A 72089-nucleotide genomic window follows, 5' to 3' on the forward strand; every position below is an offset into this window, starting at 1 on the left:
ACAAGGTCTCTAGAATTAATATGAGTATTTGGTCCTTAAAGGCCTAGCAGACCAATGGGCTAGCTAGCTTGGATTTGGGCTAGCCCAGCACGTTTGAGGTCTTCCATCATCAGAGCCCAATTTGGCCGAGGAGGCAACTTTATGGTCAACACAAACTATTTGGGCTAGAGCTTTTTGTTTATATGAATTGCTATTATTACTATGTCTATTTGTGCAATTAGAAATCTTGTGCATGAGATTGATGAAGACTTGACCATTATTGATATTGGAATATTAATTGAATTTATAGATAAAATAGAAGTTTAATGTTGGGGATAATCACGTAGACCACTTGTTCATTCTTTTCTAGGTAGTTCCATATATTAAGTAAGGATTAAAATATCTGAAATTAGATAAATATTGGTCGTTGAGATCTATGTACAAAAATAAAAAGTATTTGTAGTAATTTTGTTTAAATTTAGATAAATTTTGATAATTAATTTTTTTATATTTACAAATGATGTTTATATTAACTCAAGAAAAAAGAACAAAATACAATTGTAATGGCTATGAATGTTAATTTCTTATTTTAAACTTAAAAATTATTAAAAAGACAACTTAACTCTACAACATTAAGTTATTGGAGAAATACTCAATTTAAAAAAATAGCTTTCAAACAAGTCTTTCATTTTCTTGTTTTATAAAAAGCAAAATAGGGTAGTAGAGCATATGAATGGAACTTTGTCAGAAAAAGTTCCATGTATGTTGTCAAATGGTAAATTGAGCAAAAAAAAAAAAAAAAAAACATTATAAATTCCCGCATCATTATGGCTGAGGGAGGAATGGGTTGCTGCTATAAAAGCTCATATAGTGGGGAAAGAATGGGTTGCTGCTATAAAAGCTCTTATAGGAATATATGGCCCAATAGGCACAACCACATGGGCTAGGTTGCTGCTATAAAAGCTCTAATAGCAATATATGGCCCAATAGGCAGAATCACATGGGCTTGTCTGCGACCTTAGAGCCACTATATAAGCACTATCTCTCCTGCTCGGTTTAGACTGCTGGATCCACTGAGAGCCATGTCTTTTATCCTTCACTCTTCTTAGCCACCATTGAAGACCATTGAACTCTTCTCCCAAAGCCATAATACCCATCCTCATCACTGTATATTTCTCCGACTAGATTGTTGTCATCACTGACATCCTCATCACTGAGGGGGCTTAGATCAATGACCAACTCGCTCAACGACCAATTTCTTTAGCCACTTCATCGCCCACATCTTCCAGGTATTCTTTCGATTCCTTCCACGGCTTCACACTCTGTTATTCCTTTCTTTCTTTCTTTGATTTCAAATTGGGTTTCTTTTCATCACTTCTATTTCCTCACATCTCTCTTTTTCTGGTTAGGGTTAGGGTTAGGGTTTGTGTTTGGATTCCCTGGTATATATTTACTAATTATTATGAGCATCAATCCCTCACCATACTTTCACATACCTCATCTCTGCACTCTTATTCTTCTTTCCATTTTCATGTGCATCGAAGCTTAGCTTGGAAGCAATGATTGCTCGTGTTCCTTCTCTTTTGTGTTTTTTTTGTCTTCCGTGCATAAGATGAAGTTGAAAATTTTAGTGACATGAAGAAATTCAATGCAGTCTACTATTATTATAGTGCCTTGTCTGCACCTAATGAAATCAAAGGCTATGGAAGCTTCGGATAGAGCAAAGCTCTTCATTTTGCACCCTAATTAGGATGCTACACTTTTGACTCATCTTAATCTTGTTTCCTTTTTTTTTTTCTTCATTTTATTTATCTATTTTTTTATTTTTTATTTTGAATCCATCAAAGTAACCCCCTTAGACTACTTTTGTTCTTCATGTAAACACTAAGAAGAAGGGGGAAAATGAATATTAAGTGTATCGAAATTAATGGGTATGGACTAGAAGCATTTTGTCAAAAATCTGAAAATTCAGATGTTGAAATTCATGTCATTTAACTATATTTATCTCATGTATAATTGCTATTCAGGAGAAAATTTTGATAGGTTTTGGGGTTTATGCAATTTTGAAGGAGGGAAAAGGCTTCCTAATTTACCTCCCTCAATTTTCATTTCTTAGGATTCAAGTGGTAATCTTAAATGGACTTCAACATTTGTTTTTCACCAACCATTCTTTTACTTCTATACAAATCCTGTTATCTCATGTATGGGGCAAATGCAATTTTGTGATTTTCTAACTTCTTAAAAATCAGGAATTGAATTTTTAGGCTCATTTTTTCATTTTTAATTCAGCTGATTGACATAAGCTTGATATTTGTTCTTTGAGTGGAAATTTTGGTGCTAACAGGATAGACATTTTACTAATTTTATCTACTAGGTTGAAGGCATTTGCTTTTTCTTCCTGACAATTTACTAATTATCAAATTCCTTTTCTTTCTGGCTGGTTTTTCCCTTTCCTTTCTGTTTTCATTTGAGGCCACCATATCTCAGGCAATTCACATCCTGAGAGAGTTAGCTACAAATCAAGGTATAATAGCCAAGATTGGCTTATAAATATCTGAGAATGATAATCTTACCATTCTTTCATTCTCTTTTATTGAGCACCTCTTTTCCTTAATGTAGAATATTTGAAACTCAATGGTACAAAGAGATACAAAATTCAAAAGCAGTTTTATATTTCACATATGTCATAGAGGTATAATTGAAAGACCAATTGAAAGAATCAAACTTTGAATCTTAGGTGTTCAGTTATATGTTATAACATGTCTGACAGGTCTAATCCGCCTAATTTGGCAAATCAGATGTTAGCAAGATGAGGGTTAGCTTAGGAGGTCCCACAGCACAAGGCAAGCCACTTGTGAGATTAAGCAGTCTGATTTGGAATACATTGTTTGGCTTCACAAGTCAATACAAGGCAAAATTAAAACATTAATAATTTGATTTTAACCAAAATTGATGTCTTAACCACCATGTTTCCTTTCTAAATGAATTAAGATGGTTCAATTTGAATGGATCCTAATTAATTGGGAGATTCAAATAAGGTCACTTGTTGTTAGAAATCGTTGCGAAGAGGAACTAACACAAACGTTTGATCAAACTTTGCCCTGCATCATGTTTGGCCCTCGAACCCATATTTCACCCAATTGATTTGGTGGAAGAGGCTTCAATGTATCTATGCTAACTATTTGGGGTTCATCTTTTTTTCTTTTGGTAGATCATTCTCTTTTTTGCTTTTTTTTTTTCTTTGTTCCTTTTTGGTTTTCAAGTTACAAATCATTTAATCAAAGAAATGATAACCAAAAAATTTTCCCACAAGTGTAAGATTGTGCGATTATTCTCACAAGCCAGTTCATACTTCCTGTCTCCACACCTAGGTCGGTCATCTTTCAGTCGGAAAGGGTAGCTTATATCCGGAATATTCCCACAAGAAGAGTGACAGAGATGATGATTCAGCTTGTCTTTACAAGTTGTTGGGAGTAACAGAAGTAGAAAAATGGCTGCAAAACCGGCAAATAAGAGCCTCCTCAACATAGCTGGAGATGGTCTCTTTCCTCTCCGTCTCGCTCTTTTATTAGACTATAGATTAAGAACAATCAGTTCTGCTTTTCGTTATAAATGTTCGGTTTGGGTCCAAAAAATGGTTTAGGTAAAGTATCACCTCTTACCCACTGGGAGAAAGTGCTAAAAAACATTGACTGGACGCATCAACCGCCCCACAATGTTGGCGTCTTTGCAGTCAACTAATAGAACGGGATTTCTCCACTTACATTATCTAGTTCTTCCATACAGGATTTCTCCACTTCCTCAGATAATTTGCTTGCATCCTTTGCCTCTAAAGCATGTAGCTTTACCCTAAAGAAAGGCCCCATAAAAGTGGATAAACTTTCTAAATGGTTATTTATAAAATTCTAATATTCTATAATGCTGACTTTTCAACTTTGTGACCTTTATAGTCAGTCAGGTAAGATAGAACCAGAACAATTAAGTTGTGCTCTTCCAAAAATACGTACCTTGTCAACTTTTCTGCATAATTCATAGTTGAGAAATTCATGGTGTCATGCTCTATCACATCTAACTACTTCATTGCATTTTTGTAATTGCAAAATAATCAATTGTTGTCAAGAAAATTAACTCAGTGGTTCCTTATTTTAAAAGTCACATCTAGTCATTAAAAATTAAGTAAAAAAGAAGTGAAATATAACTTAGGGAGTTTATTGATCCTACAAATTTTCAAAGAATGTATGCAAGTGATTTTCAAAAAATCTATGCAAGTGAATAACTTAGATGACTTTATAGATCCTACAAATTTTCAAAGAATGGTTGGCAGTTTGCATTGTTTGACTAATATAAAACTAGATATTAAATATGGAGTTGGGCTTATAAGTAGATCTAGGGATTCTCAATGTTAGTCGCACTTACAATTAGGAAAATAGATCTTATGATTATTTAATCTTAGTTTAGAAGTTTTCTCTTGATCATCAAGGAAACAATAGATGATTAATGTTTTGTCAACAGCAAAAACGAAATATATTGTAGCTACTAATGGTGCTAATTAAGTAGTATAGTTGCATTCAATGCTTTTTGATTTGAAGTATACTCAAGAAGTATCTATAAAGATTTCGTGGGATGATAAATCAACATTAATAACATTGACCAAAAAATCCAGTTTTTCATGAAAGAAGTAAACACATTGACATTACATCATGTACTATATTCATGAATTGATGAAAGACAAATTATGTTTGAGGTTTGTTCTTTTCAAAATTAAATTGCAGATGTCTTTACAAAATCAATCAAAGTGAAAGCAACATAAGAGTCCTAATGAAATCAATATTTATTTTATTAATATTTGAGTTGTTTTTGTTGTTTAGGATTTGTAATCCTAGTTCTATTAGAAGTTGAGTTTCTATTAGAATTAGATTTTTTATGATTGTTCATATATATATGTATGAAATTAAGTGGTATAAGGTAATATTTTCATATAATCATTTGTTTTCTTTTTATATTTTTTATCCCTTTTGTGTGTGATAAATCGTTCATGTGCTAGAAGCTTTTTTTTTGCTTATAATTTATAGTGACTTAATCAATATGAATTTTCAAGTAAGGACCCTTTGTGTCAATGTTAACATTAAAATGGAGGTTTGCCCTTGCATTCGGAGAACTTGATTCTTTTGTCTTTAGAAATGTGCTATAAGCTAGATGTGAAAGAGGAATCAAGGTGTGAACTTAATGGTGGATTTTTGTGGAAAAGTTTTATATAAGAGGAAAGGAACAAACCGATTTCTTTTCTTTTTTATTTTCTTTTATGTTTTACTTGATTGACTATAAAGGTGGTCAATGTTGAAAAATGAAGCATTGTGGAGGAAAAATAGATCATGTATGAGAGGACGGACATGTCAAGTTTTTTTATTTTTATTTTTGTCTTGCTTGACTTACTACAAAGGTAACCAATTTTGAAAAATGAAGCATTGTGGGACAATATATGTATCTAGACAGGTCATGCCATTATTAATGGACATTTCAGGATGTTTGAAAGATTAATGAACATTGGAATCTACCAAGCAATGTAGAAAAAAAAATTGACTAAGCCTCTTCCTCTTGTACATAATACACTTTTCCACAAAAATCCACAGTTGAGAAGTCCACACCTTCCCTTTATCACATCAAGCTCATTGCACATTTCTAATGAGAGAGGAATGAAGTCCTCCAAAGGCAAAGAAAATCTTCCATTTAGTGCTAAGGAAATTAACTCAATGGGTTCTTATTTTAAAATTCAGTCAACAGAAATTAACATTGGACTACATATGAATTATTGAAGGAGTATGATCCTTGCAACATACCATTTGAAAATTCTGAATTTTTATGTACTTTTAAAAATTTTACACTAAGAATGAATTATTGAGAGATACTTGGGGGTGTATTATCCTAGGCTAAAAGAGCTCAATGATATATTTTGTAAATCTATTTACAGAGATTTAGAAGCCATACTAATGAGTTGTACCATGCATCTAGAATATCCCATCTGTCAATACAAGAGGAGCAAAATCTATTAAATTATCCAAAAGTCAAGGCAACATCTTCATATCTTCATAGTAATATGGTGTTGTTTATTATTTCTCTATTCCTTAGAAAAAATATTATGACATTTTTTTTATTATGTTTTCATTTACCAAAACTTCTTCATGTGGATAGATAAAGATCACAATAAATTTAAAATAAAATATATAAATTATACTCTAGGAGACCAGAAGAGACTAGGGATATAGATTAAAAGTAAGATTAACATAGCTTCAATTGAAATTGGAAGCTTTATATTTTTACAAGAAAATACCAATATGAGATATTTTGTGCAATATTTTTACCTAAACAAATAGAAATTAAATAAAATAAGAATCTTATTCTTTTCAAGAATATAAACTATAGATTGAATATCTTAATTAAATGATACTTGTCAAGTTATCGAGAGTTCATAGAACAAATTAACTAGTTAAGGGTTTCCAGTTGGTTTTATTAGATGTAATTGAATAAATGTAATGGTCAGACTTAAGAGTTTCTTTCATGCGTTGTTTTATCAACTTAATAAGATTATAAACAAAAAAAAAACAAAAAAATAGGAATTTTGCTTTTGATAAAAGGTGTTATAGCAAATTCTAATTAATCAACAACAAATTTGTAGCATCATGAACCTTCAATAATTCCAATGACTTTTTGTTTACATGTGGTCCATTATATACATGTGAAGTCATTGTAATGTGTGGTCCATTATTCTTACATATGGCCCATTGTTAATTTATAGTGATGGAATCTATATATATGACTTTTCAAATGAAGACCCCCTAGTCAATCTTGGCATTGAATTGAGGTTTGTCCTTACATTCGGAGGATTTGATTCCTTTGCCTTTAGATTTGTGCAATGAGCTAGATGTGATAGATGGAAGGAGTTGAGAACTTCTTAATGATTGATTTTTTTGTGGAAAAGTAGATAAATACATATAAGAGGAAATGAGCAAGTCTGTTTTTGTTGGGTCTTGCTTCACTTTTCAACATTGGCAACCCTTATATTCTACCAAGTAGGTGGAATAATTAATTAGCTTGACCCTAAAAATCCACGGATGAGAAATTCACACCTTCCTTTTATCACATTAAGCTCATTTCATATTTCTAAAGAGAAAGAAATGAAGTCCTCCAAATGTAAGGACAAAATTCCACTTATTACCAAGGAAATTGATTCAATTGGATTCTTATTTTCAAAGTCAATTTAATCAATAGAATTAACGTTGGACCATTTTTATATGGAGTGGAAAACTAAGATTTAAGAAACCAAAGCATCCATTAATCTCAAGGCCATGGAATCCGATGGATGTTATTGCAACCATTGAAGAAACTTAAGCTACACCAACATACTTCTCTAACAGGAAGTATCTTTATTTCTCTAGATTTTCTTTTGGATTATTAGAAGTACTAGAAAAGAAAACAAATAAAGTAAAGACAAATAAAAATTTCCTTCTTTAGTTTATTGTGTAAGGTACAAAGAAAATCATATATAATAATAATAATAGTAATAATAATACAATCTATATAATTTTCAAAAATTTTAGAAAAGAAATATATTTATATTATTTTTCACTTTTTTTTCTTTCATTTTTTCACATTATTTTTTCGGTCACATTTTCTCTCAAACTTCTATAATATAAATAATTAAAAGCCTTAAGGCTTATATATATATATATATATATATGTATATATATATCCTATTGTCAATAATTAAAAGCCTCAATTCTTAAGCAACACTGCTCATCTCCAGAGTTTTTCCACTGTTTCTCAGCCACTTTATATACACTAGATTTGAAATTTTGAAATTTATCCAATAAATTATGACATGCTATTGAATCTATAACGGAAAATCTTATTAAAAACATATTTTTTTTTCCCCCAAAGATAGACTGCTAGACTTCTTGCTGAAATTTGGTAAAATAAGCTGCCCTTTTGCTAGTCAAAGGTGATCCACAAAGCTTTGGGGAGCTGAATTGAACTAGGTTGAGACTAATCATATATTTTTGCTTCTACCACTGAAAACATTATGAAGAAGAAATCAATTATGTGGGAGAGACCTTTTGAAACATATTGTAAGTTAAGCCTCAAAATGAATATTGTAGTAAAAATACTGGTACATGATAACAATAAAATTGTGAGCTTACATTGATGGAGGATTACTACATCATATTTAAATTACACACTTCTAGAAATTGAAAAAGACATGATAACATCTTTCATTCAATTTATGAGATAACTGTTAACTCTTGTTGAAGGTATCTTTTAGATGTGCTTGCATTTGTTTTTGTTGGACCGGTGCAAGTGAAAGGATTGGGAGGCGTGGATAAATTATGTTCTCCTTCTAATATCTGAACCACAAGCTTCATAGAAGGACGATCCACTAGGAACCATTGAATACACCAAAGTCCAATAATTGTCAATTTTTTTACTATTTGAGTATCTCTTTCTTCATCAATTCGAATTTGTAGCTCTTCACCTTGATCTAGATGATTATAAATCCATTCTGGGAAGTAAACTTGGCTAGTATTATCCACAGTAACATCAATATTCTTCCTTCCTCCTACCATTTCAAGTACTAGCATTCCATAGCTAAAAATATCTGACTTGTAAGACACATTCCCTAAATTCCTGGATAACATCTCTGGAGTGATATAGCTCATGGTTCCCCTAGCTGTAGTCATAGAAACTGCACTTTGTTCCTTGGAACATAATTTGGCTAGGCCAAAATCAACTATTTTTGGATTAAAATTGTGATCAAGTAAAATATTATGAGGTTTGATATCAAAATGGAGGATTCTTTGATCACAACCTTGGTGAAGATATTCAATTCCTTTGGCAATACCTAAAGCAATATCTTGAAGCTTTTTCCAACCAAGTGAATGGTTTTTAATTATAAATCCATGTTTGGTGTTTCATGAAAATGTTGTAGTAATAACCCGATTTCAATGTTTTTGAGAATGTCTATCTTATTAATAAATTGATAAAGAGAGTTGTATCTAATTGTATATAATTTACAAAATACATTAACGTGTCAATTGCATTAAGATATGATATTTTTGGATTAATTATTTCTCCATTACTTTTTTTAGGACTAGATGTAGTTCAAGGTTTTTTCCGAAGGTAATCAATCCAATTTTTCTGAAGTTTATAAAAATAATTTATCGAGTTCAAATCTATTTTTTATTTTCCTTCATTTTTTATTTTTATCTACTTTTTTTCTTTATTTTCTTTCCCTTACATTTTCCTTAAATTTTCTAGGAACCAAACATAGCCTTTCTGGATATCTTTTAATAAGATAAAACATAAAATAAAATTAATCATTTTTTCGTAGTTTTTTTTTCATAAAAAGTTTAGAAATTATAAAATATTTCATTTCTTTTTATAAGGTTTTTACCTATGAGAAATTATAGAATAATTTTACTATTTTTCTTCATAATTTCTACATATGAAAAATTATGATTTACGTTGTAAGATCAAATAATATAAAAAATTATAAAAATGGTAGGAGAATACGAATAAGAATTTTGTCATTCACCTTCCTTGAAATTATGGAAATGGTGACTAAGTAGTTAAGGTAACAAAAACGTTTAGTCCACGGCTAAAAGGATTCTCCACAAGTAAGAGCAGAACAACATGGAGTCTTCCACGAATTTTCCTTACTTTTTCACTTGGAATAAGGGAGAAGATTGAAGGAAGATTACGTCTCATTGACCTTAAATTTCAAGGTTTTGTATAGGCTTAGGGTAATTAAATTTTAGTAAATGTTTTTGTGGATAAACCAAAAGTAAATTATATATGTAGTCACCCACAATTTCCTGTATGTTCCCTTCCATTAGTTATAATTTTGAAGATTTAAAAACTGTTTTTAAGAAATATTGTAGGAAAAGATATATGCTATTTTGAAAAAAATAATCAAAATCCTTTCTCAAATAGATTTCAACATAATTCCAAGACAAATCAATCACAAATGTTCCCAAATCAACCACAATGGTTCAATTTATTATACATAATAGGGTTTCGCAGATGAAGGCAAACATCCTACTTTTACAAGGATGCAGCAGATATCAACTACACAGATCACTTACATTCATATATAAGCACTTTTATTCTGTTTATATGATATCAAAACAATAAAAAATGTCTTAGGCTCTGGGCTGAAAGCAAGTTTGCCTAAATCCAACCAGAGAGGCTCCTTTTTGAAGAGACTTTTCATAGAATCTGAGAGAACCCTTTTGAGCTTTAAGCTTGAAAGAAATCAATCCATGCATTGCTTCTGAGTTTGTGAAAGAAGATTCCTTCATATTGAATCTACCGTACCCCAAGCAACCTCTTCAGATTCGTCAATGTTCAACTCAATCATTCCCAGTGCCAACAAGTTCGTGAGACTGGCGTTTAGGCAATGGCCCTGCCTTGAACATAGAACTTGTGTTCGGTAGATTTCATCGTCTGTACTCAGTTCCATGTAGATTATCATTTCCATGTAGGTTATCACCAGTAATCGTTACAAGAGCACACCCCATTCTTTATATGATGAAACCGGTTAGAGTCCCTTACTACTATTTCTCTCCCTGTTGCCATTGAAATGTACTTTATTGCAGTATGGCAATCGCCACAGACGCGAAGATTCTTAAATATCCTGATGGGTTTCGACTGGCTTGTGCTTATAAGCCCAAATGCCACTGCTATTTTCTCACTGTGTTGGAACAAGAATTGCTCCTTTTGTTCTTCTTCTATGTCGTGAAGAACAAAGTCTGTGTCAGGGATGTGACCCATCTCCTTTATTTTGGAAGCCAGTTGGTCCAGTTCTTGATAAATCTGCCAGGCTTGAGGGTGGGAAGTCTCCCCTACATGGAACCTGTGCACCCTATTTTCTACCTCAATCCAACTACAGCCAGCTTCTTTGATCAAATTACGCTCTTTCATACTTTTTCTGATCTTCACTACGTCTTTCCACTGACCTGCTGAAGCATGCAAGTTTGACAGTAAGATATATGCTGCTGGGTCATCTGGTTCCTGCTCAAGAATCATCTCTGCAGCATGTCGTCCAAGCTCTGTATTACCATGAACACGGCAGGCTCCAAGCAGTGTTCGCCAAACCAGAGCATCAGCCATGAGGGGCATTGAGTTAATGAACTCCATGGCTTCTACAAGAAGTCCAGACCGGCCTAGTAAATCAACCATACATGCATAATGCTCCATTCTTGGGACAATTCCATGTTCTTTGTACATTGAATTGAAGTGTTTCTGTCCCTCAGAGATCATACCAACATGGCTACAAGCTGATAATACGGTAACATAGGTGATCTCATTCGGCTTTGTCCCTGTCTCAAGCATTTGATGGAACATTTCCAAAGCTCTGGTTGCAAATCCATGTTTGCAAAACCCGTGATCATTGAAGTCCAAGATATCACATTCCGATCTTCCATCTCATTAAAAACTTGAAAAGCAGCTTCAATGTTACCACACCTAGAATACATAGAGATCAAAGCATTACAAATGCATTGGTTTGACTTGTAGCCTCCCTTCAATAACCGACCATGAATCTGCTCACCTTTGCCCATTGCACCTATACTTGCAGCCCCACTCAACAAGCTAGCAAATGTAAAAGCACTGATACCAATACCAGTATCTGCGATCTCATTAAAGAGTAGAAAAGCTTCTTCAGACTTCAAGTTCTTGGCATACCCATCAACAATTGCATTGTAAGAAACCAAATTCTTCTCAAAGAGAATATCAAAAGCTTTTTGGGCATCTTCCATTCTTCCACTCCTAGCATACATGCTAATAAGAGAATTCCCCACACAATTCACTGATGCTATGCCCAGTTTCACTGCATAGCTGTACACCTGCTCACCTGTATATGGATCAGAAAGGTTTCCACATGCCTTGAGAACACTTGAAAATGAGAAATGATTAGGCCGTATATGACCGGATATCATCTTGCAGAAAAGTTCAATAGCTTCCTTATCACACTCTCCACTTTGCACATACGCTGTGATAATTGCAGTCCAAGACATAACATTATGCTCAGGCATCCGCTCAAATACCTTCCTTGAATCATCCACTGACCCATCTGCTGCACACTTTGCATACATGTCCACCAAGCTACAACCAACACAAACATCCAATGCCAATCCCAAACGTATTACTCGTGAATGCAATTGCTTTCCTAGTGCTAACAATCCTAATTCTGTACAAGCAGAAAGGACACTACTATATGTAAAACGGTCCGGTACATAACCACTCAATTCCATATCTAAAAACAAATCAATTGCATCTCTTGCACAACCTAATTGCGCAAATCTAGTTATCATTAAAGTCCAAGTAACCAAATTTCTCTCAGGCATTTTGTCAAACACCTTATAAGCTGAGCCCAAGTCACCACTACCTTCACAAACATATCAATCAATTCGCACCCAACACAGACATCAGCCTCAAGGTACCCGGTTTTCACCACAAACCCATAAATTATCTCCCCAACCCAGGCGTAATTGGCGTTTGAACAAGCCCGAATCACGGCCGCAAAGCAATACTCATTCGGGTAAAACCCCAATTCAAGCATATCAAGAAATGTCCAAATTGCTTGCAACTCCATACTGTTATTCGCAAAACATGAGACCATCGCACTCCATGAAACCAAGTCTCTCTTATTTCCCATTCCCTCAAAAATCAACCTAGCGGTTTCGGTGTCGCCACATTTTGAGTACAAGCTGATCAGAGTGTTCAACACAACCGAGTCGAGCTCGAGTCCAGACTGCATTAGCTTCCGGTGGACGAGTTTCCCGAGTTGGAAGTTGCGGAATCGGATGCAGGACTTGAGGAGGATGGAGTAGGTGGTGAGATCTGGTGGGGCGTTTTGCTGGGTCATGAGATCAAGGGTGGAGAATGCATGGTGGAGGCGGCCCACGTCGAGTTGGCGGATCAGACGGTTCTTGAGGGGCTCGAAGTTGGGGTTTTTGAGGGAGAGGGAGGAGGGGATAATGTTTTGGCGGGAAGGGTTTAGGGTTTTGGAAGAAGGTGGGAGGAGGGGTTGGGCGGGAGAGGGAAGAGAGAGAGTTATCATGGTCTTCCCCTAACGGCTAGTTTGAGAGAAATGAAGTTGTTCAACGCTTCAAGCTCATAAAGGAGGGAGTGTTTGGTTTACAAAAAGGATTTTTGAGTAATTGTTGGATTAATATTTGGGCAGGGGTGGAAAAATTTTATTTCGATTATCTTCTATTAATTACTATATTAAACCTCGAGGTAACATTTTTATTTGCTGTGGTATAAAAAAAGTTAAAAGGGTTTTTTTTTAAAATTGTTTTTATCAAATATAAAAATTAAAATTTCAAATTTATGGTAATTTATAAGAAATTAAGAGTGTATTTTGGGAATATTTTTAAAATTAGTTTTTCAAATTCAAAAACATGTTTCGTTATTATTATTATCATTTTTTGATAAAAAATAGTTTTTGAGAAATAATAATAAAATTAAATTTATTTTTTGAAAGTTATGGATAACTTTTATTTTAATAATGAATTAAATTACCTATATTTTATACTCTTTGAATGAGAAATGAATTTATGATAAATTAGCAAATATGTCATCAAGAAATACTTTTTTTTCATGTTTCTTAAGAAAATTTAAATTTTTTATTTTTATGAATTGTTACTTAAGAATCAAATGTAAAAATTATTTAATTTAAATAAGAAATTAATCTAAAATAAATCCCAAAACTTCAAAATTGAAACTATAATTTTATCACATAAGTTTATTATTTTTGTCTCATAATTTATCCAATTTTTAACAAAATTAAATTTCATAAATTGTAATTATTCAGATTTAAAAATTTAGACAAAAAAAACCTTAATATTATATTATAATGTGATTGCCTTCTTATGAATTTTCATTTTCTTGTTTATTGCTCACTTGCTTTCCCATGATAAACTACATTTCTTTTTGCCTTGTCTTAATAAATCAAGAACTGTTTTAGTTATTTGTTTTAATCTTGAAATAAAATTATTTAGATTTTATGTATTAAGAATCAATGTTTCTGAAATTGATTGATTATACTACTGTTAAAGGTAAGATCATATCCTATAATGATTTAATTTTAATTGTTTTCAAAATAATTAATGAGAAAGACCTTTAAGAGGTGTCAGTTTTCAAATTTAGAAATATATAACATTGTGAGTAGCAAATGTGGTTAACTAGGATTTTTTTTTTTGGATAAAAAGAGATTACGAAGCATAATGCTTACAAAATCGATTGAAAGATGAGTCATAATAATATTTAAAATTAAAATTTTTAACATTTTTAAGTTACAAGTATTAAAATAAGATAGAAAAACTTGACACACTCAAAAAATGTTTTCTTGTTATTTTTTGGTGAAGAGACAACCATTAATGAATTTTTTCCACAAAATTTATGGGAAGGAGCAATATTGAGGAAGATGCATGCCAATTAGAAACAATATTAAACATAGTTTGTAATAACAAGCTCTTAAGAAATTGTATGAAAAACTTTAGGTCATATTTGTTAACACTTTTTTAAAATAATTTTTTTATTTTTTTTAAAAAGAAAAACATGTTTACTAATAAGAAAATAGGAAAAATTTCTGATTTTAAAAAATAAAAAGTAAGGTGTTTTTTGAAAACATTTTTTGGTTGTTTTCAATTGATTTCACTTATTTTTATTTATTTTTTGAGAATTGTTTTAAAAAATAACTATACAAATATAGATAATAATTAAAAATAAAATACTACAAATAAAAGTTACTTTTAAACAATATTCTAAATAGGAAAAGAAAATTTCAAATTTTTGATAGATTTTTGTTTTATAAAATATTAAAGAACAATTTTTTAGAATTATTTTGGAAAAAACTTTCCAAAAAATCTTCAATTTCATTATTTTCATAAAAAAGTAGGTGATTTTGATTGCAAGAGATTTTATAAGGGAAGGGCAACTAAATGGCAACTTATAGTTTCTTATTTTCCATGGAGAACATGCATTGACTTTTTCCATGAAACACTAGGGAAGGAATAATATTTAAGGTGTCAATTAGAAACATTAAGCATTGTGGGACAATTTCTTCTAAGAAGCCCTTCAGAAAAAAATCTTCAAATCCTTTGACTTTGATGATTCTTGTTTTCAATGGAAAATGGTGTTATTGTTTTCATAATTAAGAATAAGGGGAAGGGCTCAGGAAGGTGTCAACATAGAAAAATTAAAATGCTGTGGGATCGTTGATGGAAATTAAATAAGGGCAGACAAGCTTGAGTAGTTTCTTTGGTTGTTTCCTACCATGGGAATCATAACCAATGATTTCTTGTTTTCCATGAGAAATGGAACTGGTTGGGAAGGTGTCAAAATAGAAACATTTGAGTATTATGGGGTGGTTCATGTATTTAATAAGGATAGAAGCAAGGGTAGAAAATCTTGACTGATTCATTTTGTGAGTTTTTTTCCATGGAAAACTAGGCAGGAGAAAATTTTCCACAAAATGGGGTAGGAATAATGTCTAGAATGTGCTGACTAGAAAAACTAGACATGATGGGATTGATAACCAATAATTTTTTTTGTGAGAAGATAAGTGGTACTATTTTCAAAAGAATTATTTAGAATAACCTTTTAGGAAGGTATCAACAAAAAAATAATAAATATTGTGGGGTAGTTGATGCATGTAACTAAAATAGAAAAAGGGTAGAAAAGCTTGACTCATTCCTTCGGTAATTTCTTATTTTCCATGGAAACACAGGCATCGAAACCATTGTCTTTTGTTTTCCATGAGAAGATGAGTGCTATTGGTTTCAAAAGAATGACTGATAAGGACTTTTAGGAAGGTGTACATCAATATAGAAATATTAAGCATTGTGGGGTATTTGACGTATCCTGCAAGAATTGAAAGGAGGAAAGCTTGATCGATGGTTACACGATTTCTTATTTTCCCTGGAAAAATTGGCTTTGAAATTTCTCCACAAAATTTATGAGAAGGATATGTTTAGGAAGGTCTTAATTAGAAACATTAAACCTTGTAAGGTAATTTCTATCGACAAGCTCTTAATCAAATTCATATAAAACTTGACTAATTCTGTAATGGATGATTTCTTATTTTTCATGAAAAATGGGACTTATTGTTTTCAAAAGAATTAAGGGGAAGGCCAAAATTAATTAATGGGAAGACCATAAAACTATCAAACATATAGAAGACTGTTTTTTAACTATAGTTAATGAGGAAATCATAGAAAAGCTTTTAAAGCACTATCTCTCGTGTGGTTCAATTCACAACTACGCTTTTTACTCTAAAAATGGGTGTTTATCCCAAAGAACACAGGTTGTCTTTTAAAGGCAAACTCAAAGCAGGATTTTACTTTGAAGCTAACTAGCTAAAAAGAGACAATTCCTAATGGAGTTGGTTGAACATGTCGTTTGCATCCTATTGGTGAGATCAATCAAATAGGAGATGTTTGAAAAATATCATTGTTTCCCTTTTACCTTGTAGTGGTTTTTGGAAGTTCTTCATAGTCATGACTTGTTAGCTATTATTTATGAATTTGAAATATACCTATATAAGTTCGTCCAAGACTCTTAGGAAGAAGAAACAACAATCCACAATTTATAATCTAGAACAAATGGAATTAATTAGTATATTAATTCTTTGTTATCTTAAGAGCACATGAGATTCACTTCTTCCTAAAGATATCCTGTAGTTATCTATTGATTGGGATGGACTCTACTCTTCTTGTATCTTCTCACTTGGGGCTGCAAAGTAACAATCCCTAGTTGGAACTTAGAGGCTAAGTATTGATTTATGGCAATACTATATCTGAATTATACTGGATTGGAATGCTTCTGAACAATCTATATATTCTATCCTCTTAATTTCGTCTTATTATATGGAGAGACAATGTTGGTACCCTAGCTCAAGTGCAGCACATTCAGGTGTTGATTACCACTTTTTGATCATTACATTTTCTTGGATTGGGTTCATCCACATCTTTCAACAAGGAAATCATTCACTTAGTCTCTTCAGCAATAATTAAGCTGAGAAAAGTAACCATGACTTGGGATATTTTGTGAGGAGAAGCTGCTAGCTGTTCTCTTATCCTGTTTTTTCCTTGTCTGAATGCCAAGGCACCAATATGAAAAAAGAGAAAAGAAAAGCAGATGTATTCAGTGAATGCACTTTGGCACCTTCTCCGAGCGGGAAAAAATTGATGTGTGACCTAACCCATGAATGTTAGACCCAGGGTGAGGAATTATGAGGTGTTATAGATTCCATCTTTCCTAGTTTATAGTCCACTAATGCTATGTTTGGTTCGGGAAAGTATTAAAGGAAAAAAAATGGTAAAAAGAATAATTATCTCATGTTTGATTATATTATGAAAAATATAAAATAAATATAATTACATTTAGTTAAAAGTTTATGTATTTTCAAATTATTTAATCTTTATTTAAAAAGTTAAAATAAGTGAAATGAGTTTGGAAAAATATATAAAAATAATTTATTAACTTTCAATCAAATAGAGATTGAAATTTTTTGGAAGAATGCATTACTCTCAAGCCTTCAAGATATTATTATGTTGATATTAAGAGGATTATGAATCAATTTAAGGACAAATTGGGTGAAGCATGTTATGGAACTGTATTTAAAGGAAAGTTTTTTTGATGAAGTTCTTGTTGTTGTCAAGATCCTTCAACAATTTCAAGGGAAATGGGGAAGAATTCATTAATGAAATGAGAGAAATGAACAAAATCCACCATATTAATATTGTTTGCTTAGTTGATTTTTGTGCTGATGGATTTTGTCGTGCCCTTGTTTATGAGTTCTTACCTAATGGATCTTTAGAGAATTTTATATTTTCAACAACTATTAAAAAATGCTCACTTGGTTAGGAGAAACTTTAAGATATTGCTCTAGGCATGACCAAAGGTATTGAGTATTTCCACCAAGGTTGTGATCACAGAAGCATCCATTTTGATATCAAGTCTCATCATATTTTAGTGGATTATAACTTCAATCCAAAGATATCCAATTTTGGCCAAGCAAAATTATATTCTAAGGGGGAAATTGCTGTTTTTATGAATGCAACTAGAGGGATTGTGGGTTATATTGCACCGGAAGTATTATCTAGAAATTTGGAGAATGTTTCCTAAAAGTTAGATGTTTATAGTTTTGGAATGTTGTTGCTTGAAATTTTAGGAAAAAAAAAATGTTGATGTGACAGTGATAAACACTAGCCAAGTATACTTTCCAGAATGGATCTAAAATCATTTGAATAAAGGAGAAGAGTTGTAGTTTGGGTTGAGGAAGATGAAGATGCTAAAATAGCAAAGAAATTAACAATTGTGGGACTTTGGTGTATTCAATGGTATCTAGTGAATCGTCCTACTATGAAACTTGTGGTACAAATGTTAGAATAGGAAGGTAGGAGACAATTTAGCCATGTTGCCTAATCTTTTCACCTACATGAATCCAATGAGAACAAATGCAAGCTAGCCTAGAAGATCTCTTCAACAAGAACTAACAATGATCTTAAAACTAGAGTGAAAAAAAACCTAGTATTTTTTATTTTGTATAGTGTAGGATACGATGGAACAACACAATCTTTTAAGTTTATTCATTTCTTTTTATATTTTCTAGCCCATTTCTCCATTTTGTGCTAATTTATATTCTCCTTGTTTCTTTTTGGACTACTTCCTATGCTAAATTTTTCCCCCTTTCATTTTCTATTTCCCAAATTTGGATGGCAAAAACAATGTCATTTTGTATCTCAAATTTTCACCACTTAATGGTTTTACCTTTGAGAAGGTCCCTTCATTAAAGACAAGAGTGCCAGATTGAAAGACCTTATGTCTTGTCTCTTTGAAAAAAATGATTAAGGAGTCTTGACATACATACAATATGAAATAATATTGAGATATGTGTTAGGACAAGGAGTCTACATTGCATTCTTTGTCCTTCAAATTGAACAATTTCTTCATCAGATGCACCTTATTGTTTGCCAACGGCTTTTCATTCATACCGGACAAAGCCTTCATCAGATCTGCTGTGGTCTTCCCCTTTACAACATTGTGTGCAACAGACCTAGATATAGTTAACCTAATAACTCCTAGAACCTGTCTGTCAAGAAGTGCCCATTCCTCAGCCTTCATACTCTCAAGTTTTGTCCCCAAAAGAGGCAGATGCAATTTCCTCCCATAGAGATAATCTTCAATTTGCATCCTTCAATATGCAAAGTCTGTGCCATTAAACTTTTCTATTCCAGACGCCTTTCCTGCTTCCTCTGCCATTGCTCCCACTCAAACCTAACCCTAGGCTCTGATAACAGTTGTTGTGCCAGTGAAAGCTTTGATGCCAACAATGTTAGTTTAAAGAACACAAAGATAAAACAATCACACATACGGTACATGGGGTTTTAACGTGGTTCGGACAACCATGCCTACGTCTACAGATGAGAGATAATGATTCCACTATACAATAGAGAATATTACAGAGGACAGAACAAGATACAACTATTGGGTTCCCGAAACATCCCATGTTTCCCCACTCTTTGTATCCATACCTTACTACGAGCCCTCTCGCTCCACCGGGTACCTCCCATTCTTCCTCACATCTCTATCCACCTCGTATAATCTCTACAGGTCCATCTCCATCTCATAACTTTTTCCCCTCATGACCTAGAATATTTATAGAGATATTTCCAACAACCTTCCTTATTTTATAAGAAAGTCTAATATTACAATAATATATCAACCTAGAAATATTCTATATAATATTCTTTACAAAAAAGGAATCTATACTAATTAGGAATTTGGGACACTTCCTAACATTTGTGTCTTCTTCCGTCTTTATTCTTTGATCCCTCATTCTTTAATAAGTTTTATGTTGACTTCTATCTCTCTTTCCTTGATAGTTTAATTTTGTGTCTTCTTCTTTTTCTTGGTAGTTTTTGTTTTATATCTCATGCTACTTATTCTTTTTTGAGCATATACATTTTCTATTCCTATTGAGTTTCATAATGTCTCTATGTTTGAACTTGTTCGCATTGATCATTTCCACAATGACACAAATAGTTTTCATGTAGATATTGGTATTTGGTACTTCGATTAAACGGTACAAAACTCGATTGATTGTTAAGGGATTTCTCAACAGTATGATTGCTAAGTTGTCTACCAAGTCACATCCACTTTTGCATTTTTGATTTTTGATTTGCAAACTCTCAATGCTTTTTGCAACCACATCATGAGTTTGTGGGGAATGTTAAAAGTTATTAATATATTTAGTATATTAGAACTATATATTTATTTATTTAGTTACTATATCACAATTATTTTCTTTCTTTTTAGATGTAAAGGTAAATTAAATCTTTATCTTTATTTTTTTATTAGGCCTATTTAAATTGTAACCATGTTGTACTACTTTTAAAAAACAAGAATTCATAACGAGAAATCCTATATTTATTTTCCTTTCTCTTTTTTCTCTTTGAATCTTGTTTGGATTTTGAACACAACTGTTAAATTTTTTCTAAGAATAAACACGTCCTCCAAATTCTTGCTCCTCAAGAATCATACTTTGCCTTTCATGGGTTTTTTCTTGCTTGTGCAAAGTTGGGACTTGAAATAGTATTTCACATTAAAAAGGCATGCCATGAAAACTGAATTTCACAGTTCTGTTAATAACTGGGATAAAGTAAACTCTTCATATTTTCTTCCTTCCAAGTTTTATGATGACTAAAATTTTCTAAATGGTTTAATACACGTACAGTATTGAGAGAAGAACTTGGCGATTGCAATCTCCACTATTTTTGCAACATCAGCATGATTGGTAAGGCTTTCTTCACTCAAATCTATGTCTCTGTTTTTTCTGTTATATTTATGTCGCTCACTTATATCTGTCCACATTTTTAATCCAATTTATATTTCTTTCTTATTAGGAGCCTGGATATTTCGAATTATCGGTATGGTTTTCAAATTCCTACTATTAATTCTGTGTAAAAATAATATAATGAGAATTTCATATGAAAACTCATGAAAAGTACTGAATTCGATTTTGTTTATTCAAAATTTTACTTTGCTGCAAAAATATTTTTATATTTGGAATTTACTTAATTTGAATTCAGTTCAAGTACATTCACAATACAAAGAAGGCAAAACAAATGGAATTGAAACTGGGGTCTCCATATACAAGGCCCCACATCCATGCAACCAACAAAACAAATTGCAACAAGACAACCACATAATGTTTTCCTTAAACTTTGATAATGGAATGCATGTAGTCATTAATTTGTTTACAATGATCGTATTCCTTTTTCTAAAACCTTTATTCATTTCACATTTGATTTATATTCAGTCATAGGAAGATTTGTGCCGGGGATATTATGCCTATTTGCCTATTTAGTCTACAAGTTTCAACGAAGACATTTATCGTTAGATGATGATGTTGAAGAATTCTTACAGAGTTATAAAAATCTTCAGTTGATTAAGTACTCATATTCAGATATAAAGAAGATGACTAACAAATTTAGTAATAAATTAAGACAAGGAGGCTTTGGCTCTGTATATAAAGGAAAACTTCGAAGTGGTCAAATTGTAGCGGTAAAAGTTTTGGTTATGAATAAAGCTAATGGACAAGATTTTATCAATGAAGTAGTCACAATTGGAAGGATTCACCATGTTAATGTAGTGTGACTTGTTGGATTTTGTGCAGAGGGATTAAAATGGGCTCTGGTATATGAATATATGCCTAATGGGTCCCTTGATAAGTTTCTTTTTTCTAAACTTGAAAACAACATTCTTTTGAGTTGGGAAAGATTATATAAGATTGCACTAGATGTGGGTTGTGGGATTGAATACTTACATCAAGGTTGTGACATGCAAATTCTGCATTTTGATATCAAGCCACACAACATTCTTCTTGATGCAAACTTTATCCCAAAAGTTTCTGATTTTGGCCTTGCAAAATTACATTCAATAGAAGAAAGCATTGTGTCTCTAACTGCTGCTCGAGGAACATTAGGATATATTGCTCCAGAATTATTCTACAAGAACATTGGAGGTGTTCATATAAAGCTGATGTGTATAGTTTTGGAATGTTATTAATGGAAATGGTGGGAAAAAGGAAGCATGCAAATACATGTCTAGAGCAAAGCCAAACATACTTCCCATCATGGATTTATGATCGAATAGATCAAGGAGAAGACATGGAAATTGGAGATGCCACTGAGGAGAACACAAGTATATAAGGAAGATAGTCATAGTTGCATTATGGTGTGTACAGATGAATCCCACGGATCGCCCTTCAATGAGCAAGGCATTGGAGATGCTAGAAGGTGAAGTTGAACTCCTGCAAATGCCCCCAGGCCTACTCTATACTCCAGGGAGATGTCAGTTGAGGATCATATGAACAATCCAGTCGGGGTACCAATTCTTCACGAAATGCGACAATGACGATCAGCTTGGAGGGAAGGTAGTGCCTCGCAATAGCTACTCTCATTCTCTGTCCTGTAATACTTTGTGGTTGATTGGTTTAGATGCAAGGGTTAGTGCTTCTGTAAGATCCATATATGTACCAAGGTAATGTTTTAGCCAGAGGCAGTTCCTTGGCACCCTTGGACCGAGGGTAGTCTTCTGTATTCACCTTGAATTATCTAATAAATTTCTCCATTTCCCTTAAAGCATGTTTATAAGGATCAGAAAGGTTTCCACATGCCTTGAGAACACTTGAAAATGAGAAATGATTAGGCTGTACACGGCCAGATATCATCTTGCAGAAAAGTTCAATAGCTTCCTTATCACACTCTCCAATTTGCACATATGCTGTGATAATTGCGGTCCAAGACATAACATTATGCTCAGGCATCCGATCAAATACCTTCCTCAAATCATCCACGGACCCATCTGTGTACACTTTGCATACATGTCCACCAAGCTACAACCAACACAAACATCTGAAGCCAATCCCAAACGTATAACTTGGGAATGCAATTGCTTCCCTAGTGCTAACAATCCTGACTCTGTACTAGCAGAAAGGACACTACTATATGTAAACCGATCCAGTGCATGACCACTCAATTCCATATCCAAAAACAATTCAATTGCATCTCTGGCACAACCCAATTGCGCAAATCTAGTTATCATCAAAGTCCAAGTACCCAAATTTCTCTCTGGCATTTTCTCGAACACCTTATAACCTGAGCCAAGTCACCACTACCCTTCACGAACACATCAATCAATTCACACCCAACACACACATCAGCCTCAAAATACCCGGTTTTCACCACAAACCCATAAATTATCTCCCCAACTCATTGAACAAGCCCGAATCACGGCCACAAAGCAATACTCATTTGGGTAAAAACCCAATTCGAGAAAATAAAAAAATGTCCAAATTGCTTGCAACTCCATGCTGTTAATCGCAAAACATGAGACCATCGCACTCCATGAAACCAAGTCTCTCTTATTTTCCATTCCCTCAAAAATCAACCTAGCGGTTGCGGTGTCGCCACATTTGGAGTACAAGCTGATCAGAGTGTTCAACACAACCGAGTCGAGCTCAAGTCCAGACTGAATTAGCTTCCGGTGGACGAGTTTCCGGAGTTGGAAGTTGCGGAATCGGATGCAGGACTTGAGGAGGATGGAGTAGGTGGTGAGGTCTGGTGGGGCGTTTTGCAGGGTCATGAGATCAAGGGAGGAGAGTGCATGGTTGAGGTGGCCCACGTCGAGTTGGCGGATCCGACGGTTCTTGAGGGGCTCGAAGTTGGGGTTTTTGTGAGAATGCGGGTTGGGGATAATGTTTTGGCGGGGAGGGCTTAGGGTTTTGAAAGAAGGTGGAAGGAGGGGTTGGGCGGGAGAGGGAAGAGAGAGAGTTATCACGGTCTTCCCCAACGGCTAGTTTGAGAGAAATGATGTTGTGGAAGGCTTCAAGCTCATAAAAGAGGGAGAGCTGACCCAAAATGATTTTTGAGTATTGTTGGATTAATATTTTAGGAGGGGTTGCAAATTTAATTTTGGTTGGCTTCTTCTAGTTACCATGTCAAGCCCCAAAAATTCAAATTTATGGTAATTTATAAGAAAGTAAGAGCCTATTTGACGAGTGATTTAAAAATAGAAAATAATTTTTAAAAATTCATAACATTGATATTGTTTTTCTATTTTTAATTTTAAAAATAAAGTGAAATAGATAGTAACTATATATAACAACTTAAAACTTAAATACTGATTCAATTAATATAAAAAATTTACGAATAAAATGAGTTTAAAATGACTATTATTTTTCTTTTATATAGAATTATTATTTTTGATTTTTTTTCATTAGATAAATGAATTCCAAATTAAACAACACTTAATGTGTTAAATTCATTAATGAATTTAGAAATTTTAAAAATAATTTAAAACTTAAATAGTGACCCAATTAATATTAGAATGTTATGAATAAAAATTAATTTATAACAACTCTAATATTTCTCTTCTATTATGAATAAAAATTAATTTAGAACAACTCTAATTTTCTCTTCTATATAGAATCATTATGTTATGATTTTTTTTTTTCACTAAGTAAATGAACTTCAAATTAAATAAAATTTAATAGGTTGGATTAATTAACAATACTTTAAAACTCAAACAATATTCTTATTAATACCATAATTTCATGGATAAAAATTGGTTTATAATGACTCTATTATTTCTTTTCTACACATAACTATATTTTTATAAATTTTTCCACTAGAAAAATAAACTTCAAATCAAGTGATAGTTTTTATTGAATTTAATTTTTTTTTAAAATAATTTGGAACTCAAAAATAGATCATTTAGTCATCAAAGCAAAAAAAAAAAAAAAAAAAAAGAAAAGAATAAAATTGATGTATAATGAGTCATGACTTTAATATTTCTTCTATATATACAACTATTTAAAAAAAAAATTACTAGGTAAATAAATTATAAATAAGTAAAACATAATTAATAATTTAATTTTTTTTAACAAATCCTTTAACTTTTAAGAATAATTTGCAATAAAAAAAATTGATCCAATTAATTGTAGAAATTGAGTACTAAATGTATGCATGTAATAAAACTTGACTCATTTACATGTTAAAAAGTTAAACTTTATTCATTATTCATTTTAAATAAAATATATTGACAATTATTATTTTAAATTATTATTATTTATTTTTAGGCAAATTTTTTTTACAAAAATATGTTAATATTCTTATGTTTCTAACATATAATAAAATAGTATATTTTTTATTAAAAATATAATTGATGATTTATTATAATATATACTATTCATGTTTTACTAAAAAATATTTCTTTTGAATTTCTTTGTAATACAAAATTATTTTATTTTCAATAAGACTTCAATTAAATTTAATTAATGTTATATAAATTGAATTTATAATATTTTTATAAAATCAAAATAGAAAATTTATTTTTAAAAACAACTTATCCAAACAAATTGGTTTTATTTTTATTTTTAAAGTATTTTTTTTTATAAACAACTTGACAAATACCTTATTTTTATAAAACATTAAAAAATTGTTTTATGTTCTTTAACTTAAAAAACAATTTTTAAAAAATCATGGCCAAATGGAAAAAAAATAAAATTAAAGGACATATTTGATTTGTATTAAAAATAAATACTAAAATAGTAATTTTTGTTTCACTAGAATAAAAAATATTTCATAATTAAAAAATTATTTATCTTTAACTTATATATAGTTGTAAATTTATTTTTTATTTTTTTAAATGAAACTTAACTTGAATTTGATTTTACATTAATATAAACTAAATTTATAAAATTCTTATACAATAAAAGTAAGACATTGTCTTAAAAACAATACAAATTCTTTCATTCAAACAAGTTTTTTATGAAATGCATTTGCCAAATGCTCTTGCTTTTTAAAAAAAAAAAAAAACTGTTTTTGTTTGCTATTTTAAAAACAAGTTTTAAAAAACATAGCCAAATGGACCTAAGAATTTGCTTGAGGGTTGTTTTTGAAAACAAATTTTCAAACTTAGAACCATATTTGGTAATTGTTTTTGACAAAAAGATAGTTGTTGATAACTTATAACAAAATTAAATCTATTTTTGAAAATTATGGACAACTTTATGTAAATTAGTAAATATGTTATTAAGAAAAAATAATATGAATCATATGATTCAAATAGGTTCTCTTTTCATCTTTTTTTTTTTTTTTTTTCAATTTCTTAAGAAAATTTAGATATTTATTTATTTTTGATGGATTATTACTTAAGAATAAAACAAGACAATATACAAATAATTTAATTTGAATAAGAAATTAATCTAAAATCAATCCAAAAAATTTCAAAATTGAAACCATAATTCTTCTATTGCATACCTCATTATTTTTCCCTCATAATCTATCCGATTCTTAACAAACTAAAATTCCATAAATTATATTAATTCAATCCTTCATTGAAAATGGAAATAACAATGTTTAAATCATCAAATTTGAATTAGAAATGTTTAAACTCTTGTCGTATAGTAAAGTCAAGATAAAAAATCATCAATTCTAATGATTTTTTTTAATTAATTAAAGAGAATTTTGGAAATTATTGCCTTACTGTAGACCCCCATTTTGGGGCCTCACTTTTTAGCGTTTCTGCAGGTCACTTTCTTACCAGATGGAGGCCCTCAATGAGCCACTTGTCGACTCGTGGATGGCTGCTAGGGAATCAGGCTAGTAGCTTGGAGGACCAATGAGGATACGACATCTGTAAAGAAGATTCTGAAAAGGAAGCTACAAGCCGTTATGCTGGAAGGGGATTCTGCAGGCCGTTAGGAGACGCGTATGAGAGAGAAAGGGGAGGTTGCAGAGTAGTGGTGCTTGGAGGTAGCTGTTTCTGGAGATATTGTTAGAGGGGCAAATCTGGTAGAGAAAGAAAAGACGAGGTTGGCAGAGAGCAGATGGCTTTTTGGGGAGGCTGGGCTGTGATTAGGAGGGGGGAGTTTTCGGGAGCTAGGAGAGGGAGCTAGAGGAGGTGCTTTTGGGCGGCCATTCTGGAGAGTTATTGAGAGGAGAGTAAGATCTTTTCAAGAGGGCTTTTGGCTGGTTTTTGGAAGAACGGTGAGAAGGGGGGAGGGGGACTCCGGGAGCTTTTGAGAGAGTTTTCTGAAGCATTGTATCTTTTCAGGGAGTGAGGAAAAGAACAGAGAGAGAGGGAGAGAGCTTGAGGGGCAATTTTCGTTGAGGGGGAAGCGGATGTTGTACCTACGGAGGAGTAGATAAGGTTTTCTTCTGATAATTTAGAGGATAGAACCTCGAAAGAGCATTTTCCAGGTATGCTACTCATTTATCTCCATTATTCTTCTGTTATTCGCTCCCCTCTGTTCCTAGCTGGGTGTTATTTAGCAGTTTGCATGTGGATATCATGTGGTTGCTCTTGTTGATTTCTATGTTTTCATTGGATTCACTATGACTACATGTTCATATATTTTTTTCTGGGTTCATTTTGAGAGAAATGATGTGAATCTGGACCAGTTTTATCCATGTGGTATCTCAAGGTCTTCTTCTTATCATTTCTCTTTAAATCCATTTCTTCCCCCACTAGTTGGTAAGCCTGTGGATGAATTATGAGACCAGGTCTTGCTTAACCAACTCCCATCTCACCCATCTTTGTTTGGTTCTATCAATTTTCCTCTCTATTTTTTCTCTGTTTTGGTGTCTGTTCGCGGCGTGTTTTGACTGGTGCATCTCCAATCTGAGAACGCAAATCCAAGGAGCGGGAGCTGCGATTACAGGTGCTTAGTTTCTATGGAGTGCCCGAAGAGCATGTTGAGTAGATTGAGCCTGTTTTGAGTGTTCTATATCAGGATTGGAGGTCATAACTGAGTACCTATGCTTCAGAGTATCACAAAGCCCTTAAAATGTCATCCGCAGAGGACTTCTAAGGATACCTCTTGACTGCTTCATCTGTCTGTGCCACTCCTTCATCATCTATGGTATCATTTCCCTTTTGGCTGGCTATCCTTTGATGCAATGGAGAAGCTTAAACGACACCGAACTCACCACGAAGAGCAACCAGTTATCCTCCTAGACAGGGAATGTGATTGCCAATGTTGCTGAAGGTAACGCAGAATATATTAATCAAGTTTTCTCGGATAATCGAAAGGCATTTCGATGATGGGTCATGCTTGAGGACGATTCCGTATATGAGATCTAGCGCAGTCGTGCACTCTATCCCATTTCTTGGAAGCATAATGACAAGGACGCAACGCTGGAAGTTTGAGATAGTGTGAAGCTTTATGAATAAGCTGCCAAGGTCGAAACGCCATGGATGACAGGCTCGACTTGATACCATAAGTATTGGGTGTATAAGATTCATGGTCTTACAGTCCCCGTTAATGAATCGCATTGAGTGCAAGTCCAGTATGACCCATGGACTTCGCTAGCCAGTTTATTCCCCCAGGATCTCCCACTTCTCTTGCATGTTGGAAGTTTGGGTCCGCATTGGCATGCTGTAACACGTCGTTCCAAGGATTGTAGAACGGGCGTTAGGATCTGTTTAATATATGCCGAAATCGTTGTATGAGAGTCAATTGGCATTGGGATATTATTGCTGCAGTGAGCCACCATTGAAAATATACGTATACAGTGTTTGCTACCCGCTGGGTTTCGTGCACAGTGGCAGCATTGAGGCAATTTGGAATCCTTGCTCTGGTATACAGCCAACCTCTAGCATCGTGAGCCAGTACCCCATTTCCATATCCAGATGCCCACCTGAAATGCCGAATCTAACACTTTCATTTCTTCCTCATACCCACTGCATCATTTCTTCACAACCATTTTCTAAACCCATTGATCATACCCCCCACATACCTTTTCTCTCACTATCACCTTCCCATCCTCCATACCCACTGCCAGTAACTTGCTTCACCACCACATTTGCCCTTCTCATTCTTTCTAAACCCTCTCATCCTCCTTCGCCGTCCGTCTCTACGCATCTCTCAACTTCCATATCCAGCGGTCCTAATCTAACCAGGCGTCAAAGTCGCCGGTCAGATTCCCTTGGTTGCACCCTCCAATGAAACCGATCCAAGACCAACAAGGAAATCCCATATGACCCAAAGTCAGTCGGCTTCTGGACGAGCGTAGTCGTATTCTGTATTGGCGTTCCTTTGGCCAAGAGAGGGTGCACCTGCCACTTATCTGCTGAGCCATCAATGGCACTTATAATAAATAATCAAGATAAGCATGTGGATGAGGAAGAGGTTGCCATGCCATGGCCCACAGGACAAGAAAGCTGTTGGAACGCCTGCTATGTTTGACTCATACATTTCTGAGGATCTCTATCTCCGCGTCTTGTCTCTATTACATGTCGGGGTTTCTGTGGAAATCATAATGCAAAGATACAATGAATTAGATGTTTGGAGCATGGAAAGAGACTCCTGATGCTTCCAATGATATCCCGTCAGCCCTGAAATCGCTATCATCTCCCAAAGAGGATGCAAGCAATGAGCGCTACCTATCCGAGTCCAGAAACTCATGCACGGGATGGCTACTACCATCTCCAAATGCTGCAGCGACCCACTTCCCTCAGCCTTGGGCTCATCTACAACTTACCTTACCCATCCCAAACACCCTGCTCCCATCACCCATGCCACCCATGAGCAAGAGCACTAACCCATGTCTCTCCTCTCTCTCGCCACTCGTTCTCTATTTAACGTCAATCCTCCCGTGCATGGCCATCTGTCGCTCCTCTCACACTCTTCTTCATCCTATCCCGCCGTCATGCTCATCACCTTCATCCATCTATATCTCTCATACCCACCCAATTAAGTAACCATACCCATTTCTTATTCCATATACTCACCGAGCCCATAGTTATACCATCATCTCTTGCTCATTTCCACACGTATCCACCATAGGTAACCCAACTAACCTTCATACCCACGCCCTCCACCCCAGACCTGGTCATTTGTCCCATTCCCAACAGCGGGTTTATGAGGATTTCGTTTGGTTTCTCTGGCAAAATCAATCTGGACAGAGCTCAAATGCAGTTCCTGCTGGATCACATGCTGCATCTGGTGGCTCCTGGCAGTTCTGGTTTGTTTTGCGCTTATGCTTCATCATCAAGACAGCTTAGCCTAGGCTTCTACTCTACTGGGACCGGGGCCACTGGATCGAGTGCTACTCAGCTCTTGGATCTAATTCTTGAGGATATGGATCCCAGTTCTGCCCAATTCCTCAGTGGCCCTTCTGCACGCATTGGAGTGATGGATGGTGTTTCTCCTCATGGCTCTAAACTTAACTCTGTTTCATTTTCGTCAGTGGCTCCTACCCCTGAAGTTCATCCAGTGGAGGCCTCTAATGTTGGAAAAGGATTGGGAGCTGCTGCACTATCATTGCCTGCTGCTTCTACCACAGAACATCCGTGGAGTGCATATCTAAACCCTTGTTGAATACTGGAGATGCATTGGATAAGTACCAAATTGCTGCACAGGAGTTGGAAGCTTTGCTAACCAAGGACTCAGGGGATGCTGAAATTCAGGGGTTTATCACTCAGATTCCTGAAATAATACTCAAATGTATGTGCCGAGACGAGGCTGCATTGACTGTAGCTCAAAAGGTGTTTTAAGAGTTTATATGAGAATGCATCAAACAGTCTACAGTGGAGTCATCACGTGATTAGAAGGCCTATGGTTTGGTGACAGTGGTAGTGACATGGACAAAGGAGAGAAGATGATAGATCAGATTCAAGAGATGGAGCCCACATCTCTGCCAGCATCATTCCTCCCTAAGCTCACCACTGCATGCTTCCAGTTGCATGGCCACCTTTGGCATGCAACTTTTTTCCTTTTCTTATGCCATGAGCTATCAACCCAGTTCATCATCCCTTGATTTTGAAAGCAGTTTCCCTATACCTCGTTTTGGTAAATACTTTCTCGATTTCAGGTTTTCAAATAATTCCAATTTCCCCATATTTCATCCTTAGAACTTTTAGGATCACCCAAGAGTCCCATTTTTAGTAAAACTTTGTTGCCATCTTTCCTTCTGGCAAACAATTTCTACATCCCCTTTGTTTTAAAATAAACAAGATTTTAATTTTGTAATTCCAATTAATGGAATTTACGAAATTAATTCATGCTAAAATAAATCGGGCATTGGTGGGGGCCCCACATAAATAATTTTATAATTGACTGACTGATTGATTGATTTGATTATCATACATGATTGATTTATCCTGCTCCCTGACATGCATGCTATCATTCCTTAATTGTGCACTAACTCTCTCTCTTGATAGCGCATGGTGGCTCGTTGCCCAAGTATGTACCCACTTTCACTTTGATCAGTGTCTATGCATGTTCTGATACCCACGTTGCATGATTTATTCCGGTATTCATTGATTTACTCATCCATTGTCATTATTGCTTCATCTCATTAGTAGAGACCCGACTTTAGGGGCTTAGAGGGGTGCTACGGTCTTTACCGTACCTTTCCGAATAGTAACCTGACCCTCGAACCCAATCCGGTTTTTCACACTACCATCTTTTCCAAAATAAGGAGTCATCCTTAGGGTTTTTCTTTCTTATTTTGTTTACCCTTTAAAATAAAACAAAAATAAGTGATGACTCCAAGTCATTTTTCTAAAACAATAAAAATCATTTTTCAAATAATAAATCGAGTTCGCCATCGAGTGGGAAATGCATGAGTCGAAATGCGGGGTCCACACTTACATTCTCATTGATAATGTGGAATATTTATATATAAATACATTTCAATTTTACTATAATTCAAATTCTATCTTCTACTCTAATTCAAACTAATAGTACACTTCTACTCTAATTCAAACTTTATATTTTACTCTAATTCAAACTAATAATTAATAGATAAATATTAATAGTTAAATTAAGGATAAACTAATATTTAAATTATTTAGTTTCTCTATTATGCCTCCACAAGATGGGGCTCTAGGAGGAGCGTTGAATCTTGGCTTGAAGAGTGAGAAATCATGCATGTGGAAGAGGCTTGGTGAGCGCATCAACTAACTGATCTTTGGAGTAAACATGAGCCACACAGAGAGCATCACTTTGAACTTGTTCATGAATAAAGTGATAATCCAATTCAATATGTTTCATGCAGGAATGAAAGATCGTATTGGAGTTGAGATGAGTAGTATCAACATTATTGCAATAGATCATAGACACTTGTAGAACATAAGCACTAAGTTCAATAAGAAGTGAACATACCCAACGTAATTCTGTAGATGTATATGCAACAAAACGATATTCCACTTTAATAGAAGAGTGTGCAACAATTCTTTACTTCTTAGAACTCCATGAGATAGGATTACGACCAATGTAAACGATGTAAGCACTTATAGAAGTAAAATTATCTTTAGCATGAAAAGAAAAGGAGAGTTGGGATAAAGAACCAAACCATGATCATATGTGCCACAAAGGTACCAAAAAAGGTGTTTGACAACAGTTTAATAAGCACTAGTAGGATGATGCATAAATTGTGAGGGTTTACTCATTGTAAAAGCGATTTAAGGTCGAGTGAGAAATATACTGAATATTGCCAATAATAGTTTGATACTCTGTTGGATTAGAGAGGACGGTATCGGTATAGAGTTCAAGAGTTGGAGATGTAGTAAGTGGTGTGGCTCTTGGTTTAGCATTTTGTAGACCCTCAATTTTGTCCCTTTATCACATGCCTTTAAAATTCATTTTCAATGCTCCACGGTAGTTCCTGGTGGCCCATTACTACTCATATGACTTACCTTTTTCTGAGTCACCTCGGAGACTTTGGTTGAGGAATTATTTAACCCCTATTGTGACTCTTGGCAGCCCTAATTTAGACTTAGACTTTTCATTCATTTTTAGGATAGCTTTTAGATACACTTGGCCTTTAGGCACCGCTCTAGGCCCACTTTGGCACACTTGGCCCATTAGGCACTTTTAGACTCACTTTTTGTATGACTTACACGGTTGCATGACTCGTGGGGCCCAGTTCTTGTTAATTTGTTTATTTTCATTTCTTAGTTTTAGTTTTATGATTATCAATCACTCTTATTTTGTTTTCTTCCTCTTTATATTATTTTTCTTAACTTGATTATTCATTATATATATATATATATATATATATATATATATATATATATATATATATATTTATTATTTTTATTTTTTTTTTATTATTGTCCCCTAGTTTGTTTACTTATTTAGTTACTCATTCAATTATTTACTTTCAAAAATTTCATGCTTTTGCAAGGAAACTTACCATTGGAGTTTAAAGAAAGTGGGCCTCCCCTTGGAAGGTTTTTGGAGGGGAATTCGAAATTGGGAAGATTTGCTTTCGAAGGAGAAGACTAAAAAAAATAATAAGGAAACAAAATATTCTACAAGAAGGGGCTGCCATATATAAAAAAAAAGGAGATGGGAGAAGAAAGGAGGAAAAAACACGCAGAGAGAAAGGAGACGCATTGGAGAAAGGAGGATTTTTTTTTGGGAGATTCCGGGATTGTCTTGCAAGGAGAAAAACACGCATAGAAAAGAGGACGCATTGAGGAGACGCAAAGGGGAAAGGATTGAGAGAAGGAATTCTGGAATTTTTTTTGGGGGCCGGAAGAGAGGAGATTCAGGGATCGTTTGGAGGAAAAGCACAAGGGAATTGGAGAAGAGAAGAATTGCAACCAAGGCTGCCCAGGTATGCTTCTCGTCACTCTTGGAATTCTTATCCATATTCGATTTCTCCGTGCGTTTGTTTCTGAATATTTAATATACTGTTGATTGGGGTGGACGAAAAGGGCCACAAATTGATTTGTTGAGATTGGTTACTCACTTGTTTGCCCTGTTTTGGATTCTGATTCTCTTATATGTCATTGATGTCGTCTGAAATTCATGACTCCATGCCTGAATTTGATCATGTTCTTTTTTGTTTAAATCCCATTCTGCATTTTGCTCTCTATCCATAGCCCACGGATTTAATATTTGAAGTGGAGCTATTTATGTTTATTGACCAAAGTCTTCCGCTCTCTTCTTCTTCGGGTTTTACATCTTTTTTTTTTTTTATTTGTTCTCTATCCCTCTTCCTACACGGTATTTGAATCTATTTGAGGTGCTTACGGTGTGTTTGAAGAAATGTCCAGAGATGAAGATTTGATTAATTCCTTACCTTCCTGTTTTGGATCAATTGGGTTTTATGATGAAGTGTTGGTTCTCTTTGAGCAAAGGCTAGATGTGGTTCTGTTACTTTCTTTGGATTCTGCGTTTCATGAAATTATGGCCTGTGGTGAATCGGGATACTTGAAAAAGGAGCATCGGGTCATAAGTTTTTAATTGAATTCCCTGATTTCAGTTTATACTAAGATTGGAAAGATAGATTTCGGGAGAAGCTATTGGTGTTCAGAATCACTTTGTCTAGGCATAAGGATTTTTGGAAAGCTTTGAAGCCTTATATCAGTTCTATACCAGGAATTCCTTTCCTGTGTTTTGCTAAAGCATTCCTCTCATTTATGCATTTGATGTGACCAATTTTCTTATGAAGACAAGATCACCGCGCTGCTGACATCCTCATGCCAAGGCACTTCGAATGTTTCTTGAAAACTCAAGTGAGAGCTTCTTTGGCTGCATATTTGCCTTTGATCGACGAAAATCATCTACTCAGGCTATAGTTTCCCTCCAAGAAAACCAGCTTGCTTGGAATTTATTCAGAGAAGTTATTCTATAAAACATCAGTTAGATCAGCGATGAATGTTCAGAATTTGAATTCAGTTAGCTTGCAGTTGATATCCAAAACCAACTCCGCTTTGATACCCAATCAGTCGAATTTGCACAGTGCACAAGTTGTACGTATGAAGCCACAATCAGCCAGTCAATCGGAACAGGAGCCATCAAGTCAGCAGCACCAGATTTTGATGAAGATCACTGCCCTTGGTCAGTTTCAGCTGACATCTGATCTAAGCAGTCAAGTAAAGGCCGAGCTTGGAGGGGAACGCCATAACGAAACTCTGAATTCACAAGTTTCTGATCAGTTTCAACTTTCTAAGTCGTAGAATCAAATCCAGCAGAATTCTTCCGAAGACCATTCTGGAGGTTCTGAACTGCGCTCTCTACCATCTGGGACGCAGGATATACGTTCATCAGTAGCCTCATCGACACCATGTTCAGACTAATGATGCAGTCTAGGAAGTACAATTCTCAGATGCTGGCTGTTCAAGTCAGTACCAATAAAGATTGCTTTGTAAAAATCTGGAAAGAAAGGATTTATGTTCAAAGCATAGAACGTTCTGGTCGTGTTTGGGATGCAAAATTGAGGATTAAAGAGGGCTGCAGAAATGGTAAACAGTTTGACTTTCTGGTGCAGTTTATGGTCATCTCGCTGTCGATAATAAATCCTCTATGCTGGAACGAATCCAAATATTTGCTCATGAGGACAAAATCCATAGGAAACCACTTCATCACTGGTCCCATGTATGTGTATGACTCAAATTGGGATGGGTCAGATTGGGTCACTGATGGAGGATGACTTCAACATGAATGGTGATAACTCTGTCCAGCTTCTTGTTGCTGCACATGCTGTTAATAATGGTCAAGCCATTATTATGGCTCCTTTGGAGGAGTATTTCATATCTCAATTATGCAGTATTGCTCCAGCAAACGCTCATGCTGAAAGGCAAACCCGGAGCTCAGAACTTCAGCATAATCAACAATTGGATGTTCCCCTGTCCAATGATAGTTTACTGACAGAAGGTAATGATGCTAGTTCATTTGATGAGTCACAATGAATCAGAATAGAACACTAGTGAAGAGCAAAAACCCAACTCCTCTGTGCAGCTTCTTGACCTGCTGTTGAGAAGGAGAATATCAGTATGAAGTATCAAATCCCAAGTCCTTGACCCTCAGAATCAGTTTTAGGACCTTGGTCATGCTATTGGCCTTCAAAGACTGAATATGAAAAATAGATGTCCTAGTATTCTCCGCGTTGTAATATGATTAGATTCTCATAACCCTGTTCTAGTGAGTTGCTCATATGGAAAGGGATTGGTTTAATCAGTCTTGACTTCACTTACAGCTGCCTGAAAACTGCTTTACAATCAATCTGGCCCCTGTTTCACTCTTGGAGCCTGATGATGGGAATTCGAAGCAAAGTGGAAATTGAACTTCAAGGCATGAGGGACATTTACTATGTAGGTGACCCTATGGCATTTGAGCTCACTCAGAGAAACGCATCATACACTGGCTTTAGTCGGCAAGCACTTTGCAAATGACAATCCTTCGCCAACATTTCCCATACTTTAAGAGGTTGTTTCCATTGTAATCAGATTGGTGGGGTGGGGATCTCGAAAGATTGGATGCATTCCCAGGAGTAAAATTCCTCGAATATTGTTTCCCTTAATGGCTATTTGAAGTACTGGGAGACTCACAAAGTCATCCAAAATAAAACACTCTATACCTGAATTGATGAAGAAGGGGTAGTGGCAAGCCAGAAGACTACATTCCAAGTCTGGATTTCATTGATCCCTTCTTTGGGTGCCTAAGGGCAGAACTCTTATCAGTTCCAGTTCTTCCTCCGTATCTACTGCAAAGAGGAAAATTTGTTGAGAAGCAACCTGGGACGCACTTTTTTTCTTTGCTACTAAGACTGGTCAGCATGTCCACCTGAAGTCAAATCAGTTGCTGCTGTAATTGCCACTCTCTTACAACAATATTTGAACCAGCTTGGTGGTTTTAAAAGCATGCTGGATTTTTCTTGCTATGATCATCAAGGCACTCTTCTGTTTGCTAAGTCATGGCCTGAGCATTTATTTGGAGGAATTAATTAAGTCATGCCTGAAATGGAGGGAAATGATGTCTTCCATGATAAAGTTTTCTTCACCATTTGATTCAGTATATGTGCAGTTGTCTCCACAAGCGAATGTGGAATCATCATCCCCATTACTGCCTAGGATATGGCATACTTCATGGAAATCCACAGCAGCAGGGGAGCCACCAAGCATTCACTCGACAAGCTAGGGAAGCCCCTGACAAGATTAACGAAGCAGCTCAGGCATGGACTTGAAGCTTAAATCTGATGATTCTGAGGATGGAACCATGGCACTCATATAGCTGTGACAAGACTTTACTGAATTTAATAAGGATAGCAAATAAATTGAAGCCGATGTTCACTCATGTTTGGGAAGCATCTATGCTGTTTAAAGGAACTTCCCGAGAAGTGCTTGTGTAACTTGCTAAGCTGGCTGCTTGAGTTGAGCCACTGCGATATCAGTGGGGGAAAGAAACAACAAAGGCTTAATGAAGAGACTGTACCCTGGAAGTTCAGAACTGGAGGTTATGCGTGACGTTCGAGATTTATAATCCGAAAGGCTTCCTACATGGCCAGAATACAGAGAATGGTTGGTTTGGGATTGAAAAGAAGAGGACCATTATTCACCAGCTTCATCCAATTTTGGGGACTTTCATGACAAGATTTCAGGATTGAAGCTGGTCATGTCTGTTCTTCAAAACACATTCTGTTGCCTGCCAAAAGAGGACTCATTTCTTATGTCATAAAAAATGCTCATGTCCTTGAGGAAATTCGTGAGATAAATGTGATTAGAGTTTGCTAGCAAAAACTCATTTTAATCCAAGAATTTATGAAGGATATTTTCCAATGACAGTCTTTTGATTCGCCTTGGCTCAGAGTATGACCCCTTGCCCAATGAACAGAATGCTAATGGTTTTTGTTACTATTTCCAAACTGGTCTTTTACATGAAATGACCAGCCATGATGCGAGACCTATTATCGGATTGATTTGATCATGAAAGACGAAGTGTTGCACTCACTAGCTTGGTTGATTGCCATCAATACTGGTAAGATTTGTAGCGTTCATATAAGCTTAAAGAGTCTTTGAAACAGTAGCAATGTCGGATGAATATTCCAGCAACCACAGCTTATTTGCAGCCTTATGTGCATCCTCATCGAGAAGCTACCAACCATGCTGATTATCTTCGAGTTCCTCACCAGATGGGGGTCCTAAATCAACTTTTGGCAAATTCTGGTTATGCATTAACCCATCAGCAGATCCGTGACAATGCTAGTGGTGCTAATGGTGAAGATGATACTCCATCTAATAATCAAAATTGTCTAGTTCCAAAAGATCTATTAATCTCAGATGATACAATACCTGAAACAATTCAAACAGAACCTGTAGTTGTAGCTGCTACTGTTGCATCTGGTACTGGCAGTAAAGATTTCATCCTTGAAACTGAAAGAAGGACAAGACATGACAACCTTTAATTCCTCTAACAGGGTTCCGAAAACACAATGGGTTGGATCAGTCAAAATTCGAACCATTATATCTCCTTCCTCTGCTTTATGGTGTGCCTAAAATAGGTATAGAAGAGAGAAGATACATCTTTTGGAACCAATTTTACAATATTCAGTCTGACAAGAATCGAAGCTGGTGCTATGGTTAAACCTAATGATGTTTCCACAACTCATGTTCGTGAATTGCCTGAGATTAAGGGTGAAAGCTTCTAAGGGAAGTCCTTGTGATCCAATTGCACCTCTTGAATTGCCGTATTCTTTGCATGCATTTCATCGTGTTTCTGAAACAGACTCACTGAACATAGAGGGTTACCATACATTTCGTGGGGGATTCTGGAACTACTTCAGCATGGACATGGACGCTCGAGTATCATATGCATTTCACACTGAACGAAAACTGCATCATGAAAAATGTACAAATCAGCTAGTTAATCAGAGTACTTATGCTAGGCTTGGTTGCGCACAAGGATGGTTTGCTGCTTCACTCTTTCATCCTGCTTCCCAGAATATAGCTCAGGCTGCAAAGATAAGCGTCATGAAGAAGGCTGGTGGTCAGTGGGAAGGAGCTCTCTCTACCATCTCTTCTATCTGAGCTGAACGAAATTGGTGGAAAACATGGAATTAGGCGTATTGACATAATAAAAAATAGGCTTGTTGGAATGAAAAGTCGTTGAGACTATGAAACCCCTGGTGGAACCATCTTTTCACTGCTGCCCGTGAACTGGAATCTCTAACACTTGCCCATGAATCAATTCAATGGAAAGACCCATTCACTCTCAAATACGCAGAATTGGTGTGTGCGAGCAGGTGGTTTGACCCACTTTGCGAGCCCATAAGTGTTTTCATTAAGAAGATGATGGAAACTACAAGCTTGTGGGTCACAAGAAACATTGGGGCACCTTGCATTTGCTGAGGGGTTTAAGCTGGATACTGACAATATAATTGCTCTCAAGCTATGAAACTCTACTTTAAGTGATTGGTTTTGCGACTTTTCAGTTCGTTCTTGTTGACCACCTATCTCCTAAGAAGCCTTTTGCCTTTCAAAATTCCATCATTCTGGTGGCTAATGCCAGTGCCATCATGGCTGTGGGAGAAAGATACACGGGCACTTGGGAGGAAAAGAGATTCCCAAAAGGATATGATTGAGAGAACTGTTCAGAAGAAGAATATCCCAGTTGCAGTGGATAACCCATATGCAATAGCTTTAATGATGGAAAGGATCCTCTGATCATGGGGTCCTTTCAGAAGGTGCTGGGACAGGATAGAAATTGGGAGTGATGGATGTCTTAGCAGAGGCATCAGGCATAATCCAGCAGTATGGATCAGTGTACTTACGTGCTGGTGATCTTTCAACAGCATTAGAATATTACGTATAAGCAGCTGCAGCAAAGGGAGGTGGACAGTTGTAATGAAATGGAAGAGACAATATAGATCAGCAATGGCAGAAAAATCTGGTGCTGAAGCAACTCCTCACTGAATTGTTTTTAAGGGATGGTGGGATTTATCTTTTACTTGGTCCGTGAGGTGCTGGAGGAGAAGGTGAACAGGTTCGTCTTTTGACCGACGTAAAAGCAAGACAACAACTTCTGCTTGAAGCTTTTCGCCAGTGTCAGGATGCTGGGTTGTATGATCGATTTATAGAAATTCAGAAAAGAATTGCGGCATTTTCAATGGCATTGGAAACAATTAATAAGTACCTCTCCGAAGCAGTTTGCGCTTTGGCTCGTGATAAATTGGATGGTGGGAGCCGAACTGCTGGGCTAATTCAGTCTGGCAACGAGATCCTGGAGATATATAAATATTACCCCGAAGTCAGTCTTCAAGAGTAGAAGTATCTTTTGACGCCCGGTTCCTTTAAAAAGAGTATTGAACAATTTCGGTAAGCTTTGGAGATCTCACCTAAAAGTGTATCTACATACTATAGTCTTGCTTCTGGGCTGCTTGTATGTGGAGATGAAAATTGAGTGTGCAGTTGAATCAGTCCCTGCAGCTCCTTCAATTGCTGGTTTAGGTCGTGGTATCCGAAGCTTACACCAAGCGTCACAGGCAGTGGTGCAAACTGACAGCAATAAGATACAGCAATCTATAGAATCCCTGATGTACAGGTGATGTTCATCCGAATATCCGATTGCAAATGGTAATACCTACTGGGAAAGCTTCCTGGGATGAGCACCTTGAGTATGGTTAAAAATTTTGTGGATAAAAACCAAGCGAGTGGTATTGGCTCTTATGACCTGGCAGTCCTAGCCTTTGCTTATCCTTAGAAGGTGTTCAATGGTCAAGAATTGGTTCAAACTTGAGCAAATCAATTTCAGAACTGGGGCTGTTCAATAGATAAGCATTGAGTGCTTCCACATTGAAGAGCTGTGGCCACCTCAAAAGAGAGTCTTCATCAAGTTATCAAACAAATTCTACTGAAGATTCTACTTCTTCAGATCCATGAGGGATATTTTGCATGCTTGAAGAGTTTCATATCTTACTAAAATCCATTTGATGAAAATCTCAGAAGGAGGCTTTGATCACTTGATATCTCGTGGAACTCACTGACTGGACCTACACTAATGGAAGCGGGCAGATTGATGAGCTTGTATTCAATGTGTGGGAAACAACCACTTTATTGGGGAAATACCAGAAAACAATTAGCAATCTGAGAGAGGTTCAGGGCTGAACGTAAAGATTCTAAGGGAATCGAGTAACTGTAAGAAGCTCAGGATTCTAAATTTATCCTTTAACTCACTTATTGATCTATAATCAGATGGTCTCATCGAGCTACATCAAAGCCGTTAGGAAATGTATTACCCTATTCAAATACTGCTTTAATGGCTAAGGTTTCTCGTTGCACAACTTCTATTAGCTTTATTGAAGCCGAGTTGAAAGGACAGTATCGTCCAGCTGATGAGCCAGTCGCAAAGTCTCGGGCTGCCATCCAAACTCCTGGCGAGACTGTTTATGCGGATGACATCCTCTCTCCAACAAATTGCCAACACGGGGCTTTCATTCATGAGACAAAGCCTTTGGCTTGAGTAGACGATACCAAACTAAATCTCAAATCAGTGGCAGCTGGAGTCAGTGCACTTGTTTCTTTTAGAGATATCCCAGGAGAGAACATAGGCTGCAAAGCTGTGTTTGGTACTGAACCTTTATCTACAGATGGTTTTACCTGATGTGCTAGAAGTCTTGAACCGATTGTTAGATGACAACAGAGAACTTTTCCTACCTGAATTAAGAGAAACAATACCAACACCGCAGTCACAGCCAAACCTCCAAACTTCACTCCATCATGGCAACCTTACTACATACACCTTCTCCTCTATTTACTTCTTTGATTGGGAACTTACTGTTTTAAATTGAATTTTGAAACCATTGTTCAACTAAATATTCCCAGCTTTGAAAAATCCATCTTAGGAGCATCTAGGTATAAAATCCCAATTTTAACATGCTATTTGCTGCCATTTTCCTTCGGGCATGCACTTTCACCGTTTTATCTGATTTTTAACTATTTTCATGATTTTCTTGATTTTCAACAAGCATGAACAAACTTCATGATTCCAAACAATGGAATTCATTGAATCGATTCGTGCAAAAGTAATATGGACTTTGGTGGGGGGTCCGACATTCATGATACCTTCTTCAATATTGTTTGCTTGATATGTTGATTTTTTATTCTTCTTGATGATATACATGAATTTGTTTCGTATTTATTGTTGAGATGCTCTTGATTCCCATAGAGGAGTACTGGCTTGCTATCCAGGTACGCTCTCTTCTCATCTATTTTCTAGAACTCTATGGACTTGTATGCCATTGATGACCATACTCATATTTGACGTGATTCTTGGATGTCTTGATATATGCCTGATTTGCTTGAATAAAACAAATGTTGTGTGCTACATTTCTACACTAACCTTTATGTTTTATGATAGCGCTTGAAGAGCGGTTCAGGTACGCACCCTAACTCTCCTTTATTGCAATTTGATTGTGTTTGGCACGCCACTCTCTAAAATCACCTAGCCTATTTAGGTATCTATAATTAACTGATTAATTGCCACACTTCCCTTAATTTTGTCAGTAGAGACCTTTTTAGGGCTTAGAGGGGTGCTACCTCCTAAAGGTACCTTCCCAATAAGTAACTTGATCCCCGGACCAAGACTCGGGTTTTTCAAAGACATGCCTTTTTTCCAAAAATTATGGAGTCACTTTTTAGGGTTTTTCTTTCTTGTTTTATTTTCCCTTCAAAATAAAAATAAAATAGGTGGCGACTCCAACTTTTCTAAAATTAATTTTTCACAAATAAAAAGCGAGTCTCGCCGATCGAGTGGGGACGCACGTGAAAAATGCGGGTCCACACATTTGACATGTGAGTGTGAGCTAAGAGATCGCCAATATATTGATGTTGAGAAAGAAATAATCCATGACGATGGTGTGTGACTTTAATGCTAAGAAAATAAGAAAGAGACTCGAGATCCTTAAGAGAGAATTGTTGGGCAAGATTAGGATGAACTTTTACACGACACCATCATTGTCACTTGTTATGATAACATTATCAACATAAACAAGGAGATAAACCATGACACCACTAGTGTTGAGGACAAATAGTCAAGTGTAAGTATGAGAGTTAGTGAAGCTAGAGGTGAGAAGAAACTAGTGGAGCTCATGATACTAAGCATGTAGTGCTTGCTTGAGACCATAGATATCTTTTTAAAGTTTGCACACATAATTAGGATGATCACAGTCAATGAATCCCAATGGTTAAGCCATGAAAACATCTTCAAACAAGTGGCCTTGAAGAAAAGCATTATTAATATTAAGTTAGTAGAGAAACCAAGCATGGTTGATTGTAATACTAAGAACAAGATGTATAATGGTGGGTTTGACAACAGGACTGAAAACATCATGATAATCAATGCCCCGTCATTGCTGAAATCTTTTGGTGACAAGATGAGCTTTGTACTTGTCAACAGAACCATCAGGTAAATGCTTAATGTGAAAAATCCACTTACACCTAAGAAGATTGTGCTTTGGTTTTGGGAAAACAAGTTCTCGTGTACCATTTTGAACAAGGAAAGTAATAATACACTTAGAGACTTAGTTATCTTCTTACAAGGGCTGCAAATGAACTAATTATCATTCTTAGTCTATTTCATGCTTCATTTCAGATCTGAATTTTTCTTACTTGCTCTATTGTTGTCCAAATTTCTTAATCATTTTTCATTCTCTAATCATTCTACCCAAGAATTTGAATAGAACCTCCAAATAATCATCCAAATTTTCAACTCTTGACAAGCAACCACACTTGGACACTCATAGTTCCACTCTTCTTACAGTATAAGATTCTAAACTTCAGGAATTTTGATTTCTTGTTCAGTCTTATTATCTACTTTGCATGTTATTGGTAAGATAATGGTAGCTCCACACAAGAGGAATGACATGAGTAAGGTACATGTTGCTACAAGGATGAGATGGAGACCAAAAAATTTTGTCATGATTTGAATTGTTGCCTAAAGCAGGTTCTCTCATTGCCAGGGTATAACTCTCAAATTAAGCTCATTTGTAATGTATGGGAAAATTATATGCTAATAATGTTCGAAAGCTGATGGCTAGTGAGGTTTGTGTCTATATGAATGTGCTTTTGAGTTTTGAACCTTAATTTACAATCTAGAGATTAAATATGGAATCTTGTGTTTTCTACAAATGTTGGAGATGTTACAATATTAGAATTGTTGATTTTCTATGATGCCTTGATGTCTTTTGATAAACTTAGAATGAATTGTGGACTTGGGAAGGGAGGATTTCATCAATAAGCATGTAAGAAAACACCATTAACACGTGTCAGTATGAAAATGACTAAACTGGGGCATGAATACCAAAAAATGTTAACCTTGTACCTATAGAAACTCTGGAAATCATGTGTTTTTCCTTTTTAAACTGATCCATGCATGGAAACATGAAAAAAATTGCTGAGGTTGTGGCCATTAACAATATATACCTAGAGGGATAAAGCAACATCATAAAGAGAAAATTTGGAAAAGGTACACCCTTGGGCTAACCTAGAACTACAAGCTAGGACAAGAATTGGTCATAGCCATGTACCTACAAAACCTACTTATAATTTCTAGGGAACTTCAGATTGCATACACGTGTGTGTGTGTATACATGTTTGGATGTATATATATGTTTACAAGATAAAAACAGAACCTTGTACTAGATGTAGGCAAAGGTATTCACTAGATACAAAAATTTCCTTGTGTCACTTGTTGAGACCAGAGAAATACCTATTTGGATGTGGTGATTAGATTTCAACATAGCCTTCTTGATGGTTTGGTTCTTGAATTATGAGGCGGTGGTGTCTGTTGTACCCTTAAATTTTACTCTGTATGAAGTAATTAATTTATGGAGGTAAAAATTCCTTGTATCATGAAAGGAATAGCAGTTTCTGGTTGATACTATTTTGTTTGGATGTTGGGTTCCTATATTGTTCAAAATGTGATTTTGATTGCCTGATTATTGCAACTCACATTTCATCCGTTGTTTGTATTCTGCCTGTAGGGTAATATGATTCTATCAGATATTGGAGTTGCTGAGAAGTGAATATATCATTCTACTCTCAATGGTAATTATAGCTTGCCTAGTGTAACGTAATTGATAATATCATGGCCTCGCCCCCTAGTCCCAGTTGGTTTCTTTAGTTTTTGTCCATGAATGACACTTTATTCAAATAAGCATTGGTGTGCTGTTACTCATGTAATATTTTTTCTTATTCATAGAAAAAATAACTATTTAAATATGTTGTTCTATGTTCTCATGGATCTTTATTAACAAAACATCAAATCTCAGAGCTTCTTAGCCTTTCTTTTTGAGTGTCAAGTCATTTTCTCAATATGTTGATCTAAAAAATCTCTATTGTGTTCCTACAGGTTTGTTTTGTAGATGCTAATTGGGATTCACCATTTGTATATATCCATTGTATGATTCTATTATTTTTTTGCCGGAAAAAAGGTTTATAATAGATATCATGTTTAGGAGAAGGATTTTTGTTGACCTATGAGTTTTGTATTTCTCCAAATTTTGGAATATTACCGTGAAGCTTTTGTGTCAATCTTGAAGGGGTTAGCCCTTTTCTTTTTCTGTTTACCCAATCTACACTTGCTATTGGTGTTGAAAGAGATCCAGAAAAAATTGCCATTCAGTTATGAGGTGGTTGGGATAAGGTCAAGCTGCTATTGCAACATGAAATTGCAAGTAATATCAAAAGAAAGATTATGCTTACTCAAATTCTTAGAAGAAAAATGTTTCTGATCCACACCATTTTTATAGTGTTTTGAAGGATTTAATGGGGAGCCTCACAAATGTGCGTCACAAAAAATTAATAATGATAACTTATAGCTGTGGCCAACTCCAAAATGCAACTATATGCCATTTAGCGGGGGCCAAAAACAAGATGCAGCTGTAAGAACCATTTGCTGCACTTTACTGTGGTTGCTACTATTACTTTAACTTGTGTTTACGGTCACTTTCACAACTGCAACTATAAGAAATTGTTGCACCACCTATGGCTACACCATGTAGCGGTCAGCTTGGTGTGCAACCATAATTTGCAGGCACACCATTTTTGACCTCTAGTGAGGGTCACTAGCCGCTGCTATAAGGCATTATTCCTGTAGTGCTCCCTCTTACTATTTGGGCTTGGTTAATATCATACTAGTTTGAAAATTTTGGGTATATGGTTTCTAGAGATGCATTTGAAGTTCATTTGTTAGAGAATATTTGAATTTTGGGAGTTGGTAGTGGAGTATTAATTTTCCAAGGTTGAAATTTGTTGGTTTTTGGTATAATTAGTGTTCGTTAGTTTAGGGATTCCTTGTCCCACATGGATTATGAATTGGTTTGGTCAATGCTTGGAGGCTTATATATAAGCTATCTTAGTGGCTTTAGCCAATATTAGTATAAAGAAAGCTCTTTGCCAAGTAAGAGCCTCCTAGTTTGATATTCTTCCAATTTTGTAATTTTCTAATTTAAAAGTTAATGAATTGATTGCTATTTCCCAAGGACATAGGTAAGACACTCTTATGGTACATCATAAATATTATGTCCTTTCTTTTATCTTTATTAATCTTATTGCTTTTCTTTCTATTTAGAGTTAGTTTACTTTGTTTTCTATTATATATATTTGGTGTTATTTAAGTCATGTGAGGCTATGCAATACAACAATAATCATTTGAGTACTATGGAACTAGGCCTTAAAACATTAATTGATATTCCTGTTTGGTGCTATTTAAATCATTTAGAACATAGGTAATAATTATTGCATGTTTATATGCTTGTTGTTAGGGTACCTTGTTAGGGTACCATGCCAATGCTTCAAGACAATATTACATTATATGGACCTTGCAAGAAGAGTTATAACCCATACATCTAATCCAAATTACAAACATATGATATCATAGGAGATAGCATGCAAGTGGAAAAATGCTACGCTACCTTCCATCTAATGTAATTGTACCCATGGAATTGCACAAGGAAATTGGTGCTTCTATTGGATTGCTCATATGATCCTCAACTAACATTTCCTCAGAGTATAGAGTAGGCTTTGGAGGCATTTCGAATAGCTCAACCTCTCCTTCCAACATCTCTAAAGCTTTGCTCATTGAAGGACGGTCTATGGGCTTCATCTGTATACACCATAGTGCAACTATCACCATTTTCCTAACAAGCTTCTTTTCATCTTCAGTGGCATCTCCCAAGTCTATGTTATCCCCTTGATCATATCTGTCATAAATCCATGATGGAAAATATATTTGACTCGAGTGCGCTGCATTTGCATTCACATTCTTTCTTCTCCCCACCATCTCCATTAACAACATTCCAAAACTATAAACATCAGCTTTGTATGAGACACCTCCAATATTTTTATAGAACAATTCTGGAGCAATATATCCCAATGTTCCTCGTGCAGCAGTGAGAGACACCATACTTTCATCCGTTGAATACAATTTTGCAAGGCCAAAATCTGAAACTTTTGGTGTAAAGTCTTCATCAAGAAGAATATTGTGTGGCTTGATATCAAAATGTAGAATTTGCATGTCACAACCTTGATGTAAGTATTCAATCCCACGCGCCACTCCAAGTGCAACCTTATACAACCTTTCCCAGCTTAAAAAAGTGTTATTTTCTTCTTTAAGAAAAATAAACTTATCAAGAGAACCATTGGGCATGAAGTCATATATAAGTGCCCATTTTGATCCCTGCACACAAAATCCTACAAGTCTCACCACATTAACATGGTGAATTCTTCCGATTGTTGCAACCTCATTGATGAAATCTTGTCCATTAGCTTTTGACATGACCAGCACTTTCACAGCTACAATGCGACCACTTCGAAGTTTTCCTTTATATACAGAGCCAAAACCTCCTTGACCTAATTTATTCGCAAAGTTATGAGTCATCTTCTTTATGTCTGAATACGAGTACTTGATGGGTTGGAGATTTTTGTGACTTCGTAAGAATTCTTCGATACTATCATCTAATGATAGATGTCTTCGGTGGAACTTGTAAATCAAATAGGCGAATAGGCACAACATCCCAAGCATAGTCCTTCCTATGACTAAACACAAATCAAATGTAAAAAAATGAATATTTTAAGAAAAAGGAACAAGATATGAAAAACAAAGTTAAATCCAACAAATACATATGGTAGAAAAAACTATTCTACCTTCATATAAAGTAAAACACTAAGTTGTTGTGTTGTTAGAGAGCCATATAAAATAGCTACTTTAACTATCACTTTACAGTGTACTGATGCTTGGGGAGCAATTTGATGGAAGTACTGGGGCCTTGGATAAGAAGACCCCAATTTCAATTTCATTGTTTCGACTTCTTTATATGTTAGTGGAGTTGAATTACATTTAAATTTGGGAGAAAATTTTGCATTACATCTAAATTGGTTTTGCTTTGTACAGTCAAACAAAGCAAAATCAATTTGAAGTTCACTGTATAACCTTCAAAATGCAAGAATTCCAAGAATTTTCATATCAACTCTTTACAATATTGTTTTTACAAAAAATTAGTAGTTGGAATTTAGGAGGCTTACCAATAATACGCAGTATCCAGCCGCCTAGTAAGGAAGAGATGTAACAAATTAAAAATATGGACCAGTATAAGTGAGAGACATAAATAACATTAGAAGAGGAGACATGTAAGTGAAGAAAGCCTTACCAATCATGGAGGTGTTGCAGGGATAGTAAAAATCGCAATTACTAAGTTCTTCTTGAAATCCTATATTAAACCATTCGTGCCATGTTAGTCACAAGGAAGAATGCCCTTGATTGCCTAAATTTTAAATTTATTGAGAAGCAAGAAATGGAGAGATTAATTAAGATGAAAGAACTCTAAATAAATCTTTTGTCTTATTCTCATGAGAAAATAATAATTGCAAGAAGCATCCTTACCTCGAAATTTTAAGGTGTAGGGAGAAAGTAACCCCCTGTTAACAATGAATTAGGAAATTTTGTAAAAAATTAGGAAAAATGACAAAAATAAAGATTTGATTGAAAAGCAGCTTCTAATCGGAGCCTTACTAATAAAGGGAATGAATAAATAATTGGTTATAAACTTCCAAAGCCCTGCAAGATTAAACCAAACAAGTGAAATTAGGGATAGAAATATTGAAGACTCACGCAAGGAAGATAAGATGGTTAGCATAATCAGATTTTCAGGGAATTAATTTCCTATAAAATCGCGTTTCCTTGATTGCAGTAACCCCAACTCCAAAGATCAAGTATGAGGGCATCTTATACTTACTATTTTTCTCTGAAGTGTTGGGAAGCGTTGGGAACATCTTCATGCATTGAAAGGCAGTCGCAGTGAAATCTATACCATAGCAATATTGCCCTTTCATTTCGCATTGGCGCTGGCAGAAGTGATGCAAATATGAAAGCTGAAGCCCCTGAAGCAGGTAATCTTGCAAATCTGACATCGAAAGATTGCTGGGCTCTGGAAGTGACTTCAACGGTTGAATAATAATAGATGTGCCGATGGTGCATGAATACGGAATATCTCCCACCAACACATAGTCTCCGACAACTGCATAAGCGTATGTTGGTGAGGAAGAGGAAGAGCCTTTAGTGTTGCATGGAATTATACGAATGTAGTTGTCGTCCCTGATTGACTGCTCACAGTTCATCAAAACTATTGTATAGACTATTGATTCAGAAGGCGGAGAATAAGCAGCACTCCATTTAGGAGGCAAATAATATAGAGATTCATAATTAGTGTAATATGCACCAATGGAATGGAGGGGACTGGAGATCCAACAGTTGTCCTTCTTTCGCCCAGGATCCACTACCCGAATTGTATAATTCTGGTAGTTGATCTGGGTAACTAAGTATTTCCCATTGTATTTCCCACCATGAAGGTTTATCATAGTACGATTGTTTTCACAAATCAATTCATACTCAGGGTAACCGCAGCTGGGGGGATCGTCTTGTAATCGAAAAGGGTAGGAAATGTTCCTCATATCTCCGCAGGAAGAGGGGCTGCATATCTGGTACTTGTGATGCTTAGCAACACAAACTGAAAGGAAGCAGGCATGGATGACTAGTGTCATGAGGCCTACTCCCACGAGTTGTGCCTCCCTTAACATTATCAACTTAGAGAGAGAGAGAGAGAGAGAGAGAGAGAAGGAGATGCTCTGTTTTTGGGTTGTGAGTTCCACAGAGAGAGAGAGAGATACTCTGTTTTAATTGCAGCTTTCTTCAACATGTTATTCTTCCCCAAATTGTTTGATTTTTCAACATGGACCACACTTTCATCCTATCACATCCAGCCAACTGTGAGCTTCCCATTATTTAGAATCACTATGTTAAAAATGATGCTTGAAGTTATTATGGTTTATATTGGAATTGTTTATGTTTTAAATATTACCTAATTTTTAGGTCTCAACAATGGAAAAAGGATAAAGAAGGATCATCTTTATCATCTTTCTTTACTCATACGGCATGTTAGTAAATACTGATAGACCAATTTTCTACAATTTTTTCAAGTAAATTTTATATTCTGAGATAAAACTAAATTTTTATTGTAGCAGTCCTCCATCTTTTTTGTATTCCCTAAAAGCACCTGCTTCCCAAACAAACAAAGTTCTTCTCCCTTTGTACAAAATTTTCAAATCTAATTATATATATAAAGTAGGGGAGAAGCAGTGCAAATTAAAACTATAGAGATAAGCAGTTGCTTAAAAATGGGCATCTCTTTATTCTTCTTCTTCTTGTTTATGAGATTGTTTGCAGAGATTAATGGAGGGAGCCGAGATGATGAGTGCAAGGCGTCAAGGTGCAGTCACCATGGTCCAGTCATCCGGTTTCCGTTCCGGCTAAAACACCAGCCAGAACACTGTGGATATCCGGAGTTTGAGCTATCATGCTCAGAAGAGAAGCGGACCATACTAGAGCTGCCCTCTTCAGGAAAGCTCTGGGTGAAGGAAATAAATTACACTTCTCAGGAGATTTATCTGGTACCCTGGTACCCGCGTGATTGCCTTCAATGGCAGATTCTAAACTTTAATTTATCTGGCTCTCCCTTCCAGTTCATATATGAGTACAGATACAGCAACTTCTCCTTCTTCAATTGTTCTGAAGATACAACAAATCAGCAATTATATCCTGATGATCATCAACTTTGGTCCATCCCTTGCAGTTTTCTCTCAAGTAACCCAGTTTATGTCGCTAGTTCCTATAACGCTCTTGCTACAGTGAACTTATCCTCTTGCCGGAAGATTTTCAATGCTACACTCCCAGATGATGTTATATTTAATTATGAAGGGGAATTTTATATGAATTGGTCAAAACCTATGTGCGGAAACTGTGAAGCAAAAGGAAACAAGTGCCAACGGAAGAAGAATAATAGCAGGGAACCTGAAATCGAATGCATCGATAAACCAGCAAAAGGTACTAAATCCCGCTTCTTCATCATTTTCACCTTGCAAGCCCTTTCTTATCTCCTACTATGATTTTAATATGCAAATGAAATTTTCTATGGTATTTCTTATGTATGTTCTGTTTGTACCATGAAATTGGATTGAACCCTTATGGATGTGAACCAAATTAACTACTATACTAATGGATCTGAACATGCAATATTATTTATTCATTACAAGCTAGCTACAACAATTAGGCTTAGCTAAAACAATCGAACCTGTAGAAAGGACTGCAAAGGCCAAGGTTGAAATCCAAATACACCAAAAATAATTATACTCATGTTACAACGTCATGTAATCTATTATGATTTTACTAGTTAAAAGAATACAAAAAGCTAATAAGTTTACTATCTTTTACAGGTGCTCCAATGGATAAAATGGTGCTTACAGGTGATTTCCTATTCATACTCTTTTCAATAATGAGGGTGACATCATGATGATGATTCTTGGTTTGTTTGTTTTTTTTTTCTTGTTTCATTTACTTATAGAAACTTTTTTTCCCCTATGTGCAGAAGCAATCCTTGGTTTCCTTCATTTCACTTTTGGAATCTTTATAATATTTATTGTCTATCGCTCTAATAAGTTGAAAAGAGAGCATAGAATAAATATTCAAAAGTTTTTGGAAGATTATAGAGCTCTCAAGCCCTCAAGGTACTCCTATGCTGATATTAAAAAGATCACAAATAATTTCAAGGACAAACTAGGTCAAGGAGGTTATGGGACTGTTTATAAAGGAAAGCTCTCAAATGAAGTTTTTGTTGCAGTAAAGATCCTTGATGATTTCAAAGGAAATGGGGAAGATTTCATTAATGAAGTAGGAACAATGAGTACCATACATCATGTTAACGTGGTTCGGTTGCTCGGGTTTTGTGCAGATGGATATAAGCGAGCTTTGATTTATGAATTTTTACCAAATGAGTCACTAGACAAGTTCATATTTTCAGCATTTGGCAATAATTATTCTCTAGGTTGGCATAAGCTTCAAGATATTGCTATTGGCATAGCTAAAGGTATTGAGTATCTTCACCAAGGTTGTGATCAAAGAATCCTTCATTTGGATATCAAACCTCATAATATTTTGCTTGATCATAACTTTAATCCGAAGATTTCTGATTTTGGTTTAGCCAAATTATGCTCTAAGGAGCAAAGTGCAGTATCTATGACAGCAGCAAGGGGGACCATGGGTTATATTGCACCAGAAATGTTATCAAGAAATTTTGGGAATGTGTCTTCTAAGTCAGATGTTTATAGTTTTGGTATGTTGTTGATTGAAATGGTAGGGGGAAGGAAGAATATTGATGCTACAGTAGAAAATACTAGTCAAGCATACTTCCCAGAATGGCTCTATAATCATTTGGATCAAGAGCAAGAGGTACACATCCGAATTGAGGACGAAAGTGATATTAAAATAGCAAAGAAACTAAGCATCATAGGGCTTTGGTGTATCCAATGGTATCCAATAGATCGTCCTTCCATGAAAATTGTGGTTGGAATGTTGGAAGGAGAAGAAGGCAATTTAGTTATGCCTCCTAATCCTTTTACCTCTATGGGACAAACAAGGACAAGTGTTAGAAGACGCAAAACATCTATCCAACCAGAGTTGACAGTCATATCAGAAATAGAATAAAAGGTTGTCTATTATGAGTGTTTAATTTGGGTAATAATCATGTTGTAATAAATGGTGTTAATGTAATCTCGTTATTTATTGCTACAGTTTAATAAAATAGGCTGCTTTTGAGGCTCCACCTTCATTAATTGTTTCTTTCCTTGCACTAATTGAGATCTCCCAATAAAGTTTGCAGATGGATTTCAAAAAATAAAAAATGTGGAAGACTCTTAATCTCGAAAGAGAGTAGGCTTTGAGGTTACGTAAGCAACTATAAGGAAGCTTATTAAAAAACTAGCCTCAAACAAATAATCTCAATCATTATGCCTTGCTTTATTAGGAGAAGCTTCAGTACTATTAAGGTAGCTAGGAGAAGTTAAGAAAAAAAGGAAAATTTTATTTGGACAAGTTTTCATCTTGGAAACTAGAGCTTTGCATCATAGAAAGAATAAAATGAAACACTGAGAGATTTTCAGACTTGTTCTTATGTGATTTGTTGCCTTGTTACTTGCAGAGATCTCGCAACATTATTTTGCATCTTGCAAATTAGATCTGAGAAATTGCAAGGTTAGGTTCTCACAAGAAAATTTTGAGGCATGGTGGATAATATTTTCAAAAATAATTTAAAAAAAATAAGTTTTTGAGAACAATTCATAAAAACAATTTTATATCATTTTTAGGAATAAAATTCTATTTGAAATTCTAAAAAATGGTTTTCTTTATTAGTTCTTGGTGAATGTAATTTACCATGCAAAATGCAATAAAAAAAACACCAATCACTCTATTTTCATGATATTTGTATTCTAAAATTTGTTAGATGTATTTTTGAGGTTGGAAAATTATTTTTGTTTTAAAAAATAAAAACTAATTTTAAAAATATTTGCAAAAAAACCTTTAGTGTGTTAGTTGAAAGTATGTCTTTCCTTATCGGAAACCACTTAGATTAGTTTTTTGGGGGTTAGGGTTTGTTATTAAAAAAGTTTCCTAATTCGATGGTATATATAACTACATTGTTGAATCATGTGAACCCTATCTATTGCTATGTGTCTATTTTCTTTTTCTTTTTCTTTTTTAAAAAAAAAACTTTAAAATTTTTAAATCATCCCCACAAGAATCATCATTTCAAGAAGTCTATGAATTTTTATAATCGACTATTTCTCACTAATGGTCGTGGACCATATAGTCCATTGTATGTATGTGACCAATTTCTCACTATGTTTCATTCTTTGTGTGGTCCATTATATATAGGGTCTATTTTCAATTTGTGTGGTTCATATGACTATATCGTCCATTATATATGTGTGACCATTGTCCCACTATGATTCATTCTTTGTGTGGTCCATTGTATATGGGGTCTATTTTCAATTTGTGTGGCCCATTGTATATAGGAGTACTCGTCGAGTTCATTTTCTTAGCACTAAGTGGAGATTTATCCTTGCACTTGGAGGGACTTGATTCCTTTGCCTTTTGAAATATCCAATCAGCTGGATGAAATAAAAGGAAGTACCCATGAACCTCTCAATTATGAATTTGTATGAAAACATAGGAAATGAATTTCAAGAAGAGGATAAATTAATTGATTTTTTAGTTTTGTCTTGCTTGATTGACATTAAAGCCACCAAGCTAGTTCATAATATAACTAATTTTTATGAATTTAAGCTCAAATCTGAAATTTCAAAAGGGGAGAAAAAATAACAAAGAAAAAAAAACTCATATTTCGTATAAGCATATAATATAATTGATTTTTATGAATTTCTAAACCTCCAATCTAGTTTAATAGGTTGTATCTTATCTATACACCTTTCTCCATGGAATATTAGGTATCAATCAATTCTATTGGCATCATGTTTCCATCTCTACTTCAAGTAATATTTTTGCCTGGACATCTGTGGATAGACCTTATACCAATGCAAAGTAAGTGGAGTAGCAAAATTTCTTAGCCATTGCATTACGAATCTTATCATCTTTTTGGGATTCTAGTTATGACAATGAATAGCATTTTACACTCAGCCTCTCAAACTTGACAAGTCCTTGTGGGACCAATGAGGAAAGAAATTGATTCATGCATCATTTTATCGTAGGGGACTACAACTTGGAACCATGAGAGATCATTTTTTCTTTGTAGTTGTATATCTTTCTCTATGCACTCACCTTCAAACTTTCAAATAATTCTCCTTTTGTGAGTTTAGATCATTATTTTGCCTTTGTTGAATTTGCTACTACTTTTCTAGTGAAACCTAAGGTTGTATCCCTTGCATTTTTCTAATTCGAAAAAAGTATGCCTTTATTGACTAATGTAAGGCTCTCCAAAATTTGATTTTGATTTTTTTTATTTCTTCATGAACCATATCATCAATTTTTGTTATGAATTTTCTCTTAAGAATAAGGAAATTAGTAACTCTCTAAAAGTACCTCTTTTCTTAATAAGTAAATTAATGGTAAAAAAAGACATCAACTTGCCCACAGTGTTTATAGCATTGACTATCTTAGTCAGTATTGAAGTATGGGGGTGACTGGGTACATCAACTTGCCCATAATGTTCGATTTTTCCATATAGAATGTTTTGTAGCTAGCCAAGCATGGTGAGCTATTTAATTACAAGACATACCCACATGCTTGTGAAAGAAATGAGGTCCTTCAAAGTTGTTATCCTACTTAATAGGTGAAGTATTAGAATTATTGAAAATAATTGTCTTAATTATGCGTCTATGTAACTTTTTATCATATTAAATACATGCTTTAGACATTGTTACTAAATATTGGATTAAAACATGAATTTCCTAAGTAATTAAAATGACTACTCTTGAACTTGAATTCCATTTTTTCTCATTTTAGAAAAATAAATAAATAAAATCCCTTTTATGCATGATAATTGTTGCAAATTGTTAAATTGTTGGAAGAGACATATTATTGGGTTTTGCTTTGATATTTTTGTGATACTAAATAGATTGATCCAATTTAGTAGGCCTTTACACTCTCCACTTAAGACAATTATATGTTATTTAATGGGGATTGAGGATGGAAATTTCACTTCAAGGCATGATGAAAGTTTTTTTTTTCTTCATAGAACTGACACAACTAAAGTTGATCTCAAAAGCAAATCCATAAATGTATTAAGATCAAATCTGAAATTTTAAAAGGAAGGAAAAAAATAACAAAGAAAAAAAACCTCTTATTTGGTATAAGCATATAATATAATTGATTTTTATGAATTTCTAAACCTCCAATCTAGTTTAATAGGTTGTATCTTATCTATACACCTTTCTCCATGGAATATTAGGTACCAATCAATTCTATTGGCATCATGTTTCCATCTCTACTTCGAGTCATATTTATGCCTGGACATCTATGGATAGACCTTATACCAATGCAAAGCAAGTGGAGTAGCAAAATTTCTTAGCCATTGAATTATGAATCTTATCATCTTTTTTGGATTCTAGTTATGACAATGAATAGCATTTGACACTAAGCCTCTTAAACTTGACAAGTCCCTGTGGGACCAATGAGGAAAGAAATTGATTCATTCATCATTTTATCGTAGGGGACTACAACTTGGAACCATGAGAGATCATTTTTTCTTTGTAGTTGTATATATTTCTCTATGCACTCACCTTCAAACTTTCAAATAATTCTCCTTTTGTGAGTTTAGATCGTTATTTTACCTTTGTGGAATTTGCTAGTACATTTCTAGTGAAACCTAACTTGGTATCCCCTGCATTTTTCTAATTTGATAAAAGTATGCCTTTATTGACTATTGTAAGGCTCTCTAGAATCTGATTTTGATTTTGTTTATTTCTTCATGAATCATATCATCAATTTTTGTTATGAATTTTCTCTTAAGAATATGGAAATTAGTAACTCTCTAAAAGTACCTCATTTCTTAATAAGAAAATGAATGGTAAAAAAGGACATCAACTTGCGCATAGTGTTTGATTTTTCTATAGCATTGACTATCTTAGTCAGTATTGAAGTATGGGGGTGACTGGGTACATCAACTTGCCATAATGTTTGATTTTTCCATATAGAATGTTTTGTAGCTATCCAAGCATGGTGAGCTATTTAATTACAAGACATACCCACATGCTTGTGAAAGAAAGGAGGTCCTTGCAAGTTTTTATCCTATTTAATAGGTGAAGTATTAGAATTATTGAAAATAATTGTCTTAATTATGCGTCTATGTAACTTTTTATTATATTAAATACATGTTTTAGACATAGTTAGTAAATATTGGATTAAAACATGAATTTCCTAAGTAGTTAAAATGACTACTCTTGAACTTGAATTCCATTCTTTCTCAATTTAGCAAAATAAAGAAATAAAATCCCTTTTATAGATTATAATTGCTGCAAATTGTTAAATTGTTGGAAGATGCATATTATAGGGTTTTTCTTTGATATTTTTGTGCTACTAAATAGATTAAACCAATTTAGTAGGTTTTTACAGGATCCACATATGACATTTATATGTTATTTAATGGGGATTGAGGATGGATATTTCACTTCAAGGCATGATGAAAGTTTTTTTTTTCTTCAGAGAACTGACATAACTAAAGTTGATCTCAAAAGCAAATCCATAAAAGTATTAAGATCAAATCTGAAATTTCCAAAGGAGGGAAAAAAAATAACAAAGAAAAAAAAACTCATATTTGGTATAAGTATATAATATAATTTATTTTTATGAATTCTGAAAACCTCCAATTTAGTTTAATAGGTTATATCTTATCTATACACCTTTCTCCATGGAATATTATGTACCAATCAATTCTATTGGCATCATTTTTCCATCTCTACTTCAAGTCATATTTATGCTTGGACATCTGTGGATAGACCTTATACCTATGCAAAGCAAGTGGAGTAGCAAAATTTCTTAGCCATTGCATTACGAATCTTATCATCTTTTTTGGATTCTAGTTATGACAATGAATAGCATTTGACACTCAGCTTCTCATACTTGACAAGTCCTTGTGGGACCAATGAGGAAAGAAATTGATTCATGCATCATTTTATTGTGGGGGACTACAACTTGGAACCATGAGAGATCATTTTTGTTTGTAGTTGTATATCTTTCTCTATGCACTCGCCTTCAAACTTTCAAATAATTCTCCTTTTGTGAGTTTAGATTGTTATTTTGCCTTTGTGGAATTTGCTACTACATTTCTAGTGAAACCTAACTTGGTATTCCCTGCATTTTTCTAATTTGAAAAAAGCATGCCTTTATTGACTAATGTAAGGCTCTCCAAAATCTGATTTTGATTTTGTTTATTTCTTTATGAATCATATCATCAATTTTCTCTTAAGAATAAGGACATTAGTAACTCTCTAAAAGTACCTCATGTCTTAATAAGAAAATTAATGGTAAAAAAGGACATCAACTTGCCCACAATGTTTGATTTTTCTATAGCATTGACTATCTTAGTCAGTATTGAAGTATGGGGGTGACTGGGTACATCAACTTGCCCATAATGTTTGATTTTTCCATATAGAATGTTTTGTAGCTATCCAATCATGGTGAGCTATTTAATTACAAGACATACCCACATGCTTGTGAAAGAAAGGAGGTCCTTGCAAGTTGTTATCCTATTTAATAGGTGAAGTACTAGAATTATTGAAAATAATTGTCTTAATTATGTGTCTATGTAACTTTTTATTATCTAAATACATGTTTTAGACATTGTTAGTAAATATTGGATTAAAACATGAATTTCCTAAGTAATTAAAATGATGACTCTTGAACTTGAATTCCATTCTTTCTCATTTTAGCAAAATAAATAAATAAATCCCTTTCTTAGATGATGATTGATGCAAATTGTTAAATTGTTGGAAGAGGCATATTATAGGGTTTTGTTTTGATATTTTGGTGCTATTAAATAGATTGAACCGATTTAGTAGGCTTTCAAAAGAATTATAAAGAGCGACCTTGTAGGAAGGTGTCAATATGGAAACATTAAACATTGTGGGATAGTTGATGCATCTTACAAGGATTTAAAGTATGGTGGAAAAGTTTGACTGATGGTTAGATGATGTCTTATTTTTCGTGGAAAAATTGGCTTTCAAATGTCCCTATAAAATTTATGAGGGTGGAATAATGTCCAAAATATGCTAATCAAATAGACTAAACATTGTGGAGTTAACCAATATATATATACACACACACACACACACATATATATATTGTTTTCCACAAGAAGATGAGTGTCATCATTTTCAAAAGAATTATTGAGAAGGACAATGTAGGAAGGTGTCAATATGGAAACATTAAACATTGTAGGATAGTTGATGCATCTTACAAGGATTGAAAGGAGGGTGGAAAAACTTGTTTAATGGTTAGATGATTTCTTATTTTTCATTGAAAAACTGACTTTGAAATTTTCCCATAAAATTTATGAGGGAGGAATAATGTCCAAAATATGCCAATCAAATAGACTAAACATTGTGGAATTAACCAATATATTTATACACACTCACATATATATTGTTTTCCACAAGAAGATCATGAGTGTCATCATTTTCAAAAGAATTATTGAGAAGGACCCTATGGGAAGGTGTCAATATAGAAATATTAAACATTGTAGGGTAGTTAATGTATTTTACCAGGATTGAAAGGAGGGTGGAAAAGCTTTATTTTATGTTTGATTAAAAAATAGATAAGAGAAATGATTATTCATTTTATTTATCATATCCCTTTACATGAGATTTAATAATCTCATGAAAAACATGGAATATACATGCCTTTTAGATAATAAATTTATTTCTCATATTCATTGGATTTCTTAAATATTTTTTTCGATTTTTTTTTCATTTTAATCACTTTGAACAAAAAAAATAAGTTCTGAAACATTCTTTTGCATCTTGCAAATTAGATCTAAGAAATTGCAAGGTTAGGTTCTCGTAAGAAAATTTGAGGCATGGTGGATAATATTTTCAAAAATAAGTTTTTGAGAACAATTTGTAAAAACAATTTTATATCATTTTTAGGAATAAAATTCTATTTGAAATTCTAAAAAATGGTTTTCTTTATTAGTTATAGGTGAATGTAATTTACCATGCAAAATGAAAAAAAAAAAAAAAACACCAATCACTCTGTTTTCATGATATTTTTATTCTAAAATCTGTTAGATGTATTTTTGAGGTTGGAAAATTATTTTTGTTTTAAAAAATAAAAACTAATTTTAAAAATATTTGCAAACAAACCTTCAGTGTGTTAGTTGAAAGTACATTTTACCTTATCGAAAACCACTTAGATTAGTTCTTTAGGGGTTGGGGTTTGTTATTAAAAAATTTCCTAACTCAACGATGGATATAACTACATTGTTGAATCATGTGAACCCTATTGCTATGTGTCTATTTTTTTTTTTATTTAAAAAAAGACTTTAAAATTTTTAAATCATCCTTATAAGCATCATCATTTCAAGAAGTCTATGAATTTTTATAATCGACTATTTCTCACTAATGGTCGTGGACCATATAGTCCATTGTATGTATGCGACCAATTTCTCACTATGTTTCTTTCTTTATGTGGTCCATTATATATAGGGTCTATTTTCAATTTGTGTGGTTCATACAACTATATAGTCCATTATATATGTGGGACCATTGTATCACTATGATTTATTCTTTGTGTGGTCTATTGTATATGGGGTCTATTTTCAATTTGTGTGGCCCATTGTATATAGGGGTACTCATCGAGTTAATTTTCTTGGTACTAAATGGAGATTTGTCCTTACACTTGGAGGGACTTGATTCCTTTGCCTTCCTGGAATATCCAATGAACTGGATGAGATAAAAGGAAGAGCCCATGAACCTCTCAATTATGAATTTTAGGAAGAGAATAAATTAATTGAATTTTTGGTTTTGTCTTGCTTGATTGACATTAAAGCCACCAAGCTAGTTCATAATATAACTAATTTTTATGAATTTCTAAACCTCCAAGCTAGTTTAACGGGTTCTATCTTATTTATACAACTTTTTCCATGGAATATTAGGTACCAATCAATTCTTTTAGCAACATGTTGTCATCTCCATGGAATATCTCAGTCATTGTGTTATGAATCTTATCATATTTTTTGGATACTGATTATAACAATGACTGTCAATTGGCATTTAGCCTCTCAAACTTGACTAGTTTAGTCTCCTATGTCCCTAAGGGCCCCATGAGGAAAGAAATTGATGCATGTATCATTTTTTAGGCAAGGGATTGCAACTTGGACTCATGAGAGATCACTTTTTTGTTTGTAATTGTATATCTTTCTCTACATGCCTACCTTTAGAGTAATTTAGATAAAGTGACTTTAAATTATTCTATTTTTGTGAGTTTCAATTAGCATTCTAGTTACCTTCATGGAATTTGCTTTTAATAGTGAACCAATCTTGGTATTCCTTGCACTTCCCAATTTGGAAAAGGATGCCTTTAGTTAATTAATGTAAGGTTGTCCAAATTCTAATTTTAATTTTTATTAATTTCCTCATAAATTGTATGATTAGTTTTTTTTTTTAATGATTTTTCTCTTAATAATAAGAAAACAATAAGCTCTTTAGAGCATCTCATTACGGAATAGGAAAATTAGTGGAAAAAAAAAAGGAAAATTGATGTTGTAAGCCTTAAATTTTTGAATGAGATTTGTTTAATTTATTTTAAAACTAAATAAATTATAATTTGACTTAAGCCTAAATAGAACGTAATTTTATTAAATATTTTATTACATTTTAAGACTTATGTTAAAAGATAAGCATGACCTTAATTCAAAAGTGAGCCTAAAAAATAATTTATTGTACAAAAATCCCATTCATCATGAACCATTCATTACAACATTTGCTAACTACACATTCATAAATAACAATAGAAAAGAAAAATATTTTTTTCACTCTAATTATGAAATTGACTTGTAAACAAGTGAATATTAGCCTAACTTGTTCTTAGCAAGTGAAACATTAATGATTCTTGTACATGGGTTATTAGTTTTAAGATTTCATTGAAACCATTTGCTTACAAAGGGGGCAACACCATGACTAAACAAAACAAAGGGAAGAAGGGAAAATTTTATGGAGAGAAAATCAATATAGAAAACCAGCGGATCAAGAGGTTTGGGTTTAGATTTGCTTTAACAATTGTCTTAACCTGTTAGGGAGTTTCAATGAAGGATCATACTCTCATCAGGTAATATAATTTCATCTAGATTGATTTGAAGTAGGATATAGGATAACCATAAAATCCTAACAAAATTTATTTTACCAAAAAATATTTTTAGTAATTTCAATCATAGCCTTAATCAACTTGCACGACTTATGCTTTTTATGGAATAACAAGTTTCTAGGCAAATACTTCATGTTTTAATTGAATAATAACTTGTTCAAGACTTCATAGAATAAGACATTTGTTGGAACCAAAAGTATCAACGAGTTGATTTTTACTAGTTGAAATAAAAAATTATAGGAAATCGTGTAGGGAACATGAAGAAACAGTAGAGGCGTGCAATGTGGATGAGTTCATTTAATCTGCTAATCCAATCTTAATCCAACCTATCTTTGAGTGAGTTGGCACAATTGTTTTTAATATTTAAGTTGAATTTTGATTAAATTTTTTTAATTTGAACTCAATTTTAGCTAAATTTTGACGAAGATTTGGATAATTTGAAACTAATTCAAACTTGACCTAATATTTTTATAATATTTACTATATGATCTTATATAATAATATTTTTTAAAATATCAAATTATAATATATATATATATATATATATATATACATAAATTTATTTTTATTTTTTTATTATTATAAAATGTTATCATAATTATTGTTCAAAATTTAATAAAAATATATATATAAAAAGAAATTATCACATTTCTTAATATTTTGTCCTACTCTAGACCATAAATTAAATATGACCTTAATTTACATAATTTCATCATTTACATTTACATGTGTTTAACATTCATAAGAAGATTATAGATAACATTTTGCGTTTTTTGACAATGATAGTGCAAACCAAGCAAATTTAAATATTGAATTTTCCTAGCTACTTAAAGAAGCTGCCAAGGAACCTTTGCAATCAAGATTAATTAATATCTTATTTGGTTAGTCAAGCAAGACAAAACCAAAAAAAAAATATTTATCACCTTCTTGAAATATACCACCCACTTTTCCACTAAAATCCATATTTGAAAAGTTCATAGATCATTCCCTCTATCATATTTCTTAATGCAAAGGAGTTAAAGTCTTCCAAGTCAAGGTTCATAGATCCATTTATTGCTAAGAAAATCCATTAGTATTTTTTGAAATTGAGACATGTATAATGGACCATATGATTTAGGACAATATAGTGGTCAATGTTAACAAAACCAGTCTTGTTGGAATTGTTGAAGGAATATGATGCTGTCCATTTATTGCTAAGAAAATTCATTGGTAGGCCATTGTTTGAAATTGACACATGCATAATACACTGTATGATTTATTAGAATTATTGAAGGAATATGGTGCTTGAAAGGGACCAACTAAGAATTTTGATCCACATGCAAGGGTTGTTGATGTAGTAATTGACATTCATATTCTTCAAAATAATTGATTTATATTTTAGTTTTATTTGCAAATCATAGTAACCTTTTTATTTTTTATTTTATTTTTGTTTATTTTATCTAAGATACATGCTATGCTCTTAAGATCATATCAACTTTATTTTATGTTTGGTTGAAAAATAGACAAGATAAATGATTATTCATTTTATTTATCATATCCCTTTATATGAGATTTAATAATCTCATGAAAAACATGGAATATACATGCCTTTTAGATAATAGATTTTTTTCTCATATTCATTGGATTTCTTAAATATTCATTTTGATTTTTTTTTTCATTTTAATCACTTTGAACAAAATAAAAATCTAATTTAAAAAAAATAAAATTTTTATTCCAAAAAGAAAAAAATAAGAGCATATTTATATTATAATACAAATTAAAATTATATATATTTATATATAAAAAACAAATTAATATTTTATCCTAGTCGAAACCCTCTATTAAATATGACCTTAAATTATATAATTTTATCCCTTTCCATTTGTTTAACATTCATAAGATGATGATACATAATATTTGGCTTTTTTTTACTACTTGAGGAAGGTGCCTTGCCACCTTCGTAATAAAGATCAATCAATATCTTATTTGGTTAGTCAAGCAAGACAAAACCAAAAAGATTATTTGTCGCCTTCTTGAAATATATCACCCACTTTTACACAAAAATCCATATTTGAAAATTTCATAGATTCTTCCTCTGTCACATATCTTATTGCAAAGAGTCAAAGTCTTCCAAGGCAAAGACATCCATTTATTGCTAAGAAAATTCACTCGATAGGCCATTGTTTGAAGACGACACATGTATAATAGACCATATGATATATGATTTATGATAATATAGTAGTCAAAGTCTTATTGGAAGGCTATGATTTATGATATTATTGAATTTAACAATCTCATGAAGAAAAATGGAATATACTTATATTTTGGATAGTAAATTTATATCTCATATTCATTGGATCTCTAAAATATTTCTTTTCAAAATATTTCATCTTAATAACTTTGAATAACAGAAAAAAGAAAATCTAATTTTAAAAGATAAAATTTTGGTTTCAAAAACAAAAAAAAAAGTATATTCATATCATAATATAAATTAAAATATTGCGCACACACACATATAGATTTCATTGATATTTTATCCTAGTCTAGACCATCAATTAAATATGACCTTATTTTACGTAATTTCATAATTTACATTTGTTTAATATTTATAAGAAGATGATAAATAACATTTACCTTTTTCTTGCAATGATAATACAAACTAAGCAATTTTAAAGACCGAACTTTCCTAGCTACTTGAAGGAGTTGCCAAGGCACCTTCATGATAAAGATCAATCAATATTTTATTTGGTTAGTCAAGCAAGAAAAAACAAAAAAGATTATTTGTCGCCTTCTTGAAGTATATTACCCACTTTTCCACAAAAACTTATTGTTGAAAAGTTCATAGATTCTTCCTCTATCACATGTCTTACCGCAAAGGTGTTAAAGTCTTCCAAGTTTAGGAAAAATGTCCATTTATTGCTAAGAAAATTCATTGGTAGGCTATTGTTTGAAATTGACACATGTATAATGGACTGTATGATTGATGACAATATAATAGTCAATGTCAACATAGCTAGTCTCATTGGAATTATTGAAGGACTATGATTCTTGAAAGGGACCAGGTAAGAATTTTGAGGGAATTTCTATTTACTCCATCAATTTTACACTAAAAATGAATACTAATGATAGACATATACTATAAGGTGCCTTGAACTCTTAAACTATCATTTGAAAGGCATTCACTAGACAAACATGTTTTTGTTTAAGTATATATATATATACTTATCATCATATTTCATTAATATTTTATCCTAGTCTAGACCATCAATTAAATTTGACCTTAGTTTACGTAATTTCATAATTTTCATTTGTTTAACATTGATAAGAAGATGATAAATAACATTTGGCATTTACTTGCAATGATAGTACAAACTAAGTAATTTTAAGGATTGAATTTTCTTGGTTACTTGAAGGAGCTGCCAAGGCACCTTGACAATAAAGATTAATCAATATCTTATCTAGTTAGTCAAGCTAGACAAAACAAAAAAGATTATTTGTCATTTTCTTGAAGTATATTACCCACTTTTCCACAAAAACCTATAGTTGAAAAGTTCATAGATTCTTCTTCTATCACATGTCTTACTTCAAAGGTGTTAAAGTCTTCCAAGGCGAGGAAAAATGTCCATTTATTACTAAGAAAGTTCATTGGTAGGCTATTGTTTGAAATTGACACATGCATAATGGACTATATGATTGATGACAATATAATAGTCAATGTCAGCATAGCTAGTCTTATTGGAATTACTGAAGGACTATGATGCTTGAAAGGGATCGGTTAAGAATTTTGATGGAATTTCTATTTACTCCTTCAATTTTACACTAAAAATGAATAATAATGATAGACATATACTATAAGGTGGCTTGAACTCTTAAACTATCACTTGAAAGGCATTCACTAGAAAATCATGTTTTGGTTTAGGTGCTAGCCTATGCAATCGGCTGAGGGTCAGAGATGAAAAGACAATAATCAAATAAAATCAATAGAGTAGGTCATCTCTTCATAAAAGTAATTTATTTAATTATTTGTATGATTTGAGTTGTGAAGATGGAAAATTTAATAATGTGATGTTGTTTTAAACATTACTCCATTTCAGCCAGAACATTAACATAAAAGGCTTATAAACGAATTTATCAACTCTTGGCTAATTTCATTTAGTTCCAAAATGCCTTCCAGAGGAGCAAGCCTAACAATAGGCTCTTAGGGTAGTCCTAGTGATCAGCCCATACACAACTAGACTATTTCATTCGATTCCAAAATGCCTCTCAAAGGATCAACCCCAACAATAGGCTCATGGGTCAAGCCTAGTGGTAAGCCATAACTTAGGCCGGTACCCATATCCATACACAGACTTAGGCCGAGTTAGGATCATGGACTAGTTTTTGGGCTTGTCCCCCTAGAAGGCATTTTGGAACCCAATGAAATAGCCTGGAATATTGTTTATGAACTCATTTAGCATCTAATAGTAACATAAATTATTATTGAAACTCACTTTATTTGATGACTATTTTCTAACTATTTCTAATCCATGGCATATTCCACAGGCAATCTAGCATCTAACAATTACCAACTTAATATTGTAATATTGAATGCATAGCCACCGGAAAATATTTTAATATTGTAGTGATTTTTATATACTATTTGGTTGTGCATGTGATTCTTCTTAAAGCACATGAAATAATGTTTTTCTTAAAAATTTGTCATATATACTATGTGGTCATCATAGAAAATAAACCATGACTTGTAACTGAAGCATAAGAATTCCAACAATAGAAATTTCATCCAAACAGCCCCCCCAACAAAAAAAAAAAAAATAACAATAACAACTGTTCAATTGCTTCTTGCTTTCTTACTTTTAGGTTCTGCCTTTCCTGAAAGGACTCCATTTGCAGACCAGATTTTCAATTTTTAAAGACAGGGTCTCTAGAATTAATATGTAGTATTTGGTCCTTAAAGGCCCAACAGACCCATGGGCTAGCTGGCAGGGCAGGGCTAGCTAGCTAGCTTGGATTTGGGCTAGCCCAGCACGTTTGAGGCCTAGCATCATCAGAGCCCAATTTGGCCGAGGAGGTAACTTTAGGGTCAACACAAACCTATCTGGGCTACCCCTAAACTAAGATTAAATGGCTAGGACCCAAAGGGAGAGCTCAAATAGGTCTATATTTGCCATAAGACGAGGAATATATCAGTCATTGGTAGATTCTAGCATGCTATATTTTAAAGATTATCTCCAAGTCTTTTTATCTTTTTTGCTTTTTTCTTTGTTCTCACATCTCCCTAACGTGAAGTGTTTGAGACATGCTTTTTCATCTTAGCTCATGTGGTAAAGTGGTGAAGTGGGGTTGTTGCTTTAGTTAATCTTAGGATACGTTGACCTTTGATGATAAACTTTAAATTAAATAAAATTTAATGTGTTGGAATCATGGATAAATCTAATATTTTTTAAAAATAATTTAAAATTCAAATAATAAATTCATTAATACTAAAAATTTATGGATTAAAATTGTTTTACAATTACTTTATTAATTCTTTTCTACATATAATTATATTTTTATAAATTTTTCTAATTTTCTATTAGAAAAATGAACTTCAGAAGTGATATATTTTTTCTCACTAAGTAAATAGATTATAAATTAAGTAAGATATAATTAATAATTTAAATATTTTAACAAATCTTTTGATTTTTAAGAATAACTTGAAATTTAAAAGCCAAACCAATTAATTGCAAATTCAATCAAAACCTTATAGAATATTATATTCATAATTGAGTATTAAATGTGTACATATAATAAAAAAAACTTGGTTTATTTACATGTTTAAAAAAAGTTAAAACTTTATTTTTTATTCATTTTAAATGAAATATTATTAGTAATAATTATTTTTAAATTACGTTTATTTTTTTAATAATAAAAAATTTTCAAAGATGTTAATATCCTTATGTTTCTAACATAAATAAAAATAGTGTATTTCTTAATAAAAAAAAATATAACTTATGATTTTATGATAATTTTACTATTTATGTTCTACCAAAAACTATTTATTTATTTATTTATTTGTAATTACAAAACTATTTTCATTTTTAATAAGATTTGAATTAAATTTTATTATTATTATATAAATTGAATTTATAATGTTTTTTTATAAAATAAAACAAAAAAATTATTTTTAAAAACAACTTATTTGAAACAAGTTTTTTGGTGTCTCCGCAACAACTAGTTTGAAAACAAGCTCTTAAGTTCACCTTATCAATCAAAGCTTTCACTAACACAATACAATCTTCTCTTCCTATTTCTTGTTCATTTAAAACATTCAAAGGAATGAAGCAAGCATAAAGAGAATAGGGTTTTTACTAGAAAATTCAAAACTACTCTTATAATGAGAGACACCTAACCACAAAGATGATACAAACAATGCCAACAATATTAAATTATGATATAATATAAAATAAATTATGATAAATGTATAATTTTTTAATATTTAATTAATATATTAAAAACACTATAAAGAATATTATAGTGATCACTTTTATATTTTTTCTAATTAATTAAATAAATTATTTTTTTTATGTTTGATGCATGTTATTTAACAAATTAAGAGTAAACTTGCTCTAGTGGTGCTTGTGATATTAGCGAGTGATCATGATATTTTAATAACTTATTAAAATTAAGGATAAAAATATTGATAATTATATATATATATATATATATATAATATATATATATATATATATATATATATATATATATATATATATATATATATATATATATATCGATTTTATTTAAGTTTTAAGTCCACCAGGTCATTTGCACAAGGAAGATGATTACATATAGTGTATTTGGGACGCGTGTACTATTCCCATCCCGGGGGTAAATGATCATAATTGTACCTCACCAGCCTGAGAAGGCAGAGGGGTCGACAAAGCCAGCTCATGCAGACAAAACGGTCAACAATTGTGGGCCATCCGACCTAACGACAACCTTGATGATGAAACGAACCTGAACTCACTCATGCCACGTTTCCACATTTCATTGGGTTGACTTGTAAAGACTCAAAAAGTTTGGTCTATTTAAAGGGGGTCACCTCAGCCTAGCCAATTAATACTCAATTCTGAGTTCGGACCCCATCACTCGCAGCTATGGCAGAGGTCTCTGTGCCCCTAATCTCTTTACTCCCTTCACACCCATTTGATTTTTTATCTGAATTTCACATTTTCTCATTGGTTTATATATATATATCAGCCATAGATATCATTCTGGCGCTTCATCAATATAATCTGTAAAGTTTAGATTTCCACAAAGTCCTCTCTTTTTAAGCGTGCTTAAGCTGTTCTGGAGCTTGAGTGCAACACTTCAGGTGCCTTTTTAGTTGATCATAACACTTGAGTGCATGATCTTAAAATCCTGTTTCATAATTAAATCAAACACCTAGTTTTCAATTCCCTAAAGTCCTTTTTTTTTTGTCATTTTTAAAAGCCATTACCCTTTTTTTAAAACTAGTTATACATACCTATATTCCCAAGGTTGATTCCACAACAATCTTGAGTCTTCCAAATGGTGTAAGTCACGAGAAAATATATAGAGTTCTAAACCAAGATGAACAAAATAAAAATGCCAACTTAATCTATCTAGGTCAATGCATTAACACTTTCCATGGATTATTTTGAAGGTGTAAATTTTTATTTTTTATCCTTTCCTCTATAATGATGCCACTCTTTTGATTCCAAGACTAAAGTTAGTTGATGTAATTTAGGGTTTGGGGTTTGTTCTCCAATACTGAGATTTCTAGTCAATCAAGTATATTGAAATCTCTAATCAATCAAGTAAAAGCAGGATGCTTAAGCCGTTGCAATGCCTCCCACTTTTCCACCATGGTAGTGTTCTTTTCCTAAGGCAAAGACATGATATTTTATTTTCTTAAATATGGATATCATTTTATTTTCCAGCATGCTTCTTTCTCATGAATTTATTTATTTATTTATTTTTAAGTTGATGCCACTAGGACTGACATTATAATTAAATATAAGAAATATGTCCAGCATGAGTATAGTGATTATTTTATGTAATCCACAACCTTGAATATAGCAAATGTTTTGTTTTTCTACATTGATACATAAATATTAGTCTAACAAAATAAATAATTTATTTTTTTATTCTAAAATATTGACAAATAAATAAACATGTCACATGGTGTCGTCATTGTTTTCTCTTGGGGTACATAGTTAACATGATATTTTGTTAATTGTGACTTGCGATCACCAGAGTAAGTAATATAATATTTTATCTCCTAAAGTATGAATACAATTTTGTAAGATGACCTATTTTCCTATGCAATTATTTTCTTGCTAGAAACAAACTACTTTTCGTAGTTTTGCCTTTGGAATTCACTTCAGAAAATAAAAAAAAATAATAATAAGAATTTACATCACAAATCAGAAGATGTATGATGCCTTATTAGCATTAAGCAAACTCCTCCCTACATTTTGTTCCAATGCATCTTGCTTTCTTACTTTTAGGTTCTCCCTTTCGACTCCATTTGCCCTACTCCTCCCTGTTGAACAGACTCAATTTTCAGTTTCTTAAGATGACGTCTCTAGAATTGGAATGCGGTATCATGTCGACCCATAGGCTGGCTCGGATTTAGCCTAACCCAGCACGTTTGAGACCCAGCATCAAACCCAATTGGGTTGAGAAAGCAATTCTAGGCCCAACGCAAAGCTATTTGGGCCATAGCATGAGGAATTATGCCATGGCTAGTGGTGAATATCACTTTTAAAGAGAGGCACAAATGTGTCTCACCTTAACATAAACTAAGTGTACATGGTTACCATAATAAGCCTAACTAATTCCTGAGTACACTAATCCATGTTTTTCCCCTCTTACTTTCTCTAGATTGCTCACACATCATTGGATCGTCAAACATCATTTTTCCAGATTTGGACCCGATTTGTGAAGAACTGGTTGAAGTTGTAGCTCGACCAGTCCACCTTTTGCTTCTCCTTGCACTTGGATGATGGTTAAACATGGGGAAAATACAAGTTTGAATCACAAGTTCAAAATCAATTAAGCTAAATGTTCTATTAGCTAGGTTGTGTTCAGGGCATTGGGGCTCATTAGTGGAAGTTAAGATTCAAAACACCACTCTATAGTTCTTAATTGGTTGTTAAATGCTTTGATCAAATTTCTCCTAGTGTTTGATTTTTCTATAGCATTGAATATCAGAGTCAGTATTAAATTATGAGGGTGAATGGGTACATCAACTCAGCTTGCCCACAATGTTTGATTTTTGTATAGCATTAACTATTATAGTTAGCATTGAACTATGAGGGTGACTAGGTGCATCAACTTGTCCACAATGTTTGATTTTTCTATATATAATGTTCTGTAGCTAGTCAAGCACGAGGAGCTATCTAATTACTAACCATACCCACATGCTTATGAAAGGAGGAGGTCTTGCAAGTTGTTATCCTATTTAATAGGTGAAGGATTAGAATTATTGAAAATAATTGTCTTAAGTATGTGTGTATGTATTTTTTTATTATGTTAAATACATGTTTTAGATATTGTTACTAAATATTGGATTAAAACAGGAATTTCCTAAGTAATTAAAATGACTTCTCTTGAACTTGAATTCCCTTTTTTCCCATTTTAGCAAAAAAAAAAAAAAAACTCCCTCTTATAGACGATAATTACTGCAAATTGTTAAATTGTTGGAAGATGCATGTTTTAGGGTTTTGCTTTGATATTTTGTTGCTACTAAATAGATTGAACCAATTTAATAGTCTTTTACACTCTCCACCTAAGAAAATTATATGTTATTTAATAGGGATTTAGGGTGGAAATTTCATTTCAAAGCATGATGGAAGGTTTTTATATTTTTTTTTTCAAAGAACTGACATAACTAAAGTTGATCTCAAAAGCAAATCCAGAAATTTATTAAAGTCAAATCTGAAATTTAAAGGAGGAAAAAAAATAACAAAGAAAAAAAAACTCATATTTGGTAAAAGTATATAATATAACCGTTACTTATGAATTTATGAACCTCCAAGCTAGTTTAATAGGTTCTATCTTA

The 72089-nt window shown here is 33.6% G+C and overlaps 2 protein-coding genes and 2 pseudogenes across 2 annotated transcripts; 1 reads left to right on the forward strand and 3 right to left on the reverse strand.

Moving 5' to 3' along the window:
• Positions 1 to 10124: 10124 nt before the first annotated feature.
• On the reverse strand, positions 10125 to 13122 carry LOC117933734 (annotated as a pseudogene).
• A 9319-nt stretch (positions 13123 to 22441) lies between these two features.
• LOC117933425 lies at positions 22442 to 28972 on the reverse strand (annotated as a pseudogene).
• A 17593-nt stretch (positions 28973 to 46565) lies between these two features.
• On the reverse strand, positions 46566 to 49984 carry LOC117933659 (LEAF RUST 10 DISEASE-RESISTANCE LOCUS RECEPTOR-LIKE PROTEIN KINASE-like 2.3). The gene is made up of 6 exons (XM_034855136.1): positions 49074 to 49984; positions 48852 to 48895; positions 48722 to 48758; positions 48489 to 48548; positions 48364 to 48387; positions 46566 to 47877 (listed from the first exon to the last, which is right to left on the reverse strand). The coding sequence occupies exons 1-6, from the start codon at positions 49912 to 49914 to the stop codon at positions 46751 to 46753; spliced, it is 2133 nt and encodes a 710-aa protein (XP_034711027.1). The 5' UTR covers positions 49915 to 49984; the 3' UTR covers positions 46566 to 46750.
• A 472-nt stretch (positions 49985 to 50456) lies between these two features.
• On the forward strand, positions 50457 to 53001 carry LOC117933661 (rust resistance kinase Lr10-like). The gene is made up of 3 exons (XM_034855139.1): positions 50457 to 51217; positions 51607 to 51636; positions 51759 to 53001. The coding sequence occupies exons 1-3, from the start codon at positions 50512 to 50514 to the stop codon at positions 52871 to 52873; spliced, it is 1851 nt and encodes a 616-aa protein (XP_034711030.1). The 5' UTR covers positions 50457 to 50511; the 3' UTR covers positions 52874 to 53001.
• The last annotated feature ends 19088 nt before the right edge of the window (positions 53002 to 72089 follow it).

Source organism: Vitis riparia, chromosome 16, assembly GCF_004353265.1.
Source record: "Vitis riparia cultivar Riparia Gloire de Montpellier isolate 1030 chromosome 16, EGFV_Vit.rip_1.0, whole genome shotgun sequence".
Classification (NCBI taxonomy): Eukaryota; Viridiplantae; Streptophyta; class Magnoliopsida; order Vitales; family Vitaceae; genus Vitis; species Vitis riparia.

Excerpts from the sequence above, each read along its gene's own strand:
- LOC117933659 (XM_034855136.1), bottom strand. The coding sequence starts at position 49,914 with ATGTTAAGGGAGGCACAACTCGTGGGAGTAGGCCTCATGACACTAGTC. Across the intron at positions 48,549-48,721 it reads CTACACCTTAAAATTTCGAG|GATTTCAAGAAGAACTTAGT; the intron begins GTAAGGATGCTT and ends GGTTTAATATAG. Across the intron at positions 47,878-48,363 it reads CTGGATACTGCGTATTATTG|TCATAGGAAGGACTATGCTT; the intron begins GTAAGCCTCCTA and ends ATTTGTGTTTAG.
- LOC117933661 (XM_034855139.1), top strand. The coding sequence starts at position 50,512 with ATGGGCATCTCTTTATTCTTCTTCTTCTTGTTTATGAGATTGTTTGCA. Across the intron at positions 51,218-51,606 it reads CATCGATAAACCAGCAAAAG|GTGCTCCAATGGATAAAATG; the intron begins GTACTAAATCCC and ends TATCTTTTACAG. Across the intron at positions 51,637-51,758 it reads GGATAAAATGGTGCTTACAG|AAGCAATCCTTGGTTTCCTT; the intron begins GTGATTTCCTAT and ends CCCTATGTGCAG.